We start from the raw sequence: 72089 nt of genomic DNA, 5'->3' as shown, positions 1-72089 counted from the left end.
TAGTTGCCAAGGGCACCGAATACATCTTTGCATTACACCTTGAACTAGCATGCTCATATCACCTGTTTTTATTGCATGCACCATAAATGACTGTAAAAGTTTGCAAATCTTTCAGAGACCTTGGCAATCAATACTTCAGCAGGAAATCTACAAAGAGCGGGGTGGGAAGAGAAGGGATCCAGCCTAGTAGTTTGCCTATTTGGTACAAGAACCACACCTTGACATTGAGAATTATTAAGTGTGTTCGATTTTCACGGTGTCTCAGCCAGATGTGTAACATACGCAGAGTAGTTTCAATTTAGACGCTCAATTTGAAATCTTGGCTTTGCATTTTTATTAACAGGTAACGGAGTCTGCTAACATTCCTGTGGCCTTCCTTAATCTGAACTTACTCTGGGTGCTTCTGATCTGTGACTTAAGTGCAAAATAAGGACTAATTTTTATCTGGGTCAATGTGGGGCCAACTAGGGTGGCCAGTCCTGAAGGCCACGCCTGCAGCTTTAGTGTTTTTAAATGTCTGACCACCAAACGGGTCATGCAACTGTATGGACATTTTTCTTTTTTTAGAGTCTGCACAGTGATGGTAGGACTGGCAGTACTAATCAATCCCTGCGCCATGTTCAATCCGTCTGTTCTACTGATTTTTTGTTGTTGTTGTTGTTCTTGTTTCACCGTGTTAAATTTAAGTCTTTAGGAATTGGACGCCCCGTGGAAAGCCCGACAAATCAAACAGTAGAGGAGGGTACCAAAGTCCCAGGGTCCCAGCTACAGTCCGCTATTGCTCCAGGCCCAGCGGGAGCGGACCTCGTTGGAGGCTACGGTGCAGGTCGGAGAAGATGAAATGGCCTCGCATCCCCCTTCCCAGGGGCTCGAGTCGGCAGCTTTATAGCTCCGACAATCTGTGCCCTCGCTTTGGGCTGCGCCACGGAGCAAAAAACCTCTGCTTTTTTGAAAGAGGCCGGAGCAACAAGGTAGAGAGCCGCGGCCAGAAGCAGCCCCGGGCCATAAACCCGAGGCCTGGATGGCTTAAGGCTGAAACCGCCTCCGCCCCCACCCTCGCCCTGCTGGCCGAGCCCTCCCCCCTCCTAGCCACAGTGACCGGAATCCCAGCCTTCCCTTCTGATGCATAAAACATTCAGTGGCCTCCAGGGAGTTTTTGAAATTCTGGCAGAGGCTGCTTTATCCGTTGTTTCGCCCCCTGGGTCAAACACTGGTCCACTGGGTGAGTTGGAGGAGCGATTAGCTCAGCTATAGACTAAATTTAACCCGAGTGCCGGTGGCCGCGTCCCGCCCGCGGTCCTTTCTATAGGAGTGGCTTTGAAGGTGTCACTGAGCTGTGCCCAAATCTAGAAAAGAATGGGAGGGGAACTGCATGAGCTTTTAATTTTTTTCCTTTTTTCCCCCCTCCCTGCGTGTAAACTGGGGTAAGAGTGGGCGGTAATCCCCACTGATTGAGCCCGCGCGGGGAGGTAGCGACTCCGGCGTGGGTGCCACCGCGGTCGCGAAAAGTCGGGGTCTGAACCCGGTCAGCAGGGATGGCAGCGGCCCCAGCAGCACCTAGGCAGGAAGAGGACACTTCCCGTTCGCGTTTGGTGATGGTTTCATGTACCAGGACATGGGTGCGGAGTTGCCCTCGGAAATAGGGTCTCTGGATGCTGAAATCATAAAGACCTTTTCCCTGAGGTTGTGCGCGCTGGCCCGCGCCCTCCCTACTTCCTGAGCCCTCTGCCTGAGGCCACTGCTTTTAATTAATAGTATCAGAACGGTTCGTGGGAGAACCTGTTCTTATCAAGACAATCTTGGTGGCGTAGAGAAGCGCGAGAATGGGGTTGGGGGGGATGGCGTAAAAAAGATTAAGTACCAAAGCGAAAAGGAAAAGTATAGGCTAAACGAGACATTTAACAGGAAAGTGAAGTAAAGGGTTTTTTGACGCCACATTTTGTGTATTTAGTTTTAGGTTAAAAGAGCAGATGCAACATAATATATATATGTGTATAATTTCCCCCTAACCACTAACTGGCGAAATGGAACATTGTATCTACTGAGAACCTTTCCCTGAAAAACTATCCTGAGCCTTTCTTCTCATTGTTGTCCAACCCCCCCCCCCCGCCCCCAAGCATCAGGGGACCACTCTCCATAGAGCACATTTTTCATCTTCAGCAGCTTAAAGCCATGCCATGGAGAATCGTAATAAATTAGTTTCAGGAACAATATAAGTGATGCTCTAAAGCTTGGTCGTGTAGCATTGGTTTATCTAGTAAAAACTGCCAAGCCCCAGAGTGGAGTCAAATCCTTGTTCCTTCTTCTAGCTCTTAACGTCGTTTATTTATTCATTCATCCATTCATTCATCTGAAACCCCTCCCTTCTTGCTCCTGGCACAGGAGGATTGGCAGTGTTACCTAAACTCTTCTTAGGGGTTTTTAAAAATTGAACAAATGCAATGTTTTTCTTAGATAATAACTAAGACTTCACAGTTTAATTTCTTGAATGCATGACTGTTTTTCTCATTATTGAAAATCCTCGTGTTGATAAATTTTATTGCAAAGATTCTACATATTGTGTCAAAATAATTTTGTACACAGAACATGTGATTATTTCCTGGTAGATCAGCGATTCTACCATATACCAGTAATGAATTGATTATCCAAAACCCAAGCCACTTACATCGCGGATTAATAGTGGAATAAACTGAGACCATTGAATTAAAATATTATTTCTCTGCTGGGAACAAGAGATGTCAGGTGTCATTAAAGCTTCTGTGAATGAGGATGAAGAACTTGTCTCCAGACTTTGTGTTTTATGGAAACTATACATTCACATTTTGGCATAGAGTAGAACAACCTTCATTCTTCAAGTATCTGGAAATATTTTTAAAGAGAATGTCCACAGGTGATCTGTAAACAACACACCTATGAAAGATTTGCATAATAAATATAACCCGTTAATTGTAACTCTTTTGCCTCTACCGTGTCTGGATGGTTTCCCATGAGCGACATGAACAGAGGCCACTTTCTTGACACGGTCTGCAAACCGCGTGGGCAACGAGGAACCGAAGAATGTGTTTTGTTCAAAAAGGTCGATTTAAAGAAAAATAGTATACGATCTCTGTCCTTTGTCCTCATTTCTAAAACAGCCAACAGCTTGTTTTTCAAATAACCTTTCAGCAAGATATTCAGAAGGAGAAAACTGAGAAAGTTTAGTAAATCCGATCTAAAAAGAAAAAGAAAAAAACATCTAGCCCTTTGATCTCCCTGGCATTGTTATTACAGCCTTAAAATATCAGCCAATCCTTTGGTAGGAAAAGAAAAATCTTACGGATTAAGTAACTATTTATCTCATGATGATAATTACTTGTTTGACCTGAAGTCACTCATTCCTGAAACCACGAAGTTAAATAGTTGAGATGTTTTTAAAAGCCGGTGCTCTGGCTACATTGCTGGTGAACAAATGCCTGACCAAGAAGATCAGCGCATCTGGGATGGGTCTGAGACCCGGTTCTGCAAGTTGAAAGCTAAAGGGTATGGGAGGGAGAAAGGGAAGTTTTCCATCAAATACGTATGTAAAGAGGCACTTAAAGACTAAAACCCCAGGTAGCTGGCACGGATGGGAACGGAAAACCATTCCCCCTCCTCTTCCCAGAACTCTTGCTGAGCTAGGTGGTCAGGAGCGTCATGGTAGAATATAACCCCAGAGGCCCAAGGTGCAGTTTGAAGAAACGGTGGCGGCTTCCCCTAGTGGTGTGGCTTCAGAGCTGCCCCTAGGAACCCGTTTAATTCCCTTTAATGATACTTCCAGCCGTTTTCTGGACCTCATGAGCTCAGGATGAAATCAGTATTCTAGGGTCAGCAGGCTTCTCCCTGCTACCGCGTGTTCAAAAGCACTTCCACAAGCCAGGGCTGACATCGCCCAAGACGAGGCGTGACCCGAGGCGGGGAGGGGACTTCGCACGCGTCGCGTGAAGGATGCCCTGGACTCGGGCTGCAGGCGCGGACCCTGGGGGACTCCCCAGGGTGTAGGAGGCGGAGACCGATCCGCTCTAGCCTCCAGCGGTCCAGCGCGGGGCGACTCGCCCGCATAGTGGAGATTCCGGCATGAGGCGACGGCAGTCACCCCCTGGCTGCCCCGCGGAGGCCCGGGAGAGCCTCTGCGGTCTCGGGAGCCCGGGCTTTGGGACTTGCTGGCCCGACCGCCAGTCGCCCTGGGGCCTTGGGAACCGGGAAATGCGCGCGTCGAGGCGGTGGCGGCCTCGCTGCTTTCAGTTTTCATTGAGTCTGCTGGTTACTGTTTAACGTCCCCACCCACGTTTCAGTTTGTTTAGTAAATCGATCGGACTGTGAGAGTCAGGCCGCTGCCCTGTCGCCATTGAGCAAAGCTAATATTCTCCCAGCATATGGTCTAAAACCTTTGCTAGAGATCGGGAAAAACAAACAAACAAACAAACAACAACAAAATCCTTAAGCTTCCTCTCCCAAGTCCCCCCAGCCCCACCCCCACGTCCCACCTCCTTGCTTTCAGCAAACTTCCCAGCCTGGGAAAAGTGCTGCGCGGGACAGCGCGGCGGGGTGGGTGGGGGACCTGCTGCCGGGAGATGCGGCGGCGGCCGCGCGGCTGACTGCGACTCGTGAGCTCCGGGAGCGGCCCGCGCAGGTAAGTTTCTCCGCCGCCGCCCGGGGCCCGGGCTGGCCGCAGTGCACCGCCCCGGCGGCTGCCGGGCAGGAGGAGCCTCGGTTCCCCTCGGGCGGCTGAAGGAGGGGCTGAGCCTTAGGACCCCTAGGCCAGGCCGTGTTGAAAGCAGATACCCCGAGGCCTCGCCCAGCCTGTGCTGGAGGGAAGAAGGCGCTGGAGGTGGGGCAGCGGGGAGTTGGGGGAGCGGGGAATTGAAAGGTGCCAGTCCTTAACCTTAGAAAAGAAAGAAAGAGAGAACGAGAGAAGGAGAGAGAGAGAGAGAGAGAGAAAGAGTTGCATTTGTTTGGGTGCAGAGAAAGCTTTGGTGGCTGCAGCGGGTCATGTGATTCCCAGGTCTCTGGGGGGTCTTCCGCGTAAGTACTTCTGTGGCCTGGGGCAAGGCCAGGACAAATGGATGTTCATGGACCCTGGAGGTCTGTGGGGAGGTGCTTGGTCCTGCAGCATCACCCCATGCATGGCCTTTGCTCAAGTCTCAGCTTCCATCCATCTCTCATGGACACATTTTGGGAGTGGGCATCTGCCGGTGATGCCGTTGGGGGATATTTTAAATATCGTATTGAGACCTTCTTAGCTAACTTTGGGATGAAATGTCCTTTGGAAGCTTAGTTAACAACGTGCCAGTTAAGCAATAACCGTTCTGTGTCTAACTGAAATAAGCCAGCACGTGATAAGATCTTAGAATGGAATATATGTGCTTCATACCTGATGATCTGTGTTTATAAATCTTGCTCGGAACTGAGTCAAAGCACTGCTCCAACAAGCAAAACAATCAGCATGAGTTATCACTTGCGGGCAAGGGCAAGAGAATCCAGAAACTCGAAAGTGAATGGGATGTCCCGGAAACTAAACACTCATTGAGAGCACCATTTCCTGGTTTTGTTTTTGTTAGTTTCTTCTGCTTTCTCGTTCATTTTACAGGTTTCCCTTCTCCCTTTAGAAGCGGTTATTTGTCATTAAACATTCTTTCTGTCTAGCTGTCACTGTTTTTCCTTAGGAGTCCTCCTGTCCCCACCTCCTCACCACCACTCCCTCTCTTTCCATGTCCTGTGGACACTCACTCAGGCCACCTGATCTGCTGTGTGGTTGAAGTAGGTGACCAAGTAGTGTTGGGCTCTTTCCTGGTATCATTTGAAGGTGTGGCAAGGAGAGGGAGGTGGGAGTGAGTGGTGGTAAACTGCTCATTTTTCACTTTTCGAAATGGAGTGGAAAATTGAGAGCCTTTTGTCTTCCCATTTCTCCTAAGCTCCAGTTATGGGTCTACAAATAAGGACATTTTTCCAACATGCTTTATGAAGGTTCAACTCTTTTAGTAAAGTGTGTTTATTAAGATCTCACAAATATTGCATTTTTAATCACGGTTATAGGCATATGGGATAGCGCAAATTTATTTTAGGGATTGCTAAGATTTAAAAAAAAAATACTCCTCATGCAAATAATAAGTATTTGTTTTTTAGTGCCTTGTTCTTTTTTTTTCCCCGAGATGAAGTCTTGCTCTGTCACCCAGGCTAGAGTATAGTGGCACAGTCTCGGCTCACTGCAACCTCTCCCTCCCCGGTTCAAGCAATTCTCCTTCCTCAGCCTCCAGAGTAGCTGGGATTACAGGCGCCCACCACCACACCCGGCTAATTTTTGTATTTTTATTAAAGATGGGGTTTCGCCATGTTGGCCAGGCTGGTCTTGAACTCCTGACCTCGTGATCCGCCTGCCTCGGCCTCCCAAAGTGCTGGGATTGTAGGCGTGAGCCACCCCGCCCGGCCTGTTTTTGTTTGTTTTAAATTCTTGGTTTTTCTACAAATTCTGAAGGTAATATTTTCTCATAAAACAACATCAAAATTGTAGTAAAATAGAAAAAGAGCCCCCTCCCCATTCCACTCCATGTATGTGTAACTTCTGTTGATGTTTGGGTTTGTGTTTCTCTAATCTCCATGTGTATAACACAGACATTTTTCTTTTATTGTTTTAAAATTTGAATAATGGTTCATATCATACTAGTATTCTGAAATTTATTTTTCTTTAATATTTTTCAAATACTTATCTGTCAATATATACAGATTTTTTTTTAAATGTGTCTACCCAGTGTAACCAGCCAATGTCCCTCAGAATATTCACTTGGATTTTTCAACTTCTAAGTATTACAAACAATGATGTGAATATCTATGTGCATTATCTTTGTCTGGGTACTGCTGAATATTTATTCTGAGAAGAGAATTGCTGGCACCAGGGAGATGTTTGATAGATATTGCCAAGAACCTTTCTAAACACCCACAGTATATTTATTGTACCATGTTTGCCAACACTTTATAATAATGATTTATTTAGAATGTTGTCAATCTATTGTTGAAAAATTGGTTCCTCATTGTTGGGAATTATATAAACCAGTCCCAGAACATCTGACTTAGGGAGTTTGGGAATTTTGCTTTAAAAATATAATAAAATGGGAATGGAATTAAATACACTTGAATATACCATCTTATTCTGAGCTTGTAAAAGAATCTACTGCATTTGTTACTAACTATCCATTTACTGAATGTCTGGAGATACTGATACATGATAATGAGCATTTCTAGATTGCAAACACGTGGACCATGTTTGCAATAACAACATGTTGCAGTTGTGATTTTGTGGTTTGTAACTACATGTTTGCCCCCTTCCTAAGAGAAGATTGACACCCCTAGAGCGAAAGTATGATTTTAAATGAGGTCTTATAGCTCTGGGTCCTTTAAAAAGTTATCCATGCAAATGAAACAACTGGGTATGTTGTTGAAACAAACTCAGCCTCCTCAAAGGTATTTATACCTATTGGTGTCAGTCCTGACACTCACATAGAGACATAAGGAACTCTGCAAATATGGCTTACTCTTATTCTTATGTTTTAAAGAATACACAGACACGCACGCACACACACACACACACACACACACACATAGATAAGGTAATTCTTATTGAATACTTAATATGCACTAGGTACTATTGTAGGCAATTTCTATGCCTTTTGCTTTTTAGATTCTTATAACAATCCTATGCCATTCATGTTAACATTCTTCCTACATTATAGACGGGAAAAGTGAACCAGAGAGAAATGAAATAACTTGACCAAGGTTACACGTTTACACGGGATAGAGTTGGGGATTCAAATGCAGGCACGTCGGCTCCAGATTGTGAACATATAACTGTGGCTGCTCCGTGTCCTCATTGAGTTGCTCGATGCCCAAAGGTGTGTAACTGAGCAGAGGAACGGTTGAAACCTTTACACCACCCACAAGCCAAACCATGTCCCTTTGCTCTTAGCTGAATATTCCCTGGGGAAGGCACTTTTATAGGCCACAAAATATCTGTAAGAGGTATCAGCATCCTTGCTGCTGTTGGATAATTTGTAGGAGCTACACAGACCTATTTGTTTCCATATGTATCTTTGTAACTCAATACTATTTACCCACTCATTATGGGTAGACCTTAAATAACAGATTTGCCTTATTGCCTGTTCTTCCGTACCTTATATTTTAAAACATGTTGACAGAGTATGCTCTTTACATGATAGAATTAGCTGATAACATCTGATGTTCCCCTGAAAACCTTTTATTTTATCAAGATGGTTTCCTGGAAAACGAATAGGGAGTTCACTTTTTTTCTTTTTGTGTGACACTCAACATTTTGAAGAACATGAAGGTCTTTGAGGATGACCAGCTTCATGGGAAGCTGTGTGGTGTATAAGTCACAAGGGCAGGCCTTGCTGTCAGATGGCAAGGTTTACATCCCAGCCGTTATTCACTAAATGGGAAGGGAGGGGGTGCTTGGGCAACCTATCCTCTTTGAGGTCCAATTTCCTCATTTTTGAAATGCTTGTAATTATAATACCTATGTATCGGTAGGGTAATTATATATGCTAATCCATGGGAAACATTTAGAACAGTGCCTGGCACATTGAGTACCAGGTATGTGTTCTGTGTTGCTGTTCTTCTGGTAGAGTGAGATAATGCATCTAAAGCACTGCTTGACTTGTTATAAGTTCTTAATAGGTGTTACTTGTTTTTATTGGTCTTCTCTCTAGAGATTATTATATTTATATACACAAAGTACTTATAACTTCAGAAAATTGTGGACCCCTGGAAACCTGTCCTAGCCCTCTAATAGGTCTTGGAGATGTATTGATGAATAAGAGAGTCTCTAATTTCTTGGAGCTTTCAGCTAAGCAGCGTAGAGAAAAATCACACCAAGTGTAGTTCCATGGCTGGAACATTGGCTTTGGAGTCATTCCCACCTGTGTGCAGATGTCAGTTCTGCCCCCCTGACCATTGTATATCCCAGAGCAAGCCATTTAATGTTTCTTCACATTAAACAGCTATGAAATGAGAAAATAGTTCTTACTTTCAAAGTACACGTGAATAAATTCTTGCATTATTTAAATCAAGCATTTTATCTGTTGAATGACACTCCCTACACTCTATTTCAGTATAGAAGAATCATATTTATAAAGGATAACAAAAGTTGACAAGAAATCTAGGCAGTTTTTCCCTATCTCATTTAAAAGTATCATTACTTAATAGTAGGATATCATTTAAAAGTATGATACCATCTGGATCTGACAATTTAATGTTTTAAGTATTTTGAATCTTTGTTCCTGTGGGCTTATGCACTGTCTTGTGCTTTGCTTATGCTCTTGGCTGACTGAAGATTATGGACTGTGTTTTAGAATTTTTTTTTTTTTGCATTTTCTTATTTCAGACATCATAGTTATAGCTTCTAAATAAAGTTAATGTATATTACTTTAGCAAGAATTAAGTTATAGGGTCTGTACATGGTACCTGGAATACAAATATAAGTAAACCTGCAAACACTGATAATCTACCTCAAAGACAAACATAAGGTGACACTGTTATATTAGGATAACAGATAATTATAATTAGTATAATACCACGGAAAACAGAAGCAAAAAGGATACATTTAGCTTGAGTAGCCTGGAGATATTTCAGGGAAGTGTTAATGACTTCTGATGAGAACTTGCTGAGTAGAGAAGAATTAGAAAAGTATTTGGGGCAGAGGAGATTGGACTTGCAGTAGGAATAGTGGCAAGAGATGAAGTGGGGAAGGAACACTGGGCCAGATTCTAACAATACTGAATGTGGGTAACAAGGATTGGATGATGTCTGCTAGGCACCGGGAAGCCATCAAAATCTTTAAGCAGGTTGAGTTATGATTTTTTTTTTTCTTAAGATTGACTGGCAGCATTTTGGAAAATGGGTTAAAGACAGAAAGAAAGGGAGAGGAGAGGAGGACAGAAGAGGGCAAGGGAGGGAAGGGGAGGGGAAAGGAGGGAAGGGGCGGGGAGGGGAATAGTAAGAACTTCTATGATAGTGTCCAGTGGCAATGAAGGTGAGAAGAGATTAGAATCTGCAGGTTTCAAAGGTATTTAAACTGAATTGAATAATTATAGAATATGTAAGATGAAGGGGTGAGAGAGATTGAAACTGACTCACATTTCTATATTTCTCAGCAATGACTTAGAAACAACCCTTTCCTAAGTTTCTCCTGTCTGGCTGGGGATACCTATAAAAAAAAAAATTATTGACTGGGCGTAGTGGCTCATGCCTGTAATCCTAGCACTTTGGGAGGCCAAGGCAGGTGGATCACTTGAGGTCAGGAGCTTGAAATCAGCTTGGCCAACATGGTGAAACCCCACAAAAAAATTAGCATGGGCATGGTGGGGGGAGCCTGTAAGCTCAGCTACTTGGGAGGCTGAGGCAGGAGAATTGCTTGAACCTAGGAGGCGGAGTTTGCAATGAGCCGAGATTGTGCCATTACACTCCAGCCTGGGTGACAAAGAGAGACCTTCCCTCAAAAATTAAAAAGCAAATTAAAAAATTATTATTCACCATGCTAAGTATAACTGTTGAGTACTGGGGAAGTATTATTAAAACCTAGTGAAAAGCCCACTCACTTTTCCTGGAGTAGGTTAATTAAGAAATTATATGTAAATTCTTTATTTTTAAGTCAGGTTTATTGAGATATAATTTGCAATCAGTAAAATCCCTTTTTATGGATGTGCTTCAGTGAGTTTTGACAAATGTATGTAGTTTTGTAACCATTACCACAATGAAGATAAAGAACATTTCTGCACCCATCCCCCTCAAACTCTCTGTGCCCTTTCGTAATTTTCCCCCTCTGCTACACCAGGCAACCACCAATCTGATTTCCGTCATTAACGTCGCCTTTTCCAGGATAATACATAAATGGAATCATATAGTATGTAATCTTTCATGTCTTTTTTTAAAATTTAGCATAATTATTTTCAGATTCATTCACTTTATTGTGTACATCAGGAGTTTATTCCTTTGGGGGAGAAAAAAAAAACCCTGGATTTATGAGGTATTATTGACATACCATAAACGGCATATATTTAAAGTGTACAATTTGAGAAGTTTTGATATATGTATATACCCATGAAATCACCACAGTAAAGATAGTGAATATAGCCAACACCTCCAAAGGTTTTTTAAAGCTCCTTTAGACACTCTTTCTCCTGTTCCTTGCCATCCCTTCCTCCCCTGTCCCAAAGCAACCATTGATCTACTTTCTGGCCCTGTAAATTCATTTGCATTTTCTAGAATTTTATATCCATGGGGTCATGCAGTATTATTGTGTGTCTGGCATATTTCACTCAGTGTAATTATTTTGATATGCATTTATTTGGTTGCATGTATCAATAGTTCTTTTTAAAAATATTTTTGGCTAAATAGCATAATGTTGTATAGATATTCTGCAATTTGTTTATCCATTCACTTGATGAACCTTCGGGTTGTTTCCAGGTTTTGGCTATTACAAATAATGCTGCTACGAACTTTCTTGTATCAAGTCTTGGTGTGTACGCTTACATTTGTCTTATATGATTACCTAGGAATAGAATGGTTGGGTCACAGGCAAAAAATTACCAATCTGGTTTCCAGAGTAGTTGTCCCATTTTACATTCCCACCAGTAGGGCTTGAGAGTTTCAGTTTCTTTACATCCTAACTAACACTTGGTATGGTCAGTCTTCTAATTTTAGACATTCTAAAAGCTGTAAGATATTTCATTGTGATTTTAATTTGTATTTCACTAATGACTAATGATTCTGAACATCTTTTCATGAGCTTATGTAACATAAATGATTACCTTTGGTGAAGTTTTTTTCAAATCCTATGCGGTCCCCTTCTTTTAAAAACTGAATTGTTTGTTTTTTTTCATTATCAAGTTAGAAGAGTTCTATATATATACTATAGATATCAGTCCTTTTCAAGATATGGGTGTTGAAAATATTTTCTCCCCACATGAATTTATTCTTGTACAAAGAATAGAATTTGATCAATAGAAAAAGGGTAAAGATATATTCATAAATAGGAATAGTATATACAAATGAAAAAATAAAAAATTGGATTTATGAGGCCTCAATATGGAGTAAAATAGAAAAAGGTGATAGAAAATGAGTTTTCAAAAATAAAGAGTAGCCTGAATATAAAGACCTATGGAATTTAGACTCTTTTTGTGAGCACTAATAGTAATAAATATCAATACAATAACAATAGTTATACTAAGAATTGAGCATTGCAGTTTATAGAGAGTTTTTACATACACAGTCTATAGTGTTTCCCCGTGGATTAATTTACTTTAGTCCTGTGACAACTATGTGAAGGCGCAGAGACTTGGGGCCATGTGAAGTCAATATCAAATATAGGTTTCTAGGGTTTAAGCCAATGCCTTTTCAACTAGTGTGTGCATGTGTGTGTGGTGGGGGGGCGGGAGGCATGTATGTGTGCATTTAATGGAGTGTAAGGAAAGAATGACAGCTGGATTGGTCTACAAGGGCTCAGAAGGGCACTTTCCCAATAGGGCAGGGACCAGTGTCCTGCTGAGCTCTGGCAGGTGGTACAATAGGTTCTGATAAAGTTTAGGGTGTATACCTGTACTTTAAAAATGACAATTCACAGTCATTATAGAATGGTTCACAAAAATTTCAAAATCTCAGAAGGTATTTTAGAGTCTGTGAATTTTTTTTAGTTGTCTTTTATTTGTAACCTGACTCTAGATAAAGTAAAATTATATGTTAGTTAATTTGTTAAGAAAAAAATAATGTGATCAAGTTCTTTTCTTTATTTTTAATTTTGTTGTTTTATTTTTTAATTTCTCATGGGAATTCAAAGAACTTACTTTTTCAAACACAGTCCTTTTGTTCAGTATATTCTGATTTTGTTGTCGTGCTCAGGGCTCTGCCCTGACTTTTTTCTGCATATGGCTGACATGCAATTTGAACCTCAGATCAACTTCAGAAACGTGAATAAAAATTACCTGCTGAACAGGCTCATGATTTGGACATTTTCATTTTTTTCTTCAGTTTTTGAACTTACTTGGAAGCTTTGAAATGTCCTGATTTGCTGCATTTTCAAAATTTTCACCCATTTTTAACTCTTATAGGTTATTTTTATGGTAAAGTAACAGTGGCTTATAGCTGAGAGAAATTGAAGTCTACTTGCCAGTGTGTGGCTTCTCCATGTTAAAATGCTGTAACCTTATAAGGAAGGTAAAAATGATTTTAATAGTAATTATGTTTAATACAGTAATTATGTTTAATGTGCTCATACACATTACTGTATGTTATTTGTGTCTCTTTTGTGTGATCAGTTCAAAATGACTTTAAGAACTGCTAAAGTATTGTACAGCATGTCTATGTAGACTTTGCATGGGACCTGCCATTTTCTCACAGATAAACCTAGGAGGCTTGAGCTTCTGTTAAAATAAATTTGCAAAATCATTCTGTTTATGTTCATATTACTTAATTAGTTTGGGGTGATGAAAAACACATGCAGGTTTTGGAGTTAAATGCACTTGACACAAGCCTGCAACTTTGAGCATGTTAGCAAACTTCCTGGAGCTCTGCCTACCCAGTTTACTGTACATTGTGAGACATAAATAAGATGGCATTTAAAGTGCTCAGCATACGGTCCGGCAAAAGGTGGATGTACTTAATCAATGTTGTGATTGCTCGCTATCTTGACTCTTCTTTATATTAATATGTCTATATATTTATTCCTATTACTGTAGGTTTGGTACACACACACAGGAGCATGTGCATGCGTGCATGCATGTGCACACACACACACACTCTGCTGGGACTAGTCAACATTCTGTTATTTTTATTTTTGATAGATGAGGGTCACCCAGGCTGAAGTGCAGTGGTATGATCATAGCTCACTGTAGCCTCAAACTCCTGGCCACAAGCCATCCTCCTGCCTCAGCCTTCCGAATAGCTGGGATTACAGGGAGTTAACATTTATTCAGTTTATGTGTGCTAGACACTAAGTGCTTCACATATATTAAATTGTTTAATTCTTTCAATAACTCTATAAGGTATAAGCTATTGTTATCTCCACTGTGCTGCTGAGGAAACTGAGTCAAGGAGATGTTATGAATACCCAGTGAGACTACACAACTAGTGTAAGCATTAAACAGGAACCAAGGCCATTCGTCTCCAGAGCCCAGTTTCTTCTGATAATAACTTAAATACTAATAAGATCTTATGCTATCAATCTCATCTCAGTTTTTACAGTATCTTCTAAAGCTAAAAATGAAATAAGGTAATTTTATTTTTCTCCTTTGTGTTCTATCAATTATTTATATGAAGCATATGAATGATTTCACTGAATTCAATTTGAGCATCTATTAGGTGAAAATAATTTAACTGATATTTCATGTGTAAATAAACAATACGGCAGATTGACTTCTGAGACATGTTAGAATAGATTTTGTAAAACCCTGAACATGATCTTTTAATTGAAACTAATTTATGAAATCAGGAATAAAAATTATAATAGTCACATGTTTGATCAAATAGAAGCTGGTGCTTATGGTATTATTTTTTATCTAGTTTTGCACGATAAATTTTGAATACTTAGTTAATTATAAATGTGTGTGTCTACACACACACACACACACACACACATATTTTAGGTAGGAGTGTTAGTTTGCTAGGGCCGCCATAATTCCACATACTGGGTGGCTTAAATAACAGAAATTTATCTTTTCACAGTTCTGGAGGCTAGAAATTTAAGATTAAGGTTTCAGCAGGCTTGGTGTCTTCTGAAGCCCTTCTCCTTGGCTTGCAGATGGCTGCTTCCTCCTGGTGTCCTCATATGGCCACCCCTAGATTGGTGTGCTGTCTGTGTACTGATCCCCTTTTATAAGGACACCTGTCATATCGTATGAGGGCCCACCAACTTGACTTCATCTTACCTTAGTTATTTCTTTCTGAGACACTACTGGGGGTTAAGACTTTAACATATGATTTTGGGAGGGACACACAGTTCAGCCAATAATAACAGAGCAACCATAAAATGGTTTTGTCTCATTAGAGCTTGGATGTTTTAAATCTTCCTTACATCTATGCATATATTTGTTTTCGACTATCAATTAAATCAACTTGGTTCAAACATCTAGAATCAAAACCATTTATGTTTACTTGTAGAAAGCTTTCCTCCCTCTTAACATTCATATCCTCATCCACACTTTCCTCATTGTTGGCCTTAGTATATTCCCCGTTTGACAAGTCCTTCTGGCTAGGACAAATGGCGAAATTGATGTGGCTTGAGGATGATATCCGGAGTCACTGAATATATAGAAAGAAGAATCTTTCATGAATAACCTAGTGATAAGTCTCTCTCTCTCTTTTTTTTTTTTTTTTTTTTTTGAGATGGAGTTTCGCTTTTGTTGCCCAGGCTGGAGTGCAATGGCGCGATCTCAGCTCACCGCAACCTCTGCCTCCCGGGTTCAAGTGATTCTCCTGCCTCAGCCTCCCGAGTAGCTGGGACTACAGGCATGAGCCCGCATGCCTGGCTAATTTTGTATTTTTAGTAGAGATGGGGTTTCTCCATGTTGGCCACACTGACCTCGAATTCCTGACCTCAGGTGATCCGCCTTCCTCGGACTCCTGACGTGCTGGGATTACAGGCGTGAGCCACCGCGCCTGCCTGTGATAAGTCTCTTGTTTTTTAAAAAATTATTTTTGTCTGCTACTTATGTACAAACCACTATTTTCCCATCATGGCCTTTGAGTAAACGATAATGTTTTGATTAAATAGCAGCAGAGGGAAGTTCTGTGGACATGCATGTTTGTGTCCCTGAGACTATCAGAAGTTAAACAATGCCAAAGTAAGCTGAACTCCAAAACAAGGCAGATCCTGTGTTTGCATTTGGGAGAAACAGTTTAAGTATTTCTTTGAGGCTTTTGTACTCTGCTCGGTTCAGGTCCTCGTACAGGCATTTATGTATCACTTTAATTTATAAATGGTGAGTTTTAGTAAGAAGCACTGAATTTACACAAACAATAATCCAGAGACTACTAAACTGGGTACTTCTCTTGAATCAATGGAAAGAAAAACACAGCAAAGCACCCTTCATGCTGAGCAAAAGTTTCAAGATGTCAGATCCATTCCGAGGGACACTATCTGTGGAGGCATCCCCTCTGTCCTGTTTGAAAGAGATAAATACACATAAGCCTTTAAGATACAAAGGGCAGTTTCTGTATTTGAAGTTATGCATTAAACAGGTGATTTCAGAGTTTCTCAGGTAAAATCCTAACAACTCTGACTGCAGTACAAGCTCCATGATTCACGCCCACAAACACTTCAATGTCACTTACAATGTAATTTCAGCTCGTGGATGTTTAGAAGAGTGTGCTCGCTCCAGTGCATCTGTTTTAAAACAGCGAGTGATTAGTTGTGTTATGGCTTTAGCCATCTCGCAATGAATGTGTTAGGAACAGCGGTTTATTGATTTAGATAAATGTATCAGCTCCTAGCTATTTAACTTCTTTGTGCTTTAGTTTGCACGTCTCTAATATGGGATACTACCGCTTAACTTTCATAGGATTCCTGAGAATCTTCAATTGAACAACACATATAAGACAACACTCAGCACCGTTTCTGGCACTTGGTAGTTGCTTAATCAACTGAAATATTTTTTCGCTATTAGTTTTAATTTCCTCTTGTGATATCAGAACTAGGTTAAAAAAAATTCCCAATTTTTTACTAAATCAAAAGCCAGGAGTCTTCTTAATTTCTGTCTTCTCCTTACACATCTTACTAATACATCAGTAAATTAGAGATCTGCCAATATTACCTTCAAATGGGCCTCACATTTTCTACTTATCTTTATCTCTACTGCTGCTATGTTGTCTGAGCCAGTTGTGTACGTGGACAACTGCTGTAAGTCTGCGAACTGCTTTCTCTGTAACCACGTTGCTCCCTTCAAGGAGGACATTCTTAAAACATAGATAAGAATATGTTATTTTCCTGCTTAAAAGCATCTGATTGGTTTCTCATTGTACTACCAATAAAGTTCAGACTCTTTCTTGTGGCCTATGAGGCGTTTGATGTTCCGGCCTCAGCCGTCTCTCTTTTACCTCTTGCAACTCTCTTTGACCCCTGAAGTTTTAGTCACATCTGAGTTTTCTTCATTCTCCTCAAATTAGTCAAGCTATTTTTTATCTCAGGGCCTTCCTTCACCATTTGTGTTCAATATTCCTTCCAAACCCTTCCCCGACCTCCCACACATAAACATCACATGAATATATTTTATCCTTTAGTTATCAGTTTCTGTGAGTTTCCTCTGATTTGTACAGGTGTCTTTTTTCATATTTATTGATGATTGGAGATAACTGAATAGACCCAGCTGACTGGGAGGTCTCAGCAGCAGATGGTTGAGTGGATATTGTCACAGAAGACCAGGCAGCAAGAGGAGAAAGGAAATTAGGATGCTGAATATTTAATGAAGCAAAACAAACAAAATAGCTCTGACTCATTCTTTACATATAACTTGAAAATGTGAATTACATGACATAATTATTTTTGTTTAGATTAAGATATGATGATTACTAAGAAGTGCTAGTTGAGGACTCTAAAGCAGTACTGGACTATAACAGTATAATTCAGCCTCACGTGTACTTTTAGTTCTCTTATAGCCACATTGCAGGTAAGTAGAAACAAAGGAAAGTCACTTTAATAATCTATTTTATTTAACCCAATATATTAAAAATATAATCATTTCAATGTATAGTCAATATAAATGTACAAATTATTAATGAGAAAAAACAAAGCAAGCAAAATTATTAATGAGATCTTTCCTGTTCCTTTTTCATGGTAGATCTTGGAAATCTGTGCATTTTACACTTTCAGCACATCTCACTTTCTCGCAGTCATAGTTCAGAGCTCTGTGACCACATGTGGCCAGTGGCTACCTAGTTGGTCAGTCCAGGTCTAAGGGTTATTTAAAGGAAGTTTAATCTACACCATTCCTTTATCATCTGGGATGACTTTTTATTCAATTTTGTGACAATTTAACTTTGAATTGGTTTTTTAGATTGGATATACCAGCTTTCTATTTTCAATGACTTTTAAATAGATGTATGGGAAAAATATTTTCTTGCATTTATGAAAAACCTATCATCTCTATCTTAATTATGTTTGAAGATAAATAGGGTTGACAGGGGTTAGTTTACACTGGAGAGTTGACAGTGCTGCTAGAGTTTCTGCAACTTTAAAGATTTATGTAAGAGGCAGTTTACACGGAAATTGCACATGCAAGTGGTTCACAAACTTGAGTGGGCATCAGAATCAGTGGGAAGCTAGTAACTCTGAAGATTTTTTGGCTTCACCCCAGGACTCAGTAGGTCTAGGATGGTGCCAAGCACCTGCATTTGTAGCAAGTTTGCAGGTGCTGCTGCTGCTAGTAGATGCCAGTACTGGCATAGACCATCTCGTCTCTCCACATGCACGGTGCACATGGAGATTGCCTTGAGCAACAGCGCATGTTTTTCTTCTTTGTATGGTTGATGATGCAGACCCTGGAAACTACTCTTTTTTTGTTTGTTTGTTTCTATGTGTGTGTGCACATCAGGTGGAGGGTAGATGGAGGAAGTTACCCGCTCATTATGCTGTTGTGTTCTACTTTGAGAAAACAGTAGCAAAAGAACTTTAGGGGAAGCATAACAACAAAATAAATTTCAGAGAAGGAAATTGAGATCAGTGGGCAATACAAGCTCTCTAGTGACTATTCCATATATTTTACCACTTATGCTGTGAGGGGCGGGGAAATAGGTAGGTATTTTACCTGTACAGTGTCCATTTTCTAGGTCCAGATGACAGACTATTACTGAAATAATAATAGCTCTGTTGAATATTCAACCAAAAGCTAGTATTTTCCCAACAGTAATTTATCTGTTTTCTAGCCATTGTGATACCCACTAAGTTCTGAGTGTTAAATTAGCTTTTAGGCTCACCTGGAAATAAGTACCATTGTTTATATGATCAGGGCAGTGCTTGTTTAGCTAATGTTTCATGTTGGATTTCTGGAAAGCTGCAATTGTGTGAATCAGGCCTCAGTGAATACTAGGTAAAATTAATGTCAAATTTCTGAGTGATGAGGAAAATCATTATGGAAGTAAATATATTAACTTTGATAAGGCTATAAATTTTGTTTTTTTTAAAAAGGCTAAATTTAGGAAATAATCCAGTGAAATTAATCTTTCCTCCTTATGTTCTCTGAAAACTTATTTCTCTGCTGCATTATCTTTTTTTTTTTTTTTTTTGAGACGGAGTCTGGCTCTGTCGCCCAGGCTGGAGTGCTGTGGCGCGATCTCGGCTCAGTGAAAGCTCCACCTCCCAGGTTCACACCACTCTCCTGCCTCAGCCTCCAGAGTAGCTGAGACTACAGGCGCCCGCCACCATACTCAGCTATTTTTTTTTTCTGTTTTTTAGTGGAGACGGGGTTTCAACGTGTTAGCCAGGATGCATTATCTAATATTTATTGAGCATTTATTATTTGCAGGCACTGCTCTAAATGCTTTATAAGCATCAGTTTATTTAGTCCTCATAACAAGCTGAGAACTATATTATTATCACTCCAATTTAACAGATGGGTGTTACACAACCAGTTAGGAGCAGAAATGATATTCTGCTGGGCTTAATTGCAGCATTAGATCTTCCTCTGTGAGATTCAGCTGTCTTAATTTGTTCTCTCAACACTTGGTCTTTCTTCCTTGACCTTCTCCTATTCCATAAACTTGTACCCAACTATACATCCATTTGAAATATTTTTGGCCTGGAATTTTGTTCCCTTTTCCATAATTTTATACTTTTTTCTCCCTCCATGTCTTCTCTAAGTCATTCACCTTGTCTGAAGGTATAATCCCTCTTCTTTCGGCTTAGCTCTGCCCTTAATAACATTTTACATTAGTTAGTTCTCATAACTCTCAATATATTTATGACTTTTCTTTTTCTTTCTTTTTTTTTTTTTTTTTTTTTTGAGATGGAGTCTCACTCTGTTGCCCAGGCTGGAGTGCAGTGGCACGATCTGGGCTCACTGTAAGCTCCGCCTCCCAGGTTCATGCCATTCTCCTGCCTCAGCCTCCTGACTAGCTGGGACTACAGGTGCCCGCCACCACACCAGACTAATTTTTTTTTTTTGTATTTTTAGTAGAGGCCGGGTTTCACCGTATTAGCCAGGATGGTCTTGATCTCCTGACCTCGTGATCTGCCCACCTTGGCCTCCCAAAGTGCTGGGATTACAGGCGTGAGCCACTGCACCTGGCCATTTATGACTATTCTTAATTATAAAAGCAGAAACAGAACATTCAAAGAATTTTTTAAAATGAGAATTAAATCACTATCCAGCACACACATACTTCCTTCTTTGAAACTTTCTGCCCAGTTTCTTTCTTTTTCTTTTTTTTTTTTTGATATGGAGTCTTGCTCTGTCTCCAGGCTGGAGTGCAGTGGGGCGATCTTGGTGCACTGCAACCTCCACCTCCCGGGTTCAAGTAATTCTTCTGCCTCAGCCTCCTGAGTAGCTGGAACTACAGGTATGCGTCACCACACCCAGCTGATTTTTGTATTTTTAGTAGACACGGGTTTCACCATGTTGGCCAGGATGGTCTTGATCTCTTGACCTCGTGATCCACCTGCCTCAGCCTCCCAAAGTGCTGAGATTACAGGCGTGAGCCACTGCACCAGGCCTTATCCAGTTTCTTATATGTGTGTGTTTATTGGCAGGTGTATGTTTTACATTTATTCACTACGAGTAATTTGTATATGTATTTTTACATTGATTATTGAATTATTTTTTCCTTATTAGAGAAATATTTAGCATTATCTTCTTAATATCAAGTTAAATGTTCATGAAATAGAACTAATATAATCTACCTAACCCTTTTTAAAATTTTTGTACAGGTTGAGAATGTTTATTAGTACAGCATTTTAAATTTTTTACCTTTATTTTATTTTTTAAATTTCCACTTTTATTTTTGATTCAGGGGCCACATGTGCAGGTTTGTTATTAGAGTATATTGGATAATGTTAAATTTGGGCTTCTATTGATCCCATCACTCAGATAGTGGACACAATACCCAAGAGGAAGTTTTTCAGCTCTTGCCCCCTTCTCTCCCTCCCACCTTTTGGAGTTCCCAGAGTCTACTGTTCCTAATTGTATGTCCATGTCTACCCAAGATTTAGCACCCACTTATAAGTGAGAACATACAATAATTGGTTTTCTGTTTTTGTGTTAATTTGCATAGGATAATAGCCTCCAGTTGCATCCATTCTGCTGCAAAGAACATGATTTCTTTCTTTTTTAAATGGCTGCATAGTATTCCATGGTGTGTATATATATATATATATATATATATATATATATATATAATATTTTCTTTATCGAATCGACCATTGATGAGAACCAAGGTTGATGCCATGTCTTTTCTATTGTGAATAGAGCTGCGATGAACATACAAATACATTTGTCTTTTTGGTAAAATCATTTATTTTCCTTTGAGTACATACCTAGTAATGGGATTGCCAGGTCAAGTGGGAGTTCTATTTTTAGTGCTTTGAGAAATCTCCAAACTGCCTTCCACAGTGACTAAACTAATTTACATTCCCACCAATAGTGTATAAGCATTTCCTTTTCTCTGCAGCTTCACCAACATCAATGCAGCTTATTTATTTATTTATTTATTTATTTTTTTATTTTTTTTTTTATTTATTTTTTGAGACGGAGTCTCTCTCAGCCACCCGGGCTGGAGTGCAGTGGTGCGATCTCGGCTCACTGCAACCTTTGTCTCCAAGGTTCAAGTGATTCTCCCTTCTCAGCCTCCCAAGTAACTGGGATTACAGGTACCTGCCATCATGCCTGGCTAATTTTTGTACTTCAGTGGAGACAGGGTTTCACCATGTGGGCGAGGCTGATCTTGCACTCCCGACCTCAAGTGATCCTCTCGCCTTGGCTTCCCAAAGTGCTAGGATTAGAGGTGTGAGCCACTGCGCCCAGCCCAATGCAGCTTTTAAAAAATCAACTTATCTAGTATTAACTTCCAAAAGTTAATTTAGTGAGTCAACAAATTAGCCTTTTTCTGGCTTTTAACATATATCCTTCTATTGCTTTTGCTTTTAAATGATTTTTTTAAGTTAATGGTAGCCAATCTTAATCATACACTCAAATTTTTACATATATTATATAATACATGTAAAATATTATATTTAATATTTTTATATATTATATATAGTATATTTTTATATATTATATATAATATGTATATTTTTATATATTATATATAATATGTATAATATTTTTATATATTATATATAATATGTATATTTTTATATATTATATATAATATGTATAATATTTTTATATATTATATATAATATGTATATTTTTATATACTATATAATATATATTTTATATATTATATATAATATGTATATATACATTTCTGTAACCATTGCTACCCCACATAGGAAGTTTCCAACTCCCCAAAAGTATCACTGGACTCCTAACCAGGCATAGATTAATTTCGCCTATTTTACTGTCTTGCTGGGTATTTTCCTGTTGTTCTGTGCTATGCCATTGGATGAATATGCCACAGATAATTTACCAAATCTACTGTCGATGGTCAACTGGGTTTCCCGTTTTAGGCTGTTACAATAAAGCTGTCTTGAACATAGTTTACATGTCTTTTACTGGACTTGAGCACTCCTTTCTGATGGGTATATTTCCAAGAGTGGAATTACTGGAACATAGGGGATACATGTGTTTAGCTAATATTAGTTTTTTAAGCTATAAAATCTATTTAAAATATGAATGGAAATATTTCTATTTTGTCAATTGGTAAGAATATTATACTATCATTTAAAAGGAGAGAGATTAAATAATTTAGAAAAGTGGTATCAGAGTCTAGAAACAACTAATTCTACTTGCCTTTGGTCATTTCCTTTCTTTCTGTATAAGTTTACTGTACATGCAACTATATAACTATTTTTTCACAACAATGTATTCCTAAGTTTTTAGACTTTTATTGTCATACTGTTTTGGCTGTAAGCACCCTTCACTTCCATTCCTCATGGATTTCGCTCATGCCATTGTGTCTGTCCAGAATCACATCTTCCCTGATCTCTATATGTTTCCCCATTGCACTTCCTCTAGACTTATCATACTTTTTATTTAAGTAAAATTATCAGAACAATACATTTTAAAGAACTTAAGCTATTCTTATAAATTATCTCTTCTGGTCATCTTATAGCATAATTTTCTCTAAAGCAGACACTTCTTTTATATCTTCTCTTATACCTCTGAACCAGGAAGTGAACTCAGAAAAAATTTCCTTCAGCACAGGCTTTCATTTGTTTGTTAGGGTGTGCCGGCAATAAATATTTTCTCTCTGGGACACCTAAATTATAGCCACTGTTTTAACCTTAATAATATTGTTGAGGTGCAGACCAGACAATGTTTCCATTATTGCAATTTTTATTTATTGGAGGATAAAAGGGTGTTTAGTGAAAAGAGAAGGTGGGAAGAGGTAATGATTGGCAATTCTTATTTATTGGAGGATAAAAGGTTGTTTAGTGAAAAGAATAGATGGGAAGAGGTAATGATTGGCTAAGTACTATGGAACTCCCTGACACTGATCGAATTATGTTAATGTTTAGTTCAGTACTTGGGAGTATTACAGTCGCTTGTTAAAACTCCATTATGTAACACTATTTTCAGGCCTGGGATCCTGATGGGGTTAGGGATAAATACAATGATTAATTTTTAATGCAAGGCAATAATCAGATTTAAACATTTTAAATCTGTGTATTCTTTTTCATATTTTTTTAAGTGGTTTTAGTTTTGAAAAAAGTTTTAGTTAATGTTCAGCGATATTGTTATTACATGAGAAGTGAGGTGATAATAAGTAATCTTTTTAGACCAGTCTTAATCAAAAATTTACAGCATACCAGGTACTGGTTATTTGCAGGTATTCTTTTACTCGTGATCTCTCTGTATTTCTTTGAATGCATGTTACCTTGTGAATATCAGTGAGTAGGCTGTGATGTTGAACATCTGACAGGCATTCAGACTCTAATTAACTGTTGAAATAAAAATATTAAAAAATTAAGAATAGGCTAGGCACGGTGGATCACACCTGTAATCTCAGCATTTTGGAAGGCTGAAGGGGGTGGATCACTTGAGGTCAGGAGTTCCAGACCAGTCTGGCCAACATGATGAAACCCCGTCTCTACTAAAAATACAAAAATTAGCCTGGTGTGGTGGCACCCACCTGTAGTCCCAGCTACTTGGGAGGCTGAGGCAGGAGAATTGCTTGAACCCGGGAGGCGGAGGTTGCAGTGAGCTGAGATTGCACCATTGTACCCCAACCTGGGTGACAGAGTGAGACCCCGTCTCAAAAAAAAAATACAATAAATAAAATAAAATAAAGACCTCACCTAGTATAGTACTTGACAGATAGTGAATGCCTTGATAAGTATTTGTTGAATGAATGAATATGTTAATAAAATAGGTTAAATTGTAGTAAGCCTATGTTTCTTTGATTTAGATAATAGCAGGGTATATTGAGAAAAATGTGGAAAATAAACAGAATTTATATACTACTCCTATAAATGTATATATATGTTATGTGTATTATATCAAATAACTTAGATTTTATTAATGCAAATGAACCCTGAAGGTTTGTGTAGCACTTTAAGTCAGCAGTTCTTTTCCTCGGTATGCACCCTTCACAAAGTCTTGCACATGAATAAGAGGAAGTATGTATGGTAATATCAATCAAAGCAATGTTGTTTTAGTAGTAGAAATCAACGAACAATCCGAATGTCCACGAATATACATAAAACATTGCTTTATATATGTATAATAGAATACTACATTGTGGTGAGAACATATAAGCAAGAGGTATATACATCAAGATGAGTATTAATATTATTACTTACATTTTGTAAAGGGAAAGTAGGAATATTGATCAAAACCTCGGGTTAATGCTGAATCATTTAAATCTATACCTAGCAGGTGGGTATATGATTGGAGAGAGGCACAACCGGGGCTTTCCCAGAGTGTCAGTGTTCTCTTTCTTCACTTAGGTAAGTTACCTGGTGTTTCATTTATTGTTAGCCTTTTACCCGCACAAATGCATTATACGTAAGCTTTCATCTCTGATATATTTTAAAATTAAAAAGAAAATAAACTATTTCCTAGGGGCAGTAATGTGTTAGGTAATATCCTTGTATTTATGGAGCTTCCAGCTACAGTAAAGGTAGACATTAATTTAATAACTGCAATTACTCTAGGCTTATTTAATAAGAAGTATGTGATGCCATAAGACTATGCAATAGCTGATACAATCTAATCAAGAAAGTACAGAAAGAGCTTCACTGAGAAAGTGGGAACTGAGCTGATATCTCAATGATGAGTGAAAATTAACTTAGAAAACAAAGGAAAAGAAGAGGAATATTTGCAAAGGCCTTGTGGTGCAGGAGACAGCACTGTTGAACATGAAGAAAATAAAGAAGCCAGTATAGTTGGAGAGAACAGTATCATGAAGAATATTGTTTGAGAGGTAGTAAGGGTCAAAATAAGAATCTTGTAGATAATGCTTTTGCCTTTGCCTACGTTGATGAGAAGCTACTGAGATATTTAAAGCAGGGAAATGAGGTAAACAGATTTACATTTTGAATATATTATTCTGGTGGCAGGTGAAAAATGGATTGGGTGGAGGCAAAGGTAGATACAGGAAGACCAGTCAAGAGAGTATTTTAGTAGTTCAGGCACCAGATCATGATAGCTTAACGGAAGTTACTGGTAGAGGATATGAGAAGAGTAGATTGATTTCAGAGAAATTTTGAGGGCAAAATATGAGGGACTTGGTAATAATTTAGAAATGGCAAGAGTGTGAGAAATTCCTCAAGAATAATTTCTAAGTTTCTAGCTTGCCTAAATGAACGGTTGGTGGTACCCCTCAGAGAGAGAGAATATAGGAAGAAGATCAAAGGTTAAATGGACTCTCTAACATGGTCAGATTTGTACACCTAACATGTGTGCATCTTAGATCTCTGAGTGCAGGAACCGACTCAATTTAGACTTTGTCTTTCAAAAGTTATGTTTCAACAATATATTTTGTCTAAAATTTAATCTTCAATATAATGTAACTCCATTTTTCTCTCTTTTTTTTTTTCTTTAGACAACATACAGACATATTAATATAAAGTAAGTGTTTGGGCTCTGTTTTTCTCTCTTCCATTTCAATTTCTTACCATTGTCCCTACTTTTACCATAGGAATCTCTGGATTTCTTTCCACCACAGGAATCTCTGACTCTAAATCCCACATAATGGAGGATTATTGGTTCTTTGCTACTCACCATGGTTAATTAATAGTCACTTCTCATAATGAAGCTGGTAGTATCTAATGTAAGCCTTGTTCCAGGATTAGTGAAGATCATGACGTTTCATAAAAGTGTAGTGAAGTTAAGCATAGCTCTGTGTTTTGTTCCTTTTAAAGCGGAAAGCCTGAACAGGTCCAAAAGTCTGAGTTGAAGAAAGAAGGCTAGAATCATAGCATTTCACTGCAGTCTTCCAATCAGAAACCCCATAGTTATCCTTTCCTGGAATTTCTGACAGTGTGGTAGACTGAATGTCTAGAGAAATTTTTTCATTAGCAAAAAACCTAAAGATTCCAGACAGCATATGTATATTTAAAAATTACTTTGGGAGGCCGAGGCCAGTGGATCATGAGTTCAGGAGATCGAGATCATCCCAGCTAACACAGTGAAACCTCATCTCTACTAAAACTACAAAAAATTAGCCAGACATGGTGGCATGCACCTGTAGTCCCAGCTACTAGGGAGGCTGAGGCAGGAGAATCGTTTGAACCCAGGAGGCGGAGATTGCAGTGAGCCGAGATCGCACCACTACACTCCAGCCTGGTCAACAGAGCGAGACCTCGTCTCAAAAAAAAAAAAAAAAAAAAAAATTAATTGCATAGCTGAGTTGGTGGAAAGTAAGGGGAATTCTCAGAGTCCATGAACAGCATGAAACAACAAATCAAGAGAAGTAAGGAAGATGAATGTCACTGAAACAGACATTTTCTCTGAAGATGTTTGGCAGTTCTTCATTGCATACAGCCTAGGATTTAAAACACCATTTTTTGTAAACAAATTTAGTTTGGGCTGGCAAAAGTTGGCAGATTTGACTACACATACCTCTGCATGAATAGGATCCCTGAAAGGCAATACTTATTGTGAATTAAATAAGCAAATAAAAGAGATGGGGGTAGGGAGGAGAGAGAGAGAGAGAGAGAAAGAGAATGCTCTTGAGGGAGATATTTGGTTCTCGGTGTAGTGAAGGAAAAGGAAAGTTTCACCAGAAGAAAATTCATAACTTCTCCCTTATGTAAGCCATATTCATAGTATATATGTAACTTCAAAACCTCTAAAGGTAAAATTTTACTTTTAAGTGACACTTGTTTGATAATGCCCCCAAGTACTTTGCAGAAGCAAGCAAAAATCCTGTGACAAGAAAACACTTTAAAGAAAGGTCCCAAATAACTCTCATAGATAAAATTTCAAAGGATATGAGATTGCATTAAAAAGATAATCACTACATACAAACAGAATAGAACATCTCAGTGAAAGAAATCAGTAAAAACAAACTGTAGAAGTAGATTACAAAGATTGTTGTTGTTAGAAATTTCATTTGCAGAATGTAAATTAATTACATATAATGTTCAAAATAATATAGATTATTAAAAATATGGTAAAAGACAGAAGACCATAAAAACAAACAGATACATTTAAAAAAGAACCAAAGAGCATTTTGAGATATGAAGAAAAATTAAGAAATGAAAGTTGAAATTTATTGTATGTGTTATACAGCAGAGTAGAAATAGGTGAAAAGGAAATTTTTGAAATAGAAGATAGATCTGAGAAAATTATATAGAAGGTAGAGCAAGGAGACAGAGCTGGAAAATACAAGAGACTTTAGGAGATAGAGAGGACAGAAAGAGAAATTGCGACATACATCTAATTGGAGAGCCAGAATGAGGGAAGAGAAAAAATACAGGTGAGATATTTAAAGTGATAATAGTTGAATTACTTTTAGAACTGATGAAAGACATGGATCTTCATATTCACATAACAAAACAAATCTTAAGTTAATTATGGTATAATCAAAGAACGGCTTGATATAGTGAAATCGCTGAACATTGATCAAGATTTTAAAAAGCAGAAAAAGATAATATAGAAAATAGAAGACAGTAGTATATGATGGAAATGAATCTAAACATATCAGTGATCGCAATAAATATAAATTGAGTTAAATTTTCAATTAAAGGAGATTATCAGACAGAAAACAAAACACTACAAACAAAATCCCACTTCTGTTGTTTATAGGAACACTCCTAAACTAAAGAATGTAGATGCTAAGGCTGGGTGCAGTGGTTCACGCATGTAATCCCAGCACTTTGGGGGGCCGATGTGGGTGGATCACGAGGTCAGGAATTTGAGACCAGCCTGGCCAACGTGGTGAAACCCCATCCCTACTAAAAATACAAAAATTAGCTGGGCGTTGTGGCAGGCGCCTGTAATCCCAGCTACTCGGGAGGCTGAGGCGGGAGAATTGCTTTAACCTGGGAGGCGGAGTTTGCAGTGAGCCAAGATTGCATCGTTGCACTCCAGCCTGGGCAATAAGAGCGAAACTCCATCTCAAAAAAAAAAAAAAAAAAAAAGAAAAGAATATAGATGCTGAGTGCAGTGGCTCACACCTGTAATCCCAGCACTTACAACAGTGGCTGAAGTAGGGGTATAGCTGGAACCAAGGAGTTGCAGACCAACCTGGGCCACACAGGGAGACCCCATCTCTACAGAAATAAAAGCAAAAATAATTAGCCAGGCATCGTGATGTGCCTGTAGTCCCAGCTTCTCAGAAGGTTAAGGAGGGAGGATAGCTTGAGCCCAGGAGGTTGAGGCTATAGGTTAAACCATGATTGCACCACTGCACTCCAACCCGGGTTTCGGCCCTGTATTAAAAAAAATAAAAAAGTAAAAAGATGGGAAAACATATACCAAAAAAAAAAAAAGGAATTTGTTTTATTTATTTATTTTGAGAAGGACTCTCACTCTGTTCCCCAGGCTGGAGTGCAGTGGTGCAATCTTGGCTCACTGCAACCTCCGCCTCCTGGGTTCAAGCGATTCTTGTGCCTCAGCCTCCCAAGTAGCTGGGATTACGTCTGGCTAATTTTTGTATTTTTAGTAGAGACGGGGTTTCACCATGTTGGCCAGGCTGGTCTCAAACTGCTGATCTCAGGTGATCTGCCCACCTCTGCTTCCCAAAGTGCTAGGATTACAGGCATAGGCCACCATGCCCAGCCAGAATTTACTTTTTAAATAACATAAAAAGGAAATTCTAAAGCAAAAATACTGTTCTATATGGTAGTTAGCTTCTGAGATGCCACCCAGCGATCCTTGTCCCCTGGTATTCATGGCTTTTTTAAAGACTCATCTAAGAATGAATAGGCATGATCTTTTTAACCAATAAGATGGTCCAGAAATGACAATGTGTGATTTCTGAGGTTAAGTTATGAAACACAATGTAGCTTTCACTTTGTTCTTTTGGAACATTTTATGGGGGACCATGAGCTGGAATTCTGTGTAAGCATTTAGACAGTTCTGTGGAAAGGCACATATTTAATGAACTGAAGCTTCAACAGACACTACCAATTTGCCAGCTCTTTGAGTGAGCCATTTTCAAAGAAGATCCCCTGCCCCAGTGAAGTCTTCGAATGTCTGTGCTCCTGCTAACAACTTAAGTGTACCCTGTGAGAGACCTCAAAACAGAACCACACGGCCAAACTGCTCCCAAATTTCTGACCCATAGAAGCTATAAGAAGGCCAGGTCAGATGGCTCATGACTCTAATCTGAGCACTTTTGGATGCTGAGGCAGGGGGATGGCTTGCGGCTAAGAATTAGAGACCAGCCTGGTCAACATAGCAAGACCCCATCTCTACAAAAGAGAAAAAGAAGAAAATTAGCCAGGCATGGTGATGTGCACCCATAGTTTTAGCCACTCAGGAGGCTGAGGCAGAGGATCACCTGAGCCCAAGAGTTTGAGAGTGCAGTGAGCTTTGATGGGGCCACAGCACCACAGCCTGGGTGACAGAGTGAGACCTTGTCTCAGAACAAAAAAAAAAAAAAAAAAGAAAGAAACTTTAAGATCAATTTTAATTGTTGTTTTAGGCCATTAAATCTCTAAGCAACTCAACTCAACGAGAAAATATGATTGTATTTATTGATTGATTTTTAAATGTTTTACTATTACTGTTATCAGTAGTAGTAGTAGTAGTAGTAATAGAGACAAGGTCTCACTACTATGTTGCACAGGCTGGTTTCAAACTCCTGGGCTTCAGTGATTCTCCCACCTCAGCCTCCCAAAGTGCTGGGATTACAGGCATGAGCCACCACGCTTAACTGAAGACACAGTTTTAAACCTTTATGCATGCAAGTATAATGTCAAAATAAACTAGGTAATAATTTGCATACATTTTAATATATCAATACAGTTGGAAACTTTAACACAACTATATCAGCAATTCTAATATTGACCAGCCAAAAAACAGTAAGTATATAGTAGATTTTATAAATTTCAAAAGACTAATGTCATGTAACTATAGTCTGACTTTAGCACAGTTAAGATAGGATTCAATATAAAGATAAGAACCCTCTAGTTTGAAAATCAAAAATAGACACCTTAAAATAACACGTTTCTTTTCTTTTCCTTTTTTTTTTGAGACAAAGTCTCACTCTGCTGCGAGGCTGGAGTGCAGTGGTGCGATCTCGGCTCACTGCAACCTCCGCTTCCCGGGTTCAAGCGATTCTCCTTCCTCAGCCTCCTGAATAGCTGGGATTACAGGCGCCTGCCACCCCACCCGGCTAATTTTTGTATTTTTAGTAGAGATGAGGTTGTACCGTGTTGGCCAGGATGGTCTCGATCTCTTGACCTCATGATCTGCCCGCCTTTGCCTCCCAAAGTGCTGGGATTACAGGCATGAGCCACTGTGCCTGGCCTAAATAACTTATGTTTCCAAGAAGAAATCATAATGGAAATTAGAAATTGTTTAAAAATGAATGATCATGAAAATGCCACATATCAAACCATGTGGAATACCACTGAAGTAGAAACAAAAGGGGAAGTTAAGGCCTTAACAAGCTTATAATAGGAAAAAACAGTGCAAATGGATGAGATAAAAAACTAAATAAGTCAGAAACAGAACAACAAAATAAACACAAAGAAATAGAAGGAAAGAAGTCATAATGATAAAAATGTAGTAAACAAGGAATATAATAGTGAATGAAAAATAAGGAGTGAAAAACAACTCTTAAAATTTGAAAACGCTTAACAAAATGATTCCAGAACAGAAACAACAAGGCCAACACACACACACACACACACACACACACACACACACACATCAGGTAAGAAAAGTGGGGTATAACTATGATGCAGCAGGTATTACAATGATAATACGGGGACATGATAAATAGCTTTATACCTGTACACTTAAAATATTTAAAATAGTAATTGTGTCCACAAAAATATAATTTCTTAAAAACAACATTGAAGAAATAGAAAAACTTAGTAGTCTGATAAATCATTAAGGACTTGAACCCATTGTCAAAAATCTCTCCATAAAGAACATATGAATCTGAATAAATGATTTCACAGGTGCATTTACCTAACAGTTAAGGAACCTATAATTTCAGTCCTACTTTAACTCTTTAAAAGAACAGAACATTTGGGAACGCTCTACAACTTATTTAATGAGGCTAGTGTAATTTTGATATCAAACCAACACAAAATACAAGGAGGAAAAATAGTAGGTCCATCTGACTCAAGCACAGATGCAAAGGCCCATACAAAATATTAGGAAAGCAGGCCGGGCATGGTGGCTCACGCCTGTAATCCCAGCACTTTGGGAGCCCGAGGTGGGCGGATCACAAGGTCAGGAGATCGAGACCATCCTGGCTAACACAGTGAAACCCCATCTCTACTAAAAATACAAAAAATTAGCCAGGTGTGGTGGTGGGCGCCTGTAGTCCCAGCTACTCGGGAGGCTGAGGCAGGAGAATGGCGTGAACCCGGGAGGCGGAGCTTGCAGTGAGCCGAGATCGCACCACTGCACTCCAGCCTGGGCGAGAGAGCAAGACTCTGTCTCAAAAAAAAAAAAAAACAAGGAAAGCAAAACCAAATTTGTTTATAAAAGATAAATCATGATCACAGGTTTATTATAGAAACACAAACTTGATTAGGCATTAGAAATCTACTAATGTATTCACCAAATTTATAGGTTAAAAGTAAAATCTATTTCAGTCATCTTACAAATACAGAAAAACAACCTATAAAATTAATGTCAATTCATGTTTTTGTTAAAAAAGCTTAACAACCTAAAAATACAAGAGACTATCTTTACTACAATAAAGTACAGCTACCGAACTTTTTTACTAAATATCTCATTCCATGGTGAAACATTAAAATCCAGAGTAAATCAGTGATACCTGTTTTCACCACATCAGTTCATCGTTGAACTACAGACTGGACCCAGGGCAATGGCAAGAGAAAAAGCAACAAGTTATTAGGCTCTGAAAAGAAAAAAGTAATTTTTGTTGTTGTTGTTTTGAGACAGTCTCACTCTGTCACCCAGGGTGGAGTGCAGTGGCATGATCTGGGCTCACTGCATCTTCCGCCTCCCGAATTCAAGCGATTCTCCTGACTCAGCCTCCCAAGAAGCTGGGATTATAGGCATGCACCACCACACCCAGCTAATTTTTGTATTTTTAGTAGAGACGGGGTTTCTCCATGTTAGCCAGGCTAGTCTCAAACTCCTGACCTCAGGTGATCCACCCGCCTTGGTCTCCCAAAGTGCTGGAATTACAGGTGTGAGCCACCACACCCAGCCAAAAAACAAATTTTAATGTTCTATAGAAGATAGGACTTCCTATTTTAAAAAATCTATAGAAAAATTTTTAGTAATTTTGTACTATAAAATCCAAATACGGCATTCATGTGCATTTGTGTATATCAATAGTCTGTTGTTACTATCTTAACTTTGAAATATTCTGTCATAATAGCAACATAAATTATAAGGTACCTCAGAATAATGGGAAAAATGCAAGTTTTTTACATAGGAGAGAATAAAATTGTATTGAAAAACATTAGAAGACACTTAAATAAATTAAAAATTATATTATAAATAGGAGGACACTGTTTTTAAAATGACAGTTTTACTCAAATTGGTTTATGATTTAATGCAATTCCTATTGTCTCACCAGGACTTTTCATGAAAACTGACTAGCTCTTTTGAACATTTATGTGGTAGATCAATTGGACAAGAATTACAGATTTGCTCTTGAAAAAGTAGGACAAGGAAAGACCTCTTGCCCTATCAGATATCAAGATCTATTTTAAATCTATTATAATTATTACAACGTATTGTTAGTTTAGAATATATTGCTGAAACAGAATGCTCGGCCCATAAACAACCCACACTTCTGTGGAAACTCATTCTCTGAGCCTGCTTTGCAGATCAGTGGGGACAGGGTAGTTGCCCGAACAAAAGATATTGGGAAAACTGGTAGTTAATATAGAAAAGATGAAACTGGATCCCATCTCACACTTAAAATTCAATTCCAAGTTGGCTTAATAGGTGAAATTTGAAAGGGACATAAGAAAATATCCTTCTGATTACTTTTCGTGAAAGAATTAGTTTTAAAAAGAAGCAAAGCTGTAAAGAGACCCTGAAACATATTTAAAGTTTAAAATGAGAACTTTGCCAGGCACAGTGGCTCACACCTGTAATCTCAGCACTTTGGGAAGCTGACATGGGAGGATCACTTGAGGCCAGGAGTTTGCAACCAGCCTGGGCAACATAGTGAGATCCCTGACTCTACATAGAATAAAAAAGTTAGCTGGGCATGGTGGTGCATGCCTGTAGTCCCAGCTACTCAGGAAGCTGAGGCTGGAGGATCTCTTAAGCCCAGGAGTTCAAAGCTGCTGTGAGCTATGATTGTGCCACTGCATTTCAGCCTGGGCTGAGCATCAGAAAAACATTGTTTCTTAAAAAAAAAAAAACTTTGTAGGTGGACAGACACTATAAAAGACTGCAATGGCATTCCAAAAGCTGGGAGAAAATATTTGCATTGCCCATGACCAACAAAGTTTCGAATACAAAAAGTCAGAGTCAGTCAACTAAAAAAAGAAAACCAATAGAAAAGTGTGAATACGGCATAGACATTTCATAGAAATATTTGTAAACATATTCACACTTATCTATAATTAGAGAAAAGCAAGTTTAAGCTGAAATTCTTGTGTCATACTCATCATATTTCCAGGTATTAAGTGTATAATACTATCAGCATTAGTGAGCAACAGGAACTGGCATACACTGTAGGCAAAGTGAATCTTTCTACAATCCCTTTAGAAATCTATTTGGAATCAATGGTAAAGTTAAGCTATAACACTGAGAAAGCAGTTCCACTGCTAAGTATATGTTGGGGCAAGGGGCCTTAAACTATCTAGGACAAAGGAAGAATGTTTTTTAAAATTTCCAGTCTTTTATAAAATGTGACAAAAATAAATTATTTAAAAAAAGGCTTGAACCCAGGAGGTGGAGGTGCAGTGAGCTGAGATCACGCCACTGCACTGCAGCCTGGTGACAGAGTGAGACTCCATCTCAAAAAAAAAATAATAAATATAAAATAAAGAAATGTTAATACACTTTCAGAAAACAATAAATTTAAAAACATAGACATAAAAATATAGACTCATTTTTATCATTAGATTTGGTAGACATATAATTATATTTTAATAAAATAATATAAAGTAACACTGATGAAAATATAGTTAGACAAACCAAACTGTTTATTGAAAGTGTGATTATTATAAATTAATATAAAGAATCACTATTACACTTGTCACCTTTTGTCATTCCACAATTATTTCTAAATAAAATGCTATGAGTGAAATAGGCATTTCATATATTGTATGACTATAGGAGCACTTTGAATATTCATAATATGTAATTAATAGAGTTTTTAATGTGACAAATGAGCTTGTTTCTTGCTTGTTTGATGTATCTAAACTGGATTGATGACAACACTACAAGGAATACTGTATTACTGAAATTGTTCCCATATTTTGTTACACTAAATCAATTTCACAACAGCATGTTGACAGGTATGTACATATGATGATGCATATACATAAACATATGCATATTTAAGAAATCGTGAGTTCACTCTCATACCTCCAATTCTAATCCATCACCAGATGATCTTTCTTGCCTTTTCTCATTCCCTATTTGTCTCTTCTTATACAGCTAGATCCCTGGCTCCAAATAACTACAAAACATTTATTCATTTGCTTAGTCTTATACTGACATCTAAAACTGTTTCAGAATTACTTCCACTGTACCACTGTAAAACCTAAAACAAGTTCTGGATATGTTAGAACATTGTCCCTGTCCCTAACATCCAACCCTGCTCCAGACTGAGGGAATACAGAGAAATAATGAGTTCACAGGAAACTTGGATTAATTCCTTTCTTTTCTCTCAATCTCCCTCCCTCTTTCTCTCTCTCCATCCCTCCCTCCCTTCCTTTCTTCATTTTCAGTTACAATATTCATTTGGAATACAATTTACCTTCATGCATTTTACCTTGCTTTCTTTCTGTTTTATGTTTTTTTTTTTCTGCTTCCATTCTTATTTAATGAAAATGTTAAATATGTATGTTATGCTTTCAAAAGTAAAAACAATATATATAAAAGAATTACAACAGGACTACACCCGTTATCTCTTCTACTCTATACTGCAATCATATGTAACCAATTTCAGTGGGATTATTTTTCATAAAGATTAGCAGATATATGTATAATGGTTTTTGTTTTTTTCTTTCATGAGTAGAGTAAATATATATGCTTTTCTTTTTCCCTCACTTTGATTTTTTTTCTCCACTTAATTATATCTCTTGAAAGTTACTCTAAATCCATTTATAGAGATCTTCCTCATTATTTCTTTGTAGTTGCATAGTACTGCATCATGTATGTGTATTCATTGTATATTTAACCAGCATCCTAGGCTTGGATATTTAGGCAGTTTCAATATTTGCAATTACAAACAATCCTATAATAAATAACATTGTGCATATATTTATCATGGTTGGAGGTGTATCTTCAGGATTAATTCATAGTAATGAGATTAAAGCATCCAAAGAGTAAATGAAAACATAATTATTTTTAACTTTCATACAAAATTAACCCATGGAGCCTGGGATTACAGGCAGATGCCATAATTATTATTTTCAAAATTCATTTTCAAATCTCCATCCATAACCTGTTTTAATTTATAGTTAACTTAAATGATGAATTTTTTACGTGTCTGCATTTTGATGAAAAGTAAATTCCAAAGTACTCTATCAGATTCATAGGATTCAATGATAATTTTTTGCTAATGTGCAGTATCAAGATCTTCATTGATAATATTGTTAAATTATAGGACACATCATAATAATCTAAAAACTTTGTTCTTTTAGGCTTTTGATTTTCATTTTTGTTTTTTATCTGACATTAAAAAGCATATCACATTTTTTCTTAGAAAGAAGTACGAAGAGCAATGAATAGACTAAAGATAAAGACAATGAAGTAAGTCTGGTGGTCTCAATCACATCTTTACTTGGGATCAAAATGGTTTAATAATTGCAAAGATATTAAGAGTTCACATATATTAAATCATGTCAAAAACTTCAAACATTCTCTACTGAACATTTTCCTTTATTAAGCATTATATCTCCATATGAAATAGTTTTTTTAGTACAATAAGCTTACATGTTATAATCATAATATAATAATTTCTAACTTAAAACTGTTCTTTAGAGAATTCAGTTTTTACTACATCACTAAGACTTTTTTTTATAGCAAGTCTTTAACAGTCTTTTATAGAAGCAATCAGAATATTGATTTCTATTGTCATGAAAGCTCCTTAAAATTTTTTTTTCTTTCCAGTTTCCACACACAGTATTGAAGGTGAAAGCTTCTTAACCTGCATAACTATTTCAGAATATTGTCTTGTCATTGCAACTGTGCCATCAGAACATTATCTTAATGAAACTTAAACTCCCAACTATTATGTCAATGTAATCCTTTTCAGTTTTACAAACCCATAGCTGGTTGTTTCTAGTCATCAATGACGTTGAGAAAATATTTCTTTATATCACCAGCCTATACAGTTTACACAGAGATTAAAATAGTTGCCACGTTAGTGATATTTTTGCATTCATCCAGTTCCTAGCTGTATTTGTTCTGTGAGTGAGTCCATTATTTTTCTTCATTTTCTGTAGTGTTTTAAAGTATGCTGTCATTGAAAAGTGGGACTTGAGCTACTTCCTTTGCAGTGGTTGAAGCTACCATTTCTAACACATTTTTGATGCAGTCTTTCACTAATGTCTCAGCAGGTTTTTGTGAATTTTTAGCTTTAACAACACCAACTGCTTTGTAAAACCATCTATGAAGTGTTTATGTTTAAATAGGAATATGTATAGTTTCACAGATTGCCAACAATTATGGCTAAAAAACTAAATCAAATATATGGAAGATAATGTTTTATTTCTTTGAAATTGTTTATTTTTCATTATTTTGTTTAGTGTTACCACTACATTCTGAAAAGGTATACCTTGTCCTGACCAAAATTAAAGAAAAAAAAGTGAAGCTTGTACTGCTGTCAATAAATTAAAGATTAAAACTAAATACACAAGTTTTACAGCCCTAATTTAGCTAATAATGTTAAATTATAAATTTTAAAAGTAGGCTTAACTTTAAATTAAGACTATACATGTATGTATAAAAGTATATGTCCTCATTTTATCCCATTTTTATACACTTTAATTAATTAATTTCTTCTTATTATTCTTCTTATTATTTTTGAGACAGGATCTTGCTATATTGTCCAGGCTGGAGTGCATTAAAGTGATCATGGCTCACTGCAGCCTCAACCTCTTGGGCTCCAGTGATCCTTCCACCTTAACCTGAGTAGCTGGGATTACAGGCAGGCACCACAATGCCCACCTAAATTTTAAAATTTTTGTACAGACAAGGTTTTGCTATAGTGCTGGCTTATACACTTGTAGATTGCAGTTCCCAATCTAATTTTTAAAATATTGCATGGTTCTATTGTGTGTGACTTGTATGTGTGTTTTTTAAAGTTTTTATTTTATTGTCCTAAGAATACTTAACACGAGAATGAGAGCTACCTTGTAACAAATTTTTAATTTTTAATTTTTTTAAAGCCAGGATTAGAACCCTTTTTTTTTTTTTTTTTTCCTGAGACAGTCTTTCAATGTCACCCAGGCTAAAGTGCAATGGCACAATCTCTGCACACTGCAACCTCCGTCTCCCAGGCTCAAGTGATTCTCACACCTTAGCCTCCTGAGCAGCTGGGACTGCAGGTGTGCACGACCACACCCGGCTAATATTTGTATTTTTAGTAGAGGTGGGGTTTCGCCATGTTGGCCAGGCTGATGTCAAACTCCTGGCCTCAAGTGATCCGCCCTCTTCAGCCTCCCAAAGTCCTGGGATTACAAATGTGAGCCACCATGCCTGGCCTTTATAACAAATTTTTAAGCGTACAAGAAAATATTATTAACTGTAGGCATTATTTACAGCAGATCTTGATAACTGTTTTTTGTCACACTGTGAGTTCAACATTATCAAACTAGCGAAGTCCTATTAAATGATATGAGTTCACTGATTCTGTGCTTGGATATTATAGCAAAACCAGATTACTGTTAAAGTTTCTAAATGCTTGCTCTTCATTTCTGTACTTATCCCATCACAAACTTGTATCAAACAATCAGCGAACTGGCTTGGGTCCACAAACCACACATTGATTTTTGCACCTGGAAACATACACCAGAATATTTATAGCAGCACTGTTTGTAAAAGCAAAAATTGGAAACATCCCAAATGTCCATTTATAGTAGAATGGATAAATGCATTGTGGTATATTCATGTGATGATTTACTATAAAGTAGAGAAAATAAATAAAGCATTCTTGTGTCCATTAACATAGATGAATCTTATAAACACAATGTTCAGGAAAAAAAATCAAGTCAGAGAAGAATGTATTACAGTAATATTTAATTTATATAAAGATTCAAAAGAGAAACAACTAGATAGTTAATTGTTACTAATCATAGATATGTCGTAAAACTCAAAGAAATGCAAGAAGTTATCGTCACAGAATAGAAATTACCCCAGAGAGTGGAGATTGAATCAAGTTAAGGTACCCAGGGCACTTCGAAATTACTGTTCATGCTCTACTTTATAACCTGGGTATCGGGTATATGGATATTTGTTTCATTGTTATTAAACTGAACACATATTAAATATTCTTTTGCATATATATTTTGTAATAAAATTACTAAAATTATAAATAGGCAAGACTTTTAAAAAATATTTTTGAAATACATTTAAAAACATGTGAATGGCCCAGCGCGATGGCTCATGCCTATAATCACTTTGGAAGGCCAAGGTGGGAGGATCACTTAACCCCAGGAGGTCAAGGCTGTAGTGAGTCATGATTGTGTCACTGTTCTCCAGCTTGGGCAACAGAGAGAGATCCGGTCTCTCTATATTTATTAAAAAATAATAAAATATGTTAAAAAATAGGAAGACATTCCTAGATGGGAACATAAATAATCACAATTATGCATTAGATCCAATTCCAATCAGAAAAAAAATTAAAAATTAATACCCATAAATATTTCCTAAAGCCTGCAAGAGATGGGAGGTCGTTATTTTATATCGAGTTTGAATATAGAAATTTGATCATGACAATATAAAAACCTGGTTTTTAAGGTGTTCAGGGATAAAAATAAAATAAAATGCCTATATTCTGTGAGTCTGCCAGAACAACTATAGAACAAGTAATGATCAGATGACCATGACTGGAAAGCATGACAGAGCACAGGGATGCTCAATCTCAGGCTCTACTACTTATTGCCTTCATGATCTGAATGTTTGCATCTTCCCAAAATTCATGTGCTGAAATCTTAATTCTCGAGATGAAGGTATTAGGAGGGTGGGGCCTTTAGGAGGTGATTAAGTCCTGAGGGCTCTGCCTTCCTGAATGGGATTAGTTCCTTTATAACAGAGGCCCTAGAAATCTAACTAGTCTCTTCTACCATGTGAGGGGAACAGGAGAAGCAGCCATTATGAACCTAGACTGGGCCTTCACCAGACGCCAAATCTGCTGGTACTTTGATCTTGGACTTTCCAGCCTCCAGAACTGTGATAAATTCCTATTATTTATAAGCAACCTAATTTATGGTATTTTGTTATACCAGCCTGAAGGAACTAAGACACTTAACTATTTCAATCAAATCACTTAACTGCATTATCCAGTTTTCCAGTCTCTAAAATGAAAATAACAGTAGTATTAATAACTTCTGAATTATTGCAATAATTATATGACAAAATATATATTAAAAGGATAACAAGTTATACAATGGTGGCCAAAAATTATTTATTTTAGCCAAATAACGAAGAATTCTATAAAATTTAAAGTATTCGGTGTTTTACTTTGTTTTCCTTTTGAGATGAGAATCTCACTATGTTGCCTAGGCTGGTTTTGAACTCCTGGGCTCAAGTAATTCTTCCACCTTAGTCACCAGAGTGGTGGGGATTACAGGCATGTGCTCTACGTATTTGCTGGTTTACTTATGAAAAATGAGAACATATGATATATATGGCATGTGATTTTTTTTCACCTATGTGTATTGTGTACATTCTTCTATGTCAATCTTTTTTGTAGTTGCAATAAATCAGTAAGTTGTAATTCACTTTATGTTTATCATTTTACCAAATAAAATTTAAAAAGTCATCCCCCTCTCCATAGTACTCAAAATGTTAGGAACTGTAAGTATAAATAAATAAGGGTGACTTGTCATACTAGATATTACTTAAACTCTAAAACTATAATAATTAAAGTTCTATGATACTGGTTTGTGAAATAAAGAATAGAGCAATGAAACAACATAAAAGCTCTGAAAGAAAATCTAATATTTATACGTTTCTAATATAAGGTTATATGATGTAAGTATAATACATGCTTATAATATGTTATTGTAATATATAAGGGGGAAACTCTTCGATAAGTACTGCTGGATACTGTTATGAATATTCATTGGGAATGAAAAATTATAAGTGAAATATTCAGAAAATTTTTAAAAAACACCAAAAAGGACAACTATCTATCTGATCTTGGGATAAGGAAAATTTTCTAAATATAAAAGCAAAGTAAGAAATTATAAAAGGAAATAATGATAGATTTGATGAAAATTAAACATTTAAAAAATACATAGGACTATATCAGTATTATACAAATCAAGCAACCTATTGACATTATTTTCTATATTACAAATACAGATTTAACTCCCTAAAATGCAAAGGACTTTGTAAATTAAGAAGAAAATTTCTCAAACCTCATTAAAAATGACAAAGAAAATCAAATAGCATAATTTCACAAAAACCAAGATGGGGGGGTATAGCAGTTAGAATGAAGATCATGTTGCTATAATTAAAGGGCCCCAAAAAAGGTGTTTAAATAAAATAGAAGTTTCTTTCTCATATAACAACACCAAAGTCTCTGGTCTAGGTTGGATGGTATTTGTATTTCACATGGTCATTTGGGGATTCAGACTGCTTCTATCTTTCTGCTTTGCTATCTCCTAGGGCAGCCACTGGCAATTTTTTTTTGTAAAGAGCCAGATTATAAACACTGTAGAATTTGGGATCTCATATGGTTTCTGTTGCAATTACTCTACTCTGCAGTTGTAGAATTAAAGCAGCTATAAACAACACATAAACAAATGGTTATAGCTGTCTTCCTATAAAATTTTGTAAATTTGGTTTAATTAACTAAAAATACATAAATTTTTGGTGTGCTACATGATGTCTTGATATATGCATACACTGTAGAATGGCTAGGTCAAGCTACTTCATATATGCATCATCTCAGTAATAAATATATATATATATAACATATATATATATATATTTTTTTTGAGACAAAGTCTCACTCTGTCGCCCAGGCTGGAGTGCAGTGGCGCAATCTCGGCTCACTGCAAGCTCCGCCTCCTGGGTTCACGCCATTCTCCTGCTTCAGCCTCCCATGTAGCTGGGACTACAGGCACCCACCACCACGCCAGGCTAATTTTTTTGTAATTTTAGTAGAGACGGGGTTTCACTGTGTTAGCCAGGATGGTCTTGATCTCCTGACCTCGTGATCCGCCTGCCTTGGCCTCCCAAAGTGCTGGGATTACAGGCGTGAGCCACCGCGCCGGCCTATCTCAGTAATATTTTTTGTTGTAAACTTTATGATACTGGTTTGAGAAATGAAGAATAGTTAAAATCTACTTAGAATCTATTCTCAGCAATTTTTAAGAGTACAACATATTGTTACTAACTATAGTCCCCCGATGTATGTATATTCTTCCTGTATAACTAAAATTTTGTGTCCTTTGACAAATATTTCCCCAATCCTTTTACTCCCCACCACATTAGTCTCTGGTAATCACCATTTTGCTATCTGTTTCTGTGAGTTTGATATTGTTAGAGTCCACACAGAAGGGTGATCTGTGACAGATGTCTTTCTGTGCCTGGTTGATTTCACTTAACACAGTGTCCTCCAGGTTCACCCATGTTGTTGGAAATGATAAAATTTTAATTTTTAAGGCCAAATAATATTCAATTGTGTATATATTCAACATTTTTCTTTATCTACTCATTGATTGATGGACACTTAGGTTAATTACATATCTTGGCTATTGTGGACAGTGCTGCAATGAATATGGGTGTGTTTTGGAGGGATCTCATATATTTGATCCAATTCCAATCAGAAAAATAATAAAACAAAAATCAAATATTAATAGGCTTAAGTATTCCTAAAGCCTGCAACATACTGATTTCATATTCTTTGAATATATACACAGGAGTCAGATTGCTGGATCATATGGCAGTTCTATTTTTAATTTTTTGAGGAACCTCCATACTGTTTTACATAATGGCTATACTAATTTACATTCTCATCAACTGCGTACAAGGGTTCTCTTTTCTCCACATTGTCTTTAACACTAATGGTCTTTCATCTTGATATTGATAATAGCCAACTGACAAGTGTAAGGGGATATCTCATTGTGGTTTTAATTTGCATTTCCCTGATGATTAGTGCCACAATTTGAGTGTGTCCCCCAAAGTTCATGTGTTGGACACTTAATCCACAATGCAACAAGTGTTGAGAAATGGGAACTTTTAGGGGCGTTTAAGTCCTGAGGGCTCTGTCCTCATAACTGAATTAATGTTACTATCATGGGAGTGGGTCATTATCTCTAGAGTGGGTTTGTTAGAAAGGTGAGTTCAAAGTTCTCTCGCTGTGTGTCTTCCGTGCTTTCTTGCCTTTCTACCCTCCACCATGGGATGATGCAGCAAAAGCCCTTCACCAGATGCCAGCATCTTGATGTTAGACTTTTCGGCCTCCAAAATTGTGAGAAATAACTTTCTTTATAAATGATCTAGTCTGTGGTATTCTGTTATGGCAACACAAAACAGACTGAGACAATTAGTAATGTTGAACATTTTTTCATATACTCCATTGGCCATGTGTATGTCTTTTTTTTGAGAAATGTCTATTCTGGTCCTTTGCCCATTTTGGGGACGTTACTTGTTTTCGTTTTGTTTTGTTTTTTGTCTTTGCTGTTGAGTTGTTTGAGTTCCTTACATATTTTGTTGTATAGCTTGCAAATATATTCTCCCATTCTGCAGGTTGTCTCTTTACTCTGTTGATTTTGTCCTTGGCTCTGCAGCACTTTTTAGTCTGATATAATTCCATTTGTGTATTTTTGCTTTTGTTACCTGTGCTTTTATAGCCATATCCACAAAAATTATTGCCCAGAGAAATGTCATGGAGCTTTTCCCCTATGTTTTCTTCTGGTAGTTTTATAGTTTCAGGTCTTACATTTAAGTCTTGAATCCATGTTGAGTTGATTTTTGTAAATGGTATGAGATGAAGGTTAAATTTCATTCTTCTGCATGTGAACATTCAGTTTTCCCCAGCACTGTTTATTGAAGACACTGCCCTTTTCTCATTTTGTGTTCTTGGCATCTTTAATGAAAATCAACTTATTTTTCCAAATAAGTATCTAAGTGTATGCATTTATTTCTGGGCTCTTTATTCTGTCCCATTGGTCTATGTGCTTATTTTTATGCCAGTACCATGATGTTTTGATTACTAGAACTTTGTAGTAGACTTTAAAATCAAGTAGTGTGATGCCTCCAGCTTTGTTGTTTGTCCCATAAAACTATTTACAAAACAGACAATTTGGTAGTTTTATGGCTTTTGCTCTAGGGCCTTATCTTGTTCTGTTAGGTTGAAGCCTAATCACAGGCACACCTGTACTCTAGCTTGCAGGAAGGAGTGAGCATGGAAGATTTCATGCACAATGTCTGAAGGTCCAGGCACCTAAGTAGCAAACTTCACTTCTGATCCCATTCCATTGGTGGAAACTTAGTTCCATGGCTTCATGGAGCTGCAAGCGTGGCTGGGAATATCATCTTCACTTCCAAAGTGCCCAATTACAAATCTTTTGCTGTGGAAGGAGGGAGATCATATGTTAGGGAACTACTGGATGTCTTTGCCTAACTGGTATTCAACAAATTCAAAATAACTTTACAATTTTATAATAAATAATATAAATAAATATTTCTAAAGAACAAAAGTTATAATATTCAGTGTTGGTATTATACCATTTCTAGTGGTTACAGTAGTAATATTTATAATAACAAATGATGGTTACAATATTAGTATGTGTCCAACACCACAGTACATGATTTATAGACTATTTTATTCCTAACACAACCTCAAGGTTTGTGCACATTTATTGTCTTCACTTTCCAAATAAGTATCTTTTTAATGGGTTTAAAAACTAACGGGGCTGGGCGCGGTGGCTCACACCTGTAATCCCAGCACTTTGGGAGCCTGAAGCGGGTGGATCACGAGGTCAGGAGATCGAGACCTTCCTGGCTAACTCGGCGAAAACCCGTCTCTACTAAAAATACAAAAAATTAACCAGGCGTGGTGGCAGGCACCTGTAGTCCCAGCTACTTGGGAGGCTGAGGCAGGAAAATGGCGTGAACCCAGGAGGCGGAGCTTGCAGTGAGCCGAGATCGCGCCACTGCACTCCAGCCTGGGCGACAGAGCGAGACTCCATCTCAAAAAAAAAAAAAAAAAGAAAAAGACTAATGTATGCAATTAGTAACTGTTTGAGCCATGATTCCACATCAGGCAGTCCTATTTTAAAGCCTATGCTCTTCACTATTAGATAATCAAAATATGAACACTTTTATGAAGAGTGAATATGTTTGCTTTTCCACTTGAATGAGAGATTATTGAAGGCACTCTAATAAATTTTGGTTCTTGAGCACATGGCCTAGTCTATATTAGATTTAGAATAAATTAATGAGGAAATGAACGGTTATATAAATTTAAAAAGGTTAAGTGATTGCTAAAGTTCACCTAGAGAATAGCAATCATGTCAGGTCTTCTTAACTTTAGCTTCCTATTTTCTATGCCAGGCTGTTCTAATATCTGTAACCAGACTCCTTGCTTCAGGACAGTATGCATATGTCTGTGCTATTCCTTGCCAGAAGCAGAATGGCACCAAGACTAATTACACTGATTTGAGCCTCCTGGTGAGAGGTGAAGCCAGCTGGACTTCCTGGGTGGAGTGGGGCCTTGGAGAACTTTTCTGTCTAGCAAGAGGTTTGTAAAATGCACCAATCAGTGCTCTGTAAAAATGCACCAATCAGTGCTCCGTAGCTAGCTAGAGGTTTGTAAAATGCACCAATCAGTGCTCTGTAAAAATGCACCAGTCAGCGCTCTGTAGCTAGCTAGAGGTTTGTAAAATGGACCAATCAGCGCTCTGTTAAATGGACCAATCAGCAGGACATGGGTGGGGACAAATAAGGGAATAAAAGCTGGCCACGCCCCATCCCCCCCGCCCCCCCGCCACACCAGCCAGCAGTGGCAACCTGCTAGGGTCCCCTTCCACTCTGTGGAAGCTTTGTTCTTTTGCTCTTCACAGTAAATCTTGCTGCTACTCACTCTTTGGGTCCGTGCCATCTTTAAGAGCTGTAACACTCACCACGAAGGTCTGCAGCTCCATTTTTGCAGTCAGTGAGACCACGAACCCGTCAGAAGGAACCAACTCCTGACACACTGGGACTAAGACCTTGATCTGTCTTCTTCGTGGGCAAGCTATTTCATATCTCTGATCCTAATGCTTTTTGCTTTGTTTTGTAAAATAAGTAAAAATAGTATATTATCACACAAGGTTGGTGTAATGGACTGAATGGTCCGGTCCTTCCCAAATTCATATGTTAAAATCCTTCCCAAATTTATATGTTAAAGTCCCAATGTGATGGTATTTGGAGATGGGGTCTTCGGGCGGTAATTAAGATTAGAATAGGTGACACAATGGGGCTCTCATGATGAGATTAATTGCTTTATAAGAAGAAGAAGCGATTTCTCTCTCTCTCTCTCTCACTCTCTCTCTCCCTCCCACCCTCTATTCCTTTCTGGCTCTCTCCCTCTCCTCCTCTGCCGTATTCCACATACAGAGAAAAGGCCCTGTGGGGATATAGCAAGAAGGCAACTATCAGCAAGCCAGGAAGAAGGCCCTCACCAGAACTCAATTCTGCTAGCACCCTGATTTTGGACTTGTAGTCTCAAGAACCAAGAGAAATAAAATTCTGTTGTTTAAGCTATCCAGTCTATAGTATTTTGTTATAGCAAACTGAGCTAATTAAGATAGGTGGTACTGAGGGTTAAATGCGATAAGTATAAAATGTTTAGTACATTTCCCAGTACATCATAAAACCTCAGTACATGCAGTTCTTATTATCCTGGGCATTGAATGGTATGTCTGGCACTTGGTACCCACTAATAGTAAGCACACAGTAGTCCACTTGTTGCCTTTCAATGTCATCTCCAACTGTTTACCACGTCCTTGCTCTCCAACCACATTGGCCTACCGGAAGTTTCCAGAAGACACAGAGGTTGTTGCTGTGTCAGGCTTGTACCTGCTGTGCTTGCCACAGAAGGCCTCTTCTCCCTATTTGCTCAGGTCTCTTAAGTGTCATTCTCTTAGAGTGGCCTTCTTTTTTTTTTTTTTTTTTTTTGAGACAGAGTCTCGCTCTGTTGCCCAGGCTGGAGTGCAGTGGCGCAATCTCGGCTCACTGCAAGCTCCGCCTCCCGGGTTCACGCCATTCTCCTGCCTCAGCCTCTCCGAGTAGCTGGGACTACAGGCTCCCGCCACCACGCCCGGCTAATTTTTTGTATTTTTGGTAGAGATGGGGTTTCACCGTGGTCTCGATCTCCTGACCTCGTGATCTGCCCGCCTCGGCCTCCCAAAGTGCTGGGATTACAAGCCTGAGCCACCGCGCCCGGCCGAGTGGCCTTCTTAATTAGCCTACCCAAAATAACCCTAATCACTCTATCGCCTCATCCTTCTTCATTTCTCTTCATTAAGCAGTCACTGACATTTTGATTAATATATTTAGTTATTTTTGTGGTATCCCTCTTGCTTACCAGAATAAGGTCCACGAGGGCAGGGAATATCCCTAGTGCTGAGAAGAGTACTTAGCCTATATTATCATTAAACCTATTTTTGAGTGATTGAATAAAAGGAGTTTTATAAGAAAATGCTTCTAGTAAGAAACACACGATATAGAAACACATGTATATATGTTAGCATTTTGGAGGGAATGCTTGCCATTCATATATAAAAATTAAGATAAAAGTTTTTAGTCTCTCCTTTCTTATTGTCCTCACATCATCCCTTTTGTGTAAATAATACATTCATTAAATGAATTATTCTGTCTTATCAAAAGTCAAACAAATAACTCATCTTCCAAATTAAGTATATCAACTCTCAAAATGATAAAACATTGATTTAAGTTTTTGGAGACTGACTTCCTAACAAATTAGTGCCAGATTATCATAGTCTTTTTGTAAAAACAAAATGTAGTTCCTGAAACATACAATTTTTGAAACTTTTTATAAATTTAAGCAGAATATTCCATATACCTCTTCCAACTGTCTTTATCTAGAGAGACTGTACTTGTTTTTATTCAATCATATTGCTTTTAGGCAGATAGGAAGTGATTAATAATTAAAAATTAATTTCCATAAAGTGTTGGTATCTTTAGTTACACACATGCCACAATGATAATCAATGTGGTGAGTAATGTTTAGGTACTATGCTCCAGAGAACAATTCAATCAATTGCCCCATCCTGGTGTTTCCTGTTATGCATGAACTTGGGGAACTATAAGTTTCTGAATAATTCAACTTAAAGTAAAGCAAAATGAAATGTGTGAGTAATTAAGAAAATGTTCTTCTGCTAACATTTATTCTGATAAATCATTTCAGTTCTATGTTTGATTTTGCAGACACATCCGTAATATCATTGAATTAGTAAAATATAATAACTCTAAAAAAGCTCGTAGAAGTGATTATTGCCTCTATATTTTCCAGTAAGATGTTAATTTTTTTAAATAACCGCAATGCACTATGAATATAATTCCTTCTACAAGTTACTTTTGCTGTTTCTAAAATACTAGTGGTAGCAGTGTTTGCATACTTTCTGTATAAAGACTGATTTGATGTCATCTCTCAATCACAAAAAAAAATCAAACCAAAACCGAAAGGTCTTAATTTAATTAACTAATAGAATTTTTACTAATTCTATAGAATTAGATATTTTAAATCAGAGCTAGCTGCAACAAGTTATACGAGCTTTGTCATTTTATGAACATAATTTGACTATTCTGTAAAGAACACTTCTTATCTGAGTATATCTGGGGATGTCTTTGTTCAGAAGTACACAGAATTTTATAAACCTGTCCAGAGCCTCATCTATATCCAGTAAGGCTCATTTTCTACATATTTGAGATCTTATTCTCTGTATAAGATCTTAACTGGGTAGTGCAAAATTCGACATAATATTTATATTATGAGTGAAGAAATAAACAGAAAAGAAGAGAATGAATCTCAAATTCATTGAGTACCTACTAAGAATGAAAACAAAAACATTTGAAAGTGGTATGTGGCCTGAGATGTAACACAGTTTGAGAAGAAATTTAGGGAATACTATAAGCATTTGCTGATTTGTACACTTGAAATATTGTTTCAAAAAATCCCTTTTTTATTTCCCTGAAAGCATGGTCCTCTGAAGAGTATAACTTTTCCTATGTTATTGGATCACTTAGTTTTCATTTCAAGTTTAAATCTGATGTTTTATCCTGTTTGGGCCATTTTTAATCCTGATTTATTTTATTTTTAAATAGAACATAAAGCATTGACTCAGAAATATTTCCTTAGAAAGGGTGAGAATGATAGTCTTTCCAGGCTGGTAACCAAAATCTATTCCTAGTCTTCAGAAGATGGTAAAATTAACATTCTATATAAAAGCCACATACAATAAAGCATATTTTATCTATTTAATTTATTTTAATTAATTAATTTTTATTATTTTGTTTTGAGACAGAGTCTCACTCTGTTGCCCTGGCTAGAGTGCAGTAGCATAATCATAGCTCACTGCAGCCTCAACTACCTGGATTCAAGCGATTCCCCCACTTCAGCCTCCTGAGTACCTGGGACCTCAGACACGTGCCATCATGCCTAAATAAATTAAAAAAAAATTATTTGTAGAGACGAGGTCTCACTATATTGCCCAGGCTGGTCTTGAATTCCTCTGCTAAAGCTATCCTCCTGCCTCGACTTCCCAAAGTGCTGAGATTAAGGTGTGAGCACCTGGCCTAAGAATATTTTAACTAGTTAATTTGTATAAATATTTACCCAGTCTCTAATATATCCAGAACAGATCCGTTGGCTAATTAATTGATTCAGTCATTTACCAAGCATCTGAAGTATTCAGAACAGATCCTGAGGCTCTTTATTATCGCTGTAGACAGTTCCTTAGTCCAGTTGTAAAGAGGACCCACATACATCAGTTTTAAATACGAGGAACCACAGCTCTTACATACCACATAATCTAAGAGAAAGTGATCAGATGAAGATTTGTATTAACGCCCTGGCACCATGTTCCTTATTTGACACAATCAGGTCATTCCTTGACTTGTCAGGTGGCTTTATATGATCCTCTGTCTTGGCCTTAAGAGAGAAGGGAGACTGGTCACTGTGGCTACACACCTTATGCCTATTCCTCTATACAGCTCTGAGAAATATTTTTAACACCGTTATTTAACTAAACTGAACATGTCCAGGATGAGACAGCAAGTAACACGGTATCATAATTAAAACCTTAGTCTATGTGACTCTAATGACATTCTCCTAGATTTTACTAAGGATTACTTGAGTAGAGAGGTAGTTTCTTAGAGAGGTTGGAAATTCCTTGGGGCCTGACATGTTGCATTGAATCTAATAGGTGGATCTTCTGTTGTTTGCTGTAGAGAATACTTCTGAAAAGCATGTGGAATATCTGGAGCAGGGCTCAGGGGCAATGGGGGTAGTGGCTGCTCAGGTCTAGCTCTGCATAAAGATATTTTTCTCATAAGAGCATTGCCATAGAGTAAGGCATTTACTGGAGACAGGGATGCAGGAGCGTATGTGAATTACATATGTCATTGTGTGTGCGTGTGTGTGTGTGTGTATGTTTATATTGCTAAGAGTGAGATGCTGGTTGTTTGCAGTAGAGAACAAAAAAGAAAGTTACCAATTTTGAGGAAAATGTAATGAGTTATTCTGTATATATATATATATATATATATGTATTATATATATATATATGTATATTTGTAGATGCAGAGTCTCACTATATTGCCCAGGCTGGTCTCAAACTCCTGGGTCCAATAGACCCTTTCACTTCAGCCTTCCAAAGTGCTTGGATTACAGAGTGAGCCACCACGCCAAGCCTCAGTTATATCTTAAGACTAGCCTGCTCACTGGTAGGCGGTTTGGTTTAGATATGTACATTTAGGAGGAAATGATAAAAGTAGCTGCTCCTATTGTACGTACAATCACTGAATGAATGTATATAGAGATAAAGACATAGATAAGAGAGGGTTAAATACCCAGTCTTGGATTAAGAATAGGGAGAAAATGTAAAACCCACTAAGGAGATGAGAAAGGAAAAAAAATCAGCAGAAAGAAGACTACTGTTGGTTTATATTTAATGGTGTACCCTTTTTTTTTTTTTACTTCTAAGGAAGAATAGTTGTCAAAATGAGGGAAACTCTAAAGACACACTCAGACTGATTTTCAAAGCTTCATTTTCCCAAATGACAAAGGGTCAAATTTTCATAATATCTACTCAGACAACAACAATAACAAATAAACAAAAACTGTTTTGTCTTTGAGTATTAAAAATGTTCCTACTATCCTCTAAGTTTCTTGAAGGCAGGAATCGTATCTCCTTAATGTCTTTGTTTCCTAAATGCCTGGTACATGTGAATTGAATTTACGCCTTCATGGAAAGAAGCAATAACCTCCACTTACAGGTTGGCATTTAGGGGCATAGTTCAGGTTGCGTCAACATCATAACTGGGTCAAAGTTAAGAACACAGTTTTCATCTCATGTCTGTTTTTAAATCAAAAGTGAAAACTAAAGAGAATAATGACAATCTTCTATTTTATTTTTTGAATGACATATTTTAACTGCTATTTAATGGATATGATATTAATGAAAACATTCTGATTATCCTTAATAATGTACATTTTTAAAGGTCAGTAATGGTCTTTATCTCAGGCAATAAAGGTTATGAAACAAACTTTTGTAATTATATTCAAAACAGAATATGAAATGTTAGGCATTTTACAATTTTTCCCACTATTTTTTATTTGCTTACAGTGACTACATTCATTCGATAAATGTCTGTCTATCTATTTCACCCTTCAGGCAGAGTGGGATTATATAAAGGAAGGTAATTCCTATTACCTAGTAGGAAGGAACTCTCTACTAGCTAGGTAAATAACACATATAAAATTTAATAGAATGTTAACTAAATAATAACACCTAATGTATCTCAGCAGTATATGACTGCGTTCTTAGCATAATATTCATAAAGTGTCATGAGTTCTTAGGAAGGAAAATCATTGTGGCCTATCAAAATTATGAAGCCTAATGTACATGCAGAATTTTAAACTTGTGCCTAAATTCTTCTCATTATGTATCAAAAACTCTGATTTCTCTGTGCTGTACAAATAAACTTATAAAATGTGATCAGGAAATCAATAGGAGAATGTAAAAATAGTTGATTTGTTGAGTGATAGGATTCTGGATCATAAAAGATTTATTCTAGTCTTGATATTATAGGTCTTGAGTTCATACTTGGCTTGTGTAGTAGTGTTTGTAAATGACCTGTATACTTTGACTTCATTTGGAAAAGACAGGTGAACTCTGATATATCCTCATGTGGAACCCAGGGACTAATGTGTATACATCTTCATTCTGGAAGTGTTCATTCATTTATGCATTTAGTCATATACACATTTATCCTTACTTATCCATTGATGTGATTCAGACCCAGATGGTCTGGTGGCAGCATGGACAGGCACTTGTCTTCAGAATGCTAGCCACCTAGAAAAGCCCTCCAGGACACTACTTAGAGTCCAAAAGAGTTGTTTTTCAAGTTACATAGTTGTGTCTTAAAGTAATTCACATACTAATAAAAAATCATATGCCATGGAATAGAGGGAATTACATAGTAAATCATTTTTCCTTAGTTATATTTTATATTTTTTAGAGTGATCATAGTTTTCCATGAGAATTTGCCTGGTTGTGAGACCTTGTAGATACTAATTAACTCATGCTGTGTGATGATCCTGTATAAAGAAAGCTTAAATCAATACATACATTCTGAAGAAAAAATCTCTTTGCAGTACACAAAGAGAAAAAAACAAACCCAGAAAGAGCTCCTGAAAATGATTAGTAACTGAGTGGTTTGAAAGAGTTAATATAGTTTCCAACTGGCCAAATTAATAAAGACATTACCTATCCCTATATTGAAAAAGTGGACATAGTTTCTAGTTCTGTTTCAGGTTGATTTATGTGGGGTGAGTGTGATGACATTTATGTACTAAATACTTAGTGCTTTTAATTCAGTTTACCATTTAATCTATAAATGCAAACCGTATTAAAGGATGCTTGACAAAAATGCACTTGAAAGCCAGCATTAACCTCCCAAACCAGCTGAAGGTGCTCAAAAGACAATAAGGGTAAAATTTCATTAGACAGACTTCAAGTGGGTTTTTAAAAAAAATCTATAGACTTTCCAACTAAAATGATGAATGCTGTTCTGATTCTAATTGACAAGTGTTATATATAAAAGAGTTCTTGCCTTCATTCTTATCAAAACTGTGGGGATTTCCAATGATAGGACAATATTATGTGGGTGGAAACTTCTCAGAAGAATAGAGAACTTATCAGTATTTACTTAGGTTCTATTACATTCAGAGCCATAAAAGAAACTACACTCATAAATTTATAGACAGTCAAGGATATTGCCTCTTCCCCAAAGAGGCTAGATATTAAAGGAGTGGAGTGAATGAGCTCAAATCATGAAGTGGTTTCAATATTGGAAGAGTTTTACCCCTTCATATTTCAACTTGTAACTAATATGTTATGAAGAATTGCTGGCTAGCTAACTTTGAGGGTTTGGCAGAAGAAAACAGTCTTCACCACTTTTCTTACAAATGTTATTTTTCTTCTATAATTAGTACTTAATGATAATATCCATCCTTTAATGAGTTACTGTAGGTTAACAATTACCACACTTGTTCAAATATATTTAGGATTCCAACTTTACAGATAAAGAAAGAGAGGTTTATAGAGGTTGAGAATCTTAATCCAAAATCACACAGCAGGGACAAGACGTAAGCCTGTTTGTTTCTTTGCTTCGTATTTCTGCTGTCACAAATTACCACAAACTGAGTGTTGTGAACAACACAAATCTATTATTTTACCGCTCGAGGTCAGAAGTCCAAAAGGGGTTTTACTGGGCTAAAATCAAAGGGTCAACAGGGGTGCATTCCTCTGAAGAAACCAAGAAAATCTTTTTCCTTCCCTTTTTTAGCTTCCAGGGTCTTCCTCCATTCTTTGGCTCCATTCCTTGGCCCCTTCCGCCATATTCCTTCTTCAAAGCCCACAATTTCATTACCCAACCTCGGCTTCTGCTATTACATCTCCTTTTCTGACTCTTCTTCCTCTCTTTTTCATCTGTTAAGGACCCTTGCGATTATATCAGGCCCACTTAGATAATCCAGGACAATCTCCTTTATTTCAAAACCCTTAATCACATCTGCAAAGTCACTTTTGACATTTAAGGTAACATTCGGTTTCTAGGCATTAGGGCAACTGTGAGAGGCCATTATTCTGCCTACTACAAAAACTAAAGATCCGGGTAAGTATAGTGCAGTCGTGTGCATGCAGCAGTTCCCCTTTATCTGTGGGGGATATGTCCCAAGACCCCAAGTAGATGCCTGAAACTATGGATAGTATTGAACTCTGTATATATTATATTTTTTTCCTATACATACATACTTATCATAAAGTTTAATTTATAAATTAGGCAAGTAAAAGATTAACAACAATTGCTAATAATAAAACAGGACAATCACAACAATATACTGTAATAGAAGTCGTGTGAATATGGTCTCTTTAAAAAAATAATAAATATATAAATATATATATACATATATATATATTTTTTAGATGGAGTTTTGGTCTTGTTGCCCAGGCTGGAGTACAGTGGCACCATCTCCGCTCACTGCAACCTCTGCCTCCTGGGTTCAAGCAATTCTCCTGCCTCAGCCTCCCAAGTAGTTGGGATTATAGGCATGCACCACCACGGCTGGCTAATTTTGTATTTTTAGTAGTGATGGGGTTTCTCCATGTTGGTCAGGCTGGTCTCAAACTCCCAACCTCAGGTAATCTGCCTGCCTTGGACTCTCAAAGTGCTGGGATTACAGGTGTGAGCCACCATGCCAGGCCTAAAATATCTTATTGTACTTTACTCACCCTTCTTAGGCATATCCAAATTGTCAGCACTATTAACTCTTGCCCTTTGGGGCCATTATTAGGTAAAATAAGATCAACTGTCACAGTATCACAGTGATTGTGTTACTTGAACTGTGACAGTTGATCTGATGACCAAGATGGCTACTAAGTGACTAATGGCTGGATAGGGTGTACAGAGTGGATTCAGGACAACGGAATGATTCACATCCAGAGCAGGATGACATGAAATGTAATCATGCTACTCAGAACAGTGACCATTTAGAACTTATACATTGATTATTTTTAGAATTTTCAGTTTAATATTTTTAGACTACAGTTGACTGGTGGTAACTGCAACTGCAGAAAACGAAACCTTGGATAAGGGGAAGACTGGTGTATTTCAATATTAATATGTCAATATAATTTAGTAGAGAAAAATACAATCACAGAGATTAATGATCACTACAATGATTACGGTAGTGTAATGTAATAGAAATAGCTTTGAATCTGGAAAAATTCTGGCTCCATCATTTACTAACTGTATAACCTCAGATAAATATCTTAGTGTTGTCTCTTTAGAGGTGATGTGGTGGTGAGTTATAAGGAATGTTGTTCCTCAGAATGAATGGAAGCATTTAAATACTTAGCTGGTAGGTGTTCTACAAATGCTTGTTCCTTCTCCTTCATTTTTAGAAAATAACAAAGATAGAGAAGGCAGACAATACAGCACATGTTGTATTTAGATGTTATAAGTAATGTCTAATAATAATTACATTTGCAAAAACTATTTTCTAAATATATTAAACATTTTGTGGGCCTTATTTTTATTTTACAAATAATATTCTGCTGCTCAATGTGCTCTTTTTGTTCCTCCTCTGATATTCAATGTCTGCTTGTTTTTTTTTTCTATAATGCCTCTTAAATTTAGGAATCTGAATTAATTCATTAGCTTGATGATGGTTTTTTCTCATTCCATTTTAGGAACTTAATTTTTAGCATGTAATTTTTTGTATTGTTGTTTGCTGTTATAGGTGTACAACTAGTACTTTTATGAAAAATAAATCCTGCATCAGCCTTTTAAAAATCATTTATTAAATAAATCCCAACCTCATATTATAGGAAAGTTATGATATAAAGTATCACCTCTGCCTCGTCAATCGCTCACTTTGATCCCATTCTCAGAGGGAGCTCCTAACTGTTGGGTTTTAATTCTTTTTCTTTAGAATGTTACCTTATAATTCTTGATTACATGCTTGTCAACTTTTTAAACAATTGTTGACTCCTGATATGAAAGGTTAGTATCTGGCCAATTTAGCTACACCATCTTTCCTTGCCCCTCCTTTCAATATTTGACATTTATATTTTAAATTTTGTTCCTCTATTGTTTACTTTTACAACTGAAAGTAATATTGGTAAGCATTCATTTTTTTTTTCAACAGAGTCTATATTCTTCACTTTCCAGATAAGATATTAATGCTCCTACTCATTTCTTCAACTTTTCCTTTCTTCAGCAGCTTAACTTTGGTCAGGTGTCAAGTTTGTTTATATTTACAGTTTTCCTATAACCATCTCCAACTATTCTTTTTATGAATACTTTGATTTTTTTTTTTTTTGAGATGGAATTTTGCTCTTGTTGCCCAGGCTGGAGTACAATGGCATGATCTCGGCTCACCACAATCTCCACATCCCGGGTTCAAGTGATTCTCCTGCCTCAGCCTCCCAAGTAGCTGGGATTATAGGCATGTGCCACCATGCCCAGCTAATTTTGTATTTTTGGTAGAGATGGGGTTTCTCCATGTTGGTCAGGCTGGTCTTGAACTCCCAACCTCAGGTGATCTGCCTGCCTCAGCCTCTGAAACTGCTGGGATTACAGGTGTGAGCCACTGTGCCCGGACACATTGACTTTAAAGTTGGAAATGTTAAACAATGTTGCCAAACCACAAATATTATTTGATGCTGAGTCACATAGTGTACTATGTTCTTTGAAGTAGTTTCACTCTCAAGAAACCTAGAGCACTCATGGGAACAAGTTCACCATGTGAAAATGGATTCTCTGTCTTTTTTTTTTTTAACTCAATTGCTTGAAATCATTTCAAATTTACTTTTTCTTTAGATTTATATTTACTTAATATAATACCATTCCAAATTTACTTGTATTTGCTTTATTTGATTTTGAAAGTTTCATGCAGATTTGTTTTTATCCTGAAATATCAAATTGTCTTTCATTTTGTTTCCTGCACTAAATTTGCCTTTATCTTATCCTCAGTTTTTTACCCCCTCAAAGTTTTATATTGTCTCAGATTTTTTCCCGTTGGAAATGTCCTTCATGGAGCTCTCTATATTGTTCCTTCTTCATTCAGAATGTGCGGCCTCTTTAATCTTGCTGTGCAGCTGTCATTCTCCAAATCCCCTCAATTTATTTTTTGAATGAGAGTCCTATTTTGACTCAATATAATTTTGCTTATGTATTATTGTTTTAACTTTTGTGGAGTCTATCAGATTGTATATTAGTAATGTGAGATATTAGAGATTGGTTTATTTTATACCCATGACTGCTTTCTAATTCCTCTCATTTAGATCATGGGACATGAGGCTGCCCTTATTTCTGAAATAGTGTACAGGAAAATACCAGGGAACAAGTATTCCAGAATCATGACTGCTAGGTTCAAAAGGCATCATACAAGTATGGACAGAGAATTCACTAATGAAGTCCAAATAGGAAGAACAAGAGAACATGTTGGGAGAGGAAAAGGAATGAGGCATTATGTAAAGGTGGTAAACCTTGTTTTCTAATCCTTGTCTGGATTAGGGTAGAATAGAGGCACAACAGTGTCTGCCTACATTTCCTAAGGCATCCTTGAATAGAAGGAGTAGTCATCTTGTTTATCCTAACTGGAACTCTTGTTTTTGGTTGACTTCCTAAGATGTCAGTAAGGGATGTTATAGTATTATGAGAACTTACAGATAGCCTCAGATAGGATTCTACAGATCCTACAGCTAACCCATGTAGCCTCATATAGACTCTATGCAAAAATTGTTAAAGTTTAAGATAATTTACATAACTAGAATAATATATAATGCTCACGAATTAGATGATTTCATAAATCATGGTTGTCAACTCTTTGCAATTTCATCAATAAAGTTATAGTGTTTCCAGTGAAAAGCCAAGCATGATTTTTAGTGAATATTAATAAGCTCATGCTAAACATCTCTATGCCAATCAAAGGCATAAGAAAGTGAAGAAAATCTTGAAGGCAATATTTTATCTGCTTTTATGCATGTATGGCACATTTTATAGGTTTAAAAAATTAAAATAAACAAATAAATAGAACCAATTATATAACCAGAAAGAAGTTTCAGAGACTAAATATATAATAAGCAAAACAGAAAATACATTTGAAGCCTAAAAACTAAGCAATGGAAATATGTATTATGCCAAAAAGAAAAAGTAGAAAGACAACAAAAGTATGAAATAAAAAAACAGGAGAAAAAGAAAACTAATTTAGGAAGTACAACTAGTAGAAATAAGAACAAGAAAGTGAAAGCAAAGAAATGGGAAAGAAGAACTGATCAGCGGGAAAAAAGAAAAACTAGAAAATGTTTTCAAAGTTTACCAGGTCATGTTTCAAAATTGAACTTTCTTAACTAACTCAATTCTTTCTTTACTTATTCTGCTTCTAAACCTTCCTGGAATCCTCCTTCTATTGGAAATGAAGGAAGCAGCCTGGGATAATAGATTTTTCACTTTGTTCCTTCCTAGTCACAGGTTATGTGTGTGCATTTGTGTGCATCTGATGAAATAATATATACAGAGTAAATATGTATGAAAATTAGGAAAAGGCCAGTATTTATTTATTAGCTTCTTTTACCTTTACTATCAGTTTTTAATATCTGTTCTTTAGTCAGTTTAAAGAAATATCAAGTAGAGGCTCATTATACTCCAAAATGCAAATATGTTTCTGAGACTTTAAACACCACATTGTCTAACTTCATAATGCTAGAATTCTGTTCCTTTATACTCATACCAAAATTTTCTTTTTTCAAGGATTATTTTGTTAATACATTCTCCCTTCTTTCCTCACATCTGTCAACAAGCAATGACTGCCTCTTTATCTTCCAACTTTTTTCTTTTCTCAAATTATCAGTGTCTTCCTTACAGTCAAGTTTATTTTTGTAGATTTTATTTTGTTTATCTAATTTATTTTATTAGACTGTGCTGCTGAATTTTACCTTCTATGGCATTTTTTCAGTGAAAATCCACTTTCTGGATTTTGCTTGATTTGCTGACCTTTCTTTTCCTTTCCCTCCCTCCCTTCTTCCCTCCCTCCCTCCCTTCCTTCCTTCCTTCTTTCCTCCTCCTCCTTCTCTTCTCTTTTCTCCTTCCTTCCTTCCTTCCTTCCTTCCTTCCCCTCCTCCTTCCTCCCCTCCCCTCCCCTCCTGTCCCCTTCCCTTCCCTCCCTCCCTCCCCTCCCCTTCCCTTCCCTTCCTCTTCTTTTTTCTTTTTTCAGACAGGACCTCACTCTATCACCCAGGCTAAGTGTGATTTCAGCTCACTGCAGCCTTGACTTCCAGGCTCAAGAGATCCTCCTGCCTCAGCCTTCCAAGTAGCTGGGACTACAGGTGCCTGCCACCATGCCTGGCTAATTTTTTTATTTTTTGTAGAGATGGGGTTTGCCATGTGGCCCATGCTGGTCTTGAACTCCTGGGCTCAAGAAGTCTGCCTACCTCAGATTCCTAAAGTGCTGGGACTACAGGTGTGAGCCACTGCTCCTGGCCTGACCATTCATCCTTTTTCCTCTATGTTGTTATTGTTTGTTTTTAATTTGAGGAGTATACTTTTTCTTTTATTTTTCATTAAATAATTCCTTAGAATATTTTTATTCTTACATAATCTTCCTATGCATTCTCATTTGTTTTCTTGATGTAAGATGATTTCTAGGTTTTTGGTTTTCCCTGTGACCAGTGCACATATGTCCCTGAGACAGTTTCTCTACTAAAGCATTTATTTATTTCTTCAAGAAATGTGTGAATGCTCATTATGTGCTGAACATTTTAGCAACACATTCTTTCTTCTACTGTTCTTAACCTGCACTCCATTTCACTGGAATGGCCACATTCCTGTTATCATTCAGTACTCACTAGTTCACATTAGAAATTTTATATTAGCAAACAAGGCCAAGTGCGGTGGCTCATGCCTGTAATCCCAACACTTTGGGAGGCTGGGGCAGGCAGATCATGAGGTCTGGAGATTGAGGCCATTCTGGCCAACATGGTGAAACCCTGTCTCTACTAAAATACAAAAAATCAGCTGAGAGTGGTGGTGTGCACCTGTAGTCCCAATTACTGGGGAGGCTGAGACAGAGGAATTGCTTGAACCCAGGAGGTGGAGGTTGCAGTGAGTGGAGATCGTGCAACTGTATTCCAGCCTGGCGACAGAGCAAAACTGTCTCAAAAAAAAAAAAAAAAAAAAAAAAGAAAGGAATTTTATATTAGCAAACAGCACACCGAAGTCACAAATTTTTATCTATCCATGTATTTTACTTCCTTCTTCTAGACATCAAGAAAATCATTATTTTTTTAAATGTCATTCCCAGATGACTCTAATCAGATCTACCTCTGTGCACTGTTAAAACAGAATCCAGAGTCCTAATCTGGACCATGGAAACTGAGTTGCTAGGACGGACTTGCAGAATCTGCATCAGTAGCAAATGTTCTAGATGATTCACATTCACATTACATTTTAAGAACCATTGCTGTATGTTGATTTCTTTTCTTGTTATAAATGATATCATCACATATATTTATACAAAAATGTACATATGCATATATGCATATATATGTAATGTTCCATACAAATAATTATATCGTTGCAATAGATGCCTAAGCAGGAAATGATAGTTAAAAGGAAAAACCATTTTAATATATCTTCCACTATTCCAATCGCTTGCATTCTTTCTCCAATTCAATTCTATAATATAGCTTTTCTAGTTGTATATCCATCCTCTTTTCAGTCTTTTTCATTGGTTTCCTTCCTACCATTCATTTATATGCTGGTATTCCCCAGGGAGGGGTCCTTCTTTGGTCGTTGTCTTTTCTTCTACACTTAAAGTTCTGCAGAGGTGACTTAGGTATTTCTCAAGAACCAGGCTTAGTCTGCATCTCCCACTTTGTGTTCATTTAATGAATTAAAAGGTCAACATAAAATATATGTAGGGCCAGGCACGGTGGCTCATGCCTGTAATCCCAGCACTTTGGGAGGGCGAGGCAAGTGGATCATGAGGTCAGGAGTTCGAGACCAGCCTGACCATCATGGTGAAACCCCATCTCTATTGAAAATTATTGAAAATACAAAAATCAGCAGAGCGTGGTGGCGTGAGCCTGTAATCCCAGCTACTGGGGAGGCTGAGGCAGGAGAATCGCTTGAATCTGGGAGGCAGAGGTTGTAATAAGCCAAGATCACGCCACTGCACTCCAGCCTGGGTGACAGAGCAAGACTCCATCTCAAAAAAAAAAAATTGTATGTAGAGTTTTCTAATGCTAAAAATTTTCAACAGTCAATGTTTTTCCCTTTCCCTGAGTACTTTACTCATTAACAGTTCCTTCCTAATATGGTAGCTTGTTATCGCCTCCCTATCATCTAGAAAGCAAGTTAAGACAAGTAGATTGTGATTTTGTGGGAAACCAAAGTCTTGAGAAACAAAACAAAACCAACTCTTTATTCTTTACTCTGAGGTTAAGAGAAAAAGAAAAGCTGCATTAGTTAGCTATTGCTACAAAATGCTGCATGACAAAAGAGTCATAAAACTTTCAGTGGCTTATTGATATTTTATTTTTATACTTAAAAGGCTGTAATTTAACTGATCTAGGCTAAGATTTTCTGAATCAGTTACATGGCAGGCTTCTGATTTGGCTTCAGATCTGAGGTGCAGGTGGAAGGAGCCATAGAGATATTGGAAAATCTTTTTTTTTTGTGGCAGATCCCAGGTGCACAAGAGAACAAGCCCAACAATGCAAGCAATTACATTATGTTCACTCATATTTCCTTAGTGAAAGCAGTTTCAGGGCAAGCCCAACCTTAGTGGGATGTGGAAATATACTCCACCCACAGTGGGAGGCTTTGTAAAATTACATAGCACAGGGTGTGGAGGTATAATCCTAGTACTAGGCACTGGGTAATTGGGACAATAATCCAATCTACATCAGAGGGAGAGTATATGAATCTGAGGATTCTTAGTATACATAATTTTTTGTTTGTTTTGCCATTATCAGAAACTTTCTCAGATGATTTTTTTAAAGGTTTTCACTTACTTAATTAAAAAGGTTACTACTCATTTACTTACTTGTGTTTTATCATTAGTTCTTTTACTGTAGAAGTGGCAGAAGACAGAGAAGAAAGGGCCTCAGTCTCTTGCCTGAGTCTGAGACCTGTGTTTCAAACTGTCCGATGAGTAATCTACAGACAGTTTTTTCTCAACAAGCACCTGTAATTTTATTAATTCTTTGTTTATCTTAAGCCTGTGACTCCTTAATTTCTCATCATCAAATCTCCCCAAGTTATCTTCAAGTTTTTCTTCTTTCTCATCCTTATACCCAATCTGTGAACAAATCCTGTCCGTTTCGATGGAGTGTTCTTTTCAAGTCCCCTCAGTCAATTTTTATTTCATTAAGTGTTTTCATTTTTAAACAGGAGTTTTACTTCAAAAACCTCTGGATCCAGAGGCATCTTATAAAAAAAGAAACCTGAGAGTGTCCCGTGTTTAGAGGGCTCACTCAGCTGCTGGAGCCTTGGCTATCTTCTCTTTCCCATTCACCACTCAAACTACATGGAATACTGACTTCAAAACTCTCACTTTTTAGATGATTCTCTTACTATTTGGATATCACCTACATTGCCTTCTCCACTTAGCAAAGCCTGATTCATCTTCCAGAGCAAAGTACGGTGCAATCTTTGCTCTTAAGCCTTTCGGGATTCTCATACGAAGTCAGTGGCCTTCTCCTGGCATTCTCACTGCATTCTGCACAACTACCCATTCAAGAATTGTTTCATGGATTCTTTACATTTGATTATAAAAGCATTAAAAGATCCTCATAAAAATCAGAGGACAAATAAAGTGTAAAGAAGAAAATATAATCACTGTTCTTGACTTAAGAGAATACAGTTAACATTTTGGTACTATATTTTTATGGCAGGATTACTTCATTTAACAATATAGCATAGCATTTTTCCAATTGTAGTCTATTGTAAAAATTAATTTTGCTGTGTCTCTCCCCCCACAAATTGTTCATTCCTTTAAGGATCATCATTTCTCATTTTACACCTTATTTCCAGTGCTTGGTACAATCCTTGGCAAATAGAAAGCATTTAATTAACAGTTGTGTGAATGTTAAATGAAATGGGAATATTTTATTAAGTCCGAAATAATTCAGTGAACAAAGAAGCATAACTATAAGCCAGTGACAAACTAAAGTCTGGATATCTTGTTATATTAAATATTGTTTTTGAAAGCCTGACATTGTGTCAAGGCAATAGTTATGCTATAATTCTGTGTTAATCCTGTTTTCTATTTTTTTGACCTCAGGAAATTATTTGCTATAAGAAATAGAGTCACATAAGACTTTAAATATTAGTCAAATAATTCTGTAGTTTTAGCACTGGTAAGAGATACAAGGGGTTAAGTCACTCTATTCTTTCTTCTTCTTCTTTTAAAGACATGTAACTTCTTTGTCTGATCTCCTTATGGTCCTTGTCACAACTGTATGGCTTTTAATCACTCATACATTCAGTGAGTTACTGCACTGCTGGAACCTTAATAATGTTCTAGTTTGTTTGGATGATCTTCCTGATAAAGTCCTGACAATCTCTCAGTATAATGGAAAGACAAAATAAAAAATGCTTTAAGAGTTCAGGTAGTGGAGCATACTATTATTTTTCACACAGTGCAAGGATATTAAAATACTGACTTTCATGCATTTGATTGAGTTTGTGATGAAATCCAAGAAAAATTGAAAATTTGAATTATTCTACTGCCAGTAGGGACTGTATATCATGAACAGAAAAGCAGGCATATGTAAGTGACTCTTGTAGCATAATCTGAAAAGTGTCAGCTTGCCCTCCTTTTATGTGTTTCTGCAGTATATCTAAGCAATTAATTCATTATATAGCTCTCTTATATTTGCAATCACCACCTGGAATTTTATAAAAATATAAAATGTCATCTTCAGTGTACATAGTTTGAATAGTTAAAATGACGTTTTACATTGATAGAGTGTTTCAGTTTTTTCATGATGCTTTCTATTAAAGTATCTCATTTGACTCAACAGCCCTCTGAAAGTAAGTAGTGGAACTCTGATAATTCTCCAGCCTGTTCCATACCTTTTGCCTCCTTCCTTCTTATTAATTTCCTATTTATCTTTCTTTCTTTTAAAGGAGGCAGTTTGGTGTGATGGAAAGAGCATAGAATATGAATTCACATATTAAGCTCTATCCTCGTCTTGAATTACTTTGACATTGGAGGGATCATTTTCAGTTCTCTGAACCTTGGTTTTCTGATTGACAAAATAATAATAATGCTAAAGTGTACTCCCAATGTTGTGAGGATTAATTAAGGTGAAATTGGGGAAACATTAAAACAGCAAATGTAACATTCATGTTAGCTTCTTTTAAGGGCAGCTTGGGATGATGGAAAGAGAACAGATCTTTGCTTCATGGCTTCTTACTTAACAGTACTTGAGCAAGTAATCTACCCTTTCTGAGCTTCATTTTTCTAAGTGTGAAATGGGTATAACAATACCTGTCTTGTGAAGCTGCTGAAAGATAAGGTGACATATATGCTGATTCTAGCATAGTTCCTAACTCAGAGTCATATATCCTATTGGAAGTGTTTCCCTTTCTTTCATCCTTCCTCCCTGCCTCTTACCATTCCTCTTTCCCACCTCCTGTCTTTCCACTTTACTCTTCATCCTCCCATCTCAACTTTGTGTGACAGAAAAAGGTAAAGAACATGATTGGAGAATCTCGAGATTTAATAATTTAGAAAGTATTTAGCTTAGAAATTCTTTTTTCCAAACAAAATTGTAATTTTCAGTTGAGGCAGGAGGTGGGGACTCAAGTTCTCTGCCCCCCTTTTGAGAGAAGACCCCTTCCTGGCCCACTTTGAAATCTCCATTGAATCCTGTAAACTTTGTGCAGTAGAATTTGGAAAACCACCGGTGTAGCCGAACCCTCTCATCTTGCAGATGGAAAAACTGAATTTGAGGGAAGTAGAGATACTTGCCTAAGCTTGTGAGGCTGGTAAGTGGTGAGCTAAGACTAGAACTCAGTCGTTCTTTGCCTTACCCTATTCCCTTAGTAAGTAAAGATACAGAGTGCAAATATGTTTAATCAGATTCCTCTCTTGAAAGATGTTACAGTCTGTTTGTGTAGATGGAACTCACATTAAAAGATGAGGAAAGTAAAGTAGTATGATATAACAATGAAATGGGTGAAATAGGTAAATCCATTAAGACAGGGGCATGGATGATCACTGTTTTGGGGGGCTGGACACTGCAAACTTTATGACGGCAGGAATTTCTTTGCTGTGCTCATTGTTATTTTATTCCCAGTGCATAGGGAAGTGCCTGGTTTCCTACAGGGAATTAATACTTTTTAAAAATTAAATAAATGAATCGCTAAATGCGATATGTAAATGAACCAGTCCTAGAAAAAGGGCAAGGGTTTAGAAAAGTTAGATCAGAGTGTTTAAACAATGGGCTGGTCTTCATTGTTGGGCAATGAAATATGTTGAGTGAGTCACGATTTATATATAAAAGTGTCGGCCGGGCGCGGTGGCTCAAGCCTGTAATCACAGCACTTTGGGAGGCCGAGGCGGGTGGATCACAAGGTCAGGAGATCGAGACCATCCTGGCTAACACGGTGAAACCCCGTCTCTACTAAAAATACAAAAAATTGGCCAGGCGTGGTTGTGGGTGCCTGTAGTCCCAGCTACTAGGGAGGCTGAGGCAGGAGAATGGCATGAACCCGGGAGGTGGAGCTTGCAGTGAGCCAAGATTGTGCCACTGCACTCCAGCCTGGGCGACAGAGCAAGACTCCATCTCAAAAAAAAAAAAAAGTGTCATTATGTCATGGAGATTGTTTAGATTTATATATGATACACACATAAAATACATTTGTACCAATATGCTTGTGTGTATGCTTGGTCACAAGTTAAAATGTATGTCTCACTGTAGGTCATGATTAAAAATGTTTGAAAAATATGGTTTTAGACAAAGGAAATACTAAAGTTTGAGGCAGGCATGTGAATGTTTTATGGGAAAATAGTGAGTTTAACAGTTTTGCTAAATCTGAGGTGAAGAGAATAGTGAAATCAAGTCTATCCCGGGGAAGAAGAATCCATTTGGTTCTTTAGCTATTAAAGAATTACAGGGACTCCACTTCACCTCCCGACTGTCTCCATCATCCACAATAAGAAGATTTAACAAAGCTACATGTTAGGAAGATTAGACAGCTTAATCTTACAGGAGTGATTCACTCGGATTGGATTTGGGGGGAGTAGACAGAGAACAATGCAAAAGAGGCAGCACAGGGTAGGAAAGTTATGGCTTTAACTGGTGACACCTGGTAAAGAAAACCAGTTTCTTGGGCATGGTTGGGGTAGATGAGGTTAAAAAAAAAAGTGAATGTGTGATGACAAAATGGAGACCAAATCGTGAACAATTTCACTGAAGGGCTGTCTAAGAAAAAAACAAACGGAAACGAAAAACAAAACAAAAAAAGCATTACGAGAACAAAAAGTAGGAGTTAGGAGGTTAGGATCGAGGTCAGAATCTTTGTGGTCAACTAGGGATAGTCAATAGAGATCTCTAGACATTGATGAGAAATTAAAGAAGGCATCAAGGTCTTTAAAAAGATTACTTTGAAAGAAAGAGATTCCTTCTCCCCTGAAATCTAGCTATTAAGACCAGAGGGGATGGGAGTGATACTGGATATAGATAACAAAACTTAAACAGTTAATAAATCCTTCTTTCTGTAATTTGAACACTGACTAGAACAGTAGTTTTAATCAACAATGTGGCATTAGCCTACTACTTTTGTGTTAGTAACAAGAGACACTTTTAAGTGTGTAAAAACATTTACTTTGCTAGGTAAGAAGCATACTCTTTATTTGCCCTAATTTGTTTAATATACTACCATTACTTGAGAAGTTGTATAACTTTGACCACTCTCCATATTATGGCTAAATTAGGAAGTTAGAAGGAAGATTGAGTATTGTATGAAGGTTTTAGATTTCATGTCCTTAAAACTAGTTAAGTTCAATATTGATGAAAAAAGTTGAGAAAGTTAGAAATCTAATTACAAACGTTTGAAATATGTCCACATAAGTTGAGCTTTTCCTTTAGGTTGGAGTTTATCTGAATTCAGAGGAAATTCAGAGGTCAAGAATGATGAATAATAATAATAATTATTTTTTTTTGGAGATGGAATTATTATTTTTTAATAAAAATAATACATATTATTTTTTTTCTCTCTGTTGCCCAGGCTGGAGTGCAGTGGCGTGATCTGGGCTCACTGCAACCTCTGCCTCCCAGATTCACACCATTCTCCTGCCTTAGCCTCCCAAGTAGCTGGGATTACAGGTGCCCGCCACCACACCCAGCTAATTTTTGTATTTTTAGTAGATACGAGGTTTCACCGTGTTGGCCAGGATGGTCTTGATCTCTTGACCTCATGATTTGCCTGCCTGGACCTCCTAAAGTGCTGGGATTACAGACATGAGTAACCGTGCCTGGCCTATTATTTATTAATTAATTTATTAATTTATTTTTTGAGACAGAGTCTTGTTCTGTCTCCCAGGCCGGAGTGCAGTGGTGTGATCTCAGCTGAGTGCCAACCTCAGCCTCCTGGGTTCAAGCGATTCTCCTGCCTCAGTCTCCCGAGTAGCTGAGACTACAGGCACACACCACCACGCCCGGCTAATTTTTGTATTTTTTTTTTTTTTTTTTTGAGATGGAGTCTCGCTCTGTCGCCCAGGCTGGAGTGCAGTGGAGCAATCTCGGCTCACTGTAAGCTCCGCCTCCCGGGTTCACGCCATTCTCCCGCCTCAGCCTCTCCGAGTAGCTGGGACTACAGGCGCCCGCCACCACCCCCGGATAATTTTTTTTTTTTTTTTGTATTTTTAGTAGAGACGGGGTTTCACCATGGTCTCGATCTCCTGACCTCGTGATTGGCCCGCCTCGGCCTCCCAAAGTGCTGGGATTACAAGTGTGAGCCACCGCGCCCTGCCTAATTTTTGTATTTTTAGTAGAGACAAACTTTCACCATATTGGCCAGGATGGTCTCAATCTCTTGACCTCGTGATCTGCCCGCCTGGGCCTCCCAAAGTGTTGGGATCACAGGCGTGAGCCACTGTGCCTGGCCAAATAATTATTTTTTTTTAAAAATATGGCTTAAGTTATTTATCTTTAAAAGGAAGCCAAATAGTACCCCTTTGTTGTTTATTAAAGGAAATATATGACAACATTATAGATGTCCTGTGAGCACGTGTGTATATGAGTCTATATAAGAGAAAGATAGAACATGAGCCTATGCATGTTTATGTGCGTGTGTGTATTTATATTTATGTATGTGTGTGTGTTTGTGTGTGTGTAATGAAACTCTGTCTCTAGGCAAGGCCAGGTACAAAGGTCCATCATTTAAGTCTCAGAACTAAATAAACATGTGAGGTTATAATTATTTTATTGAGCTTTCTTATTTTATGACCCACTAATGGCTTATGGATCAGTTATATTGATAAGCACTGAAAACATACAGCTTCAGAGTTTTTTTTATTTTTTCATTTATTGTTTTTATTTTAAAGTGCCAAGAAGAAAATGCCCAGTTCCCAGCCTTATTTTTCATTTATAATAAACCAAAGAAGTACAATTTATATTATAGGGTAGAAACTAAAGTATATGTAGGGTGCATATAACTGGCAATTTGTATGCGACAGTAACGTACTTTCAATTTCTGATGAAAATTATTGAACTTCATTTTTGAATTTAAAATTACGTTTATTTAAAAATTTTTTTTTATTATGAATTTGGGGCGTACACATGCAGGTTTGTTACATGGATATACTGTGTAATGGTGAGATTTGGGCTTCTAGTGTACCCATCATTCAAATAGTGCATATTGCACCCAAAAGACCATTTTTCAACACTCACCTCCCTCCTGATCTCCAATTTTTTTGGAGTCTCCTGTGTCTATTGTTTCCATCTTTACATCCATGTCCATTGTTTATCTCCCACTTAAAAGTTAGAACATGTGGTATTTGATTTTCTTTTCTAAGTTATTTCACTTGGGATAATGGCCTCCAGTTCCATACATACAGCTGCGAAATACGATTTTATTCTTTCTTTATTGCTGTGTAGTATTCCATGGCATATATATACCACATTTTCTTTACCCAATCATTCATTGATGAACACTTGGGTTGATTCCATGACTTTGCTATTGTGAACAGTGCTGCAATAAACGTAAGAGTGCACCACCAACAGGGTATAAGCATTCCCTTTTCTCCACACCCTTGCCAAAATTGTTGAACTTCTGCATTTGAGTGTATGTCTTGAAATCAACTATTCAATATCAGGTTAATGTCTCTTTTTGCACTTTTTACTATGGCAAAATTAACCCCGTTATGTCATTTAGCATTCGCGAGAAGATAATATGATACAAACATAGTTTTTAAAATTTGTTGTTATTTTGTTTTTACATACACTGTAGATTATGTATGTCAAATTTTATCAAGAGTTGAGATGCTAGAAATTTCTGTCTGTGTAGTTTCCTGTGGGAACTACCTGTAGCTTTCTGCCCAAAGAAAGAGGGGCGGGCAGGGCTATGCATGCCAGTTTAATCTTCCCACATTTGCCAGCCAGATAAATTCCTTTACTTGCTCTGGGGCAGGTGAATGAATGCGTGCAGTGAGGTCAGCAGTCAGCTCCAGCTGTACAGAAGGAAACATCAGGAGTGAGGAGTAAGTGTCTCCTCCCCTCCCAGTATTAACATTTCTAATATTCCTGGGTAGATTCAATTTGAAAACTAAGTATAAACATTTTGTTTAATGTAGTGCTTGATTATCTGCCTTATCTATTTTCAAGTAAAACTAAAAACTGAGTATTTAGCTTTATAATTATTTAGCTTCTCTCAAACTCTCAGTTTTATCAACATCTTGTCAATTTTAATTGATAGCACCTTTAGCAGAGTCTGTAGGAATGAAATAGAAGCATTTGCCAGTTTTGCTTCAGGAGTCTGAAATATTTTGTTTTTTTAAGATTATGTTGCAGTTAAAAAGAAAACCATTTGTCTTGATATATGTATATGTTCCCTGTGGTCAGAGCCTACCATGAAATTTTCTAAGATTCTTAGGTTAATTTTTTAAACTGTGGACTTTTAGTGCTAAAATATGTATTAGAATCACACTATGGGGAATGAGAAATGTTAGAGTTTACCAATATCATTGTCTGTTGGATCCTCTACATTTACAATCAGATTCTTCAAGTCTCATCATATGTACAGAAATTGAAGAACAGTTACTTTCTAGGTGACTAAATTTGGAAACACATGTAAAGAGAGCAGAAGGGCAATGGAAATTTATGCAAGAGAGAACCACCTATTTTCTGAATTTGTTAATATTTAAAATAGGATCCCTACCCAAACTAAATGAAACTAAAAATTCAGTTCCTGTTATTCTGCTAGACCTTGCATTTCTTTGTATTACTATTTGCACCATTAAAAATATATATAAATATATATTTTAAAAAGTTCTCTGCCGGGCGTGGTGGCTCACACCTGTAAACCCAGCACTTTGGGAGGCCGAGGTAGGCAGATCACCTGAGGCTGGGATTTTAACACCAGTCTGACCGATATGGAGAAACCCCGTCTCTACTAAAAATACAAAATTAGCCGGATATGGTGGCACATGCCTGTAATCCCAGCTACTTGGAAGGCTGAGGCAGGAGAATTGCTTGAACCCAGGAGGCAGAGGTTGCAGTGAGCCGAGATTGTGCTATTGTACTCCAGCCTGGGCAACAAGAGCAAAACTCTGTTCAAAAAAAGAAAAAAAGAAAAAAAAATTATGATGCATTAGCTTACATAAATATACACTGAAATTTAGGCCAGGCATGGTGGCTCACGCCTGTAATCCCAGCACGTTGGGAGGCTGAGGCAGGCGGATTGCCTGAGCTCAGGAGATCGAGACAAGCCTGGGCAACATGGTGGAACCCCGTATCTACAAAAAATGGAAAAAATTAGCCAGGGCGTGGTGGCGGGTGCCTGTGATCCCAGTTCCTTGATAGGTTGAGGTGAGAGGATCGCTTGAGCCCAGGAGGCCGACGCTGCAGTGAATTGAGATCCCACCACTGCACTCCAGCCTGAGTGAGAACTGAAATTTAAATAGTATTAGGGACAAAAGGATTAATGAACACGGTTTAAAGGAATTCTGCATATTAGAATTCTGGAATACTTCCGCAGGCATTCTAAAGTCCTAAAACCTGTTGTTTTATGGATTCTAAATTTCAGTTTTTTGTATAGCGGATTTTCAAACAATTTTTTTTCTTTTACTGAAGACATTGAAATTCATGGCACAGGATCTTGTTAGTCCACCCTGACAATTAAAGAAAGTGGCTTGTTAGACTCTTCAGTCCCAAAGTATAATGTGAAATGAGAATGCATATTGATATCAGATAAATTTAGGCTTTGAATCTTGGCTTTGTCAAGAGGTATGTATTCTTGCTCAAGCTAGTGTACCTCTTTGAGTCTTAGTTTACTCATGTATAAAGCTGGAGATAGCTATGCATCTTTTTTTTTTTTTTTTTTTTTTGAGATGGAGTTTAGCTCTTGTTGCCCAGACTGGAGTGCAATCGCACGATCTGATCTTTGCTCACCACAACTTCCGCCTCCCGGGTTCAAGCG

Source organism: Nomascus leucogenys, chromosome 16 (assembly GCF_006542625.1).
Source record: "Nomascus leucogenys isolate Asia chromosome 16, Asia_NLE_v1, whole genome shotgun sequence".
In the NCBI taxonomy this organism is placed as follows: Eukaryota; Metazoa; Chordata; class Mammalia; order Primates; family Hylobatidae; genus Nomascus; species Nomascus leucogenys.
The sequence above is the reverse complement of the archived record's forward strand: the minus strand, read 5'-3'. Positions refer to the sequence as shown.